General features: G+C 39.4%; 1 protein-coding gene across 2 annotated transcripts; it reads left to right on the plus strand.

Annotated features, from left to right (window-relative positions):
- The first annotated feature begins 4,448 nt into the window (after positions 1-4,448).
- On the plus strand, positions 4,449-40,884 carry spata18 (spermatogenesis associated 18). Of its 2 annotated transcripts, none has more exons than XM_039751189.1 (12): positions 4,449-4,677; positions 8,896-9,001; positions 17,594-17,709; positions 23,653-23,771; positions 26,566-26,661; positions 27,984-28,118; positions 29,720-29,960; positions 30,549-30,707; positions 32,628-32,803; positions 33,444-33,567; positions 38,948-39,028; positions 39,197-40,884. In XM_039751189.1, exons 1-12 carry the CDS (start codon positions 4,591-4,593, stop codon positions 39,248-39,250), a joined length of 1,494 nt encoding a protein of 497 aa, XP_039607123.1. In that variant the 5' UTR covers positions 4,449-4,590; the 3' UTR covers positions 39,251-40,884. The 2 variants fall into 2 exon arrangements, with proteins under 2 accessions (XP_039607123.1, XP_039607122.1); XM_039751188.1 differs by having other exon boundaries at positions 4,451-4,677; positions 38,945-39,028.
- Positions 40,885-72,089: the final 31,205 nt, after the last annotated feature.

Raw genomic sequence — 72,089 nt, forward strand, 5'->3', positions numbered from 1 at the left:
CACTATGCTGCCTTACCTCAGAAATAGAAACTCTTTCTTTAACTTCATAATTAACAAAACATTTTTCTTTGGGTAATTGTGACATTCTAAGCAAGCCTTTTATTTTGTATATTTGTCATGAAGTATCTGAGGCAAGGAAAGCATATTTTAAAATAGATTATATTGTGATAAAATGTGTAAACTGCATGTTGTTCAAAACTGTAAAATGTCTACCTTGTATATGTTCCTCAAAGTGCATACTACCCTGTTATACATCATTTTAAAGTTATACTTAAGGCAACAGGATTATACAGCGTTGTGTTTTGATATATTCCCATTATTTAATTTGCTATGCTGTTTATTCACTCTTATTTTTATTTGTTTCTAATTCTTTTCTTTTCTTGTAACTTTTTCCTTGACATCTTGTAAAACACTTTGAGCTACATCCTTTGAGTGAAAATGTGCATAGAAATAGATGTTGTTGTTGTAGCAGTTAGTATTGTTGCTTCACATTACCAGAGTCCTGGCTTTGAATACTGGACTCATCACTGTTTGTAGAGTTCAGATGCATCCAAGTACCAATTTAGTTTTCCTTCTGCATCCTAAAAAATGTGTTATGTTAAGTAGCAATTATAACAGGTGTTGATGTGAGTGGATTATTTTATGGGTATTTGTCCAAGACTGGCAAACTGTCATGGACTGGTTTCTGTGTTTAGCAAAATCTTTCTTTGATAAATTCCAGCTTTGAATGGATTGGGTTCCAAAAATGCTCTGATTTTTGTGAGGTTTGCTGTTTTCATTGAATATTTTAGATTCTCCTGCAAAAAGACAGCATTTTAACTAACGTTGTGGACACAGATAACTTATAAACTACTTCTCTTATTTCTGCACAAGATGCATATATACTCACCCTGTCAATAGTTTATTGTTAAAAACTGGTGAGTGTACATTATATAAAACCCCAAATCAGAAAAAGTTGGGACAGTGTGGAAAATGTGAATAAAAAAAGAAAAAAGCAAGTTATAAATTCTCCTCACATTTTATTTCATTGCAGACAGTATGAACACAAAATAATTCATGTTATTTTTTGTCAACATCATTTGCTTTGTAAATAAATATCCATTCTTGCCATTCAGGCTTGCAACACATTTCAAAAAAAGTTGGGACAGTACAGCATTTACCACTTTGTACAGTTCCCCTGTCTTTTAACAACACTTAAAAGACGTTTAGGCATTGAAGAAATCAAGTGACTAAGTGTTGCAGGTGTTAGTTTGTCCCATTTTTCCTGCAAACAACGTTTTAGGTGCGCAACAGTACGGGGTCTTAGTTGACGCATTTTTCGTTTCAAAATGCGCCAAACATTCTCTATAGGAGACAAATCAGGGCTGCAAGCAGGCCAGTCAAGCATCCACACCCTCTTCTTACGCAGCCATGTCTTTGTTATGCGCGCAGTATGTGGTTTGGCATTGTCTGGCTGAAATAAGCATGGGCGTCCCTGGAAAAGATGACGTCTTGAAGGCAGCATTTGTTCCTCCAAAACTGAGATATACTTCTTTGCATTGATGGTGCCATCGCAGAAATACAAGTTACCTTTGCCGAAGGCACTGACACAACCCCATACCATGACAGACCCTGGCTTTTGGACTTGTATCTGGCAACAGTCTAGATGGTCCTTTTCCTCTTTGGTCCGCAGCACACGGCGTCCATTTCTTCCAAAAAAGATGTGAAAAACCGATTCGTCTGACCACAATACACGTTTCCACTGCACAATGGACCATCCCAGATGCCTCTGAGCCCAGAGAAGTCGACTGCGCTTCTGGACACTATTTATGTAGGGCTTCCTTTTGGCACAGTACAGTTTTAGCTGGCATTTCCTAATGTAACTATGTACTGTAGTGCTTGAGAGTGACTTCCTGAAGTAGTCCTGAGCCCACGCAGTAATATCATTTATTGATGAATGACGGTTTTTAATGCAGTGCCGTCTGAGGGCTCGGAGATCACGGCCATTCAGTTTAGGCTTGCGCCCTTGGCCTTTGCGCACGGTAATGTCTCCAGATTCCATGATTCTTTTCACTATGTTATGCACTGTAGAGGGAGAAATGCCCAAATCTCTTCCTATCTGTCTTTGAGAAACGTTTTTCTTCATCATTTCAAAGATTTTTGCCTGCACTTGGTGGTAAACTGGCGATCCTCTGCCCATCTTTGCTCCTAAAGGAGTAGGCCTTTCCTCGATGCTGCTTTTGTACCGAATCATGATTGCAATCACCTGTTAACATCATCAGTTTCAAATCACATCATTATTTAGTTATTATACCTCATTACTACTCCTGAATTGCCCCCATCCCAACTTTTTTTGGAATGTGTTGCAAGCCCGAATGGCAAGAATGGATGTTTATTTACAAATCAAATGATGTTGACCAAAACTGCAGACATCTAGATGTTAACCTGTATTTTGGCATTCATGGTTAACACTACTTTGAGAAAAGACCCATTTAGGAGCACAGAGGACTCAAATCATACCTAAGAAAATAAGAACATGGATTCAGATTAGTGAGGGGTGGAGGATAAGGAGTGATAAGTTAAACTGATGAAATATTAGTAGCTCATCTGTAAGAATAAGGAGGCACAAGGAGCAGGTATGAGTGTAAACAGCAATATAGACAGCAATGGCAGACACCAGGAAATTTAAACACTGGCAAATTATTTTGGGAAAGAGTAGTCACTGATTGTAGCAAAGGTTAAAAAAAGGGGGCAAGGATCAGGGTTGTTGAGTCAGTACACAAAATCTTCAACTCCAACTTTGACTCCTCCATTTATGGTACCACCAACTCAGACTCTTCAAATTATTGTATCACCGACTCTAACTCGGACTCCAACTGTGATTCCTCTATTTGTAGTTAGACTAATATATTTATAATGTTGATTGGAATCACTCAAAATACAAGATGCAAGGCATTTCATCACTGCCATTGTGAATCATTGGCCTACTTTTTAGCATTCTAATCTGTTAAAGTTTGCGTTTAAAGCCCTCAGCAATGCCACTGTGGTTTAAGTATTTATTAAATAATACTTTATAAAATTAAAGCAGAGGTCATATTTATATCATAAGGGTTGAATAAAAATAGTTTAATTGAACTAGTATAAATTAAATTGGAAATTTTAACACATTATATTACAATTTACGTTTAGTTGGAGTTGGTACATTTTTACTGACTCTGACTCATATAACCCAATAATTGCTCCAAACTATGACCCCAACTCCACGGCCCTGGTAAGAATGCTAAGTAATGCCATTTGAGACACAGAGCTTGAGAGTCTTTGATAAGTAAGTACAGGTCTGGAACTTGTTTGAATATACATACGAGAAGATACATTATGTTGTGACTGCACCTTTTTTAACAACTTCGTAATTTATCTCTCGATCAATATATAATGTAGCCAAAAGTGTGACTCCTGTGTGGTGTTTACATATCCTGTTAGTCTGTGTTAGTTTCCCTGGGTAATGTAAATTTTTCCAACACAGTCCTAAGACATTCATATTAACTTTATTGGCATGGTAGAGTGAATGTGGCTTGGTCATGCATATTTTCACAATATCTTCATTGATTTTCACAAATACATGCATGACCATGTTAATTGGCGAGTCAAAGCTGGACCAATAGGAGTGAATGTCCCTACAATGGAGCTCTGTCTTGGGATGGATAGAAAATGGACGGATGAACACAGCTGCTTAATTAATTAACAGCGGGAATGTGCAGGAGTAGTAGTATTGTCAAGTATGCTTAAAAAGGTGTGCAATTACACCTGTGAGAGTAGAGCAGTGTGTATAAGTTAAACGTTACGATCGTCAAGCTAAAGCGCTCCATTTTTTTACCTGATTAACGATACTGAAAAGTACGGCTACCCGCGAAATACGTGCTGTAATACAGACAACTGAGCATGCGCTCTGGTTTTGGTAAACAGTCACTTGAAGCCCTGGGAGCCCACGAAGGACACACACCGGCCGTGCAGAACTAGGCTGGGTGTAATGGGTGAATTATAAAGATCACACAGACAAATTAATGGTAAATCTTGAAAAACTGGACCGGTCGCTAGTGCAACCTGCAGATGGAATATTGTATTTTAACACTTTCTTATAGCAATCCACGCAAAACGTATGCACGCCCACGGCATAATCCTGATACAAGCACAGTTTAAACGGGCCCGATGCACCGATTGAAAATATGAATGTAGGCGCAATTTGAGTTACGGTTAGATGCCACGGTTTCAGTTAGACTATCTGATAGACAGCACACGAGAGGGGTCAAGCAGATGCATGAAATCACAGCCCCCATCCCATCTCACCACTGACCCCCTCCACTGCAGAAGAGAAGCGTGCGGGGCGGCGGGAGTATTTCGTCACACCCGTAAATCAGTAGGGAATCCACTCGTTAGGAAAGCGTGTTGCTACAACTAAAACTGAGCTTGGCGTGCGTGGCATCGGAGTGCAACCCACGTCAGTGTATAAATAGGCAGGGCACCCAGCGGCACAGATATTCGCTCCTTCGCTTTCGCCGACGGCAGGACGCTATTATCTCTCTTGGTTGTCGCTTTCCGAGGGGGGAGGCGACAATGGCTGACTCGCTAAGGAGACTGGTGAACACCTCCACGTACAGCATCCTGCAGGATAAACTCGAGAGCTGGTACAAGGACTACCATGTGAGTAAAAGATTTCCCGTGTTCGCGCGACGCCCGCTTTGTCACAGCACTTTATGGGTCACTTTCCTTGTGCCTTGCATGAAAAATGAAAGGTAAAGCAGCAGCAAGAATTTCGAGTTTAGTGGAGGCAGATTGTTACAAGAAAAGAAAAGCACTCTTAAAAAAAAATCTTTATTGTATTTTTGGGGTTTATAAAATTAAATAGCGCCTCGTTTTTCTGACTTACCACCATGGGGGTGGTGGGTGGTTTTGTTTACAATTAATAGGGAAAAATAAACGTAAGGTACACAAATACAACGAAACTAGCTTCAAGTGCATTGATTCTCCGGAAAAGTTTGGTTACTACGGACGCTCGTTGTCATGGAGATTGATAAGCCTTTCTTTTTAAAACTGTCGAGCAGTGGCTGCAGCTCATAGCGACGCGTGATCGACAGGAGGAAGGGGCGGGACCACGCCGAACCGTGCAGCCTGACCTTCACTCGTGATTTTGACCTCGCTCGCTAACAATGATGCTATTGTAGGATATTAACCGAAGTCGCGCACCTTATTTACATTTATTGCAAAATGCTGTATTTTCTAAGCGACTTTGATTTAATTGTTTCATCTCTCATAACAATAGTAATGAAAAAAATATCGGCCACCTCGTTCGGAGTTGGTATCCTGTGCCCGTCACCATTCACATATACTGAGACGGTCAAGTATAGTACATGGATGCATTTAAAACATTTAAAAAGAACATCGTGATCAGTAAAGTACTTTTAAAGTATCGCAGCAAGAGGTTTAAACTTTCTAGTAAAGCTAAACCGCCTTGTCTCTGTGTAGTATGATTTAATATGCAAAGAATCCCATTTATGATATGAATAGCATCATAAAAACGAAACAGTAGTTTGTCTATATGTATTAACATTTTAAGCAAGCGTCACTGATCAGTGTAATGGTTGTCGCTACTGCTTCATAGGCTTAAATCACACTCGGGATTCTGTCCGTGTGCAGTTTGCATGTTCACTTCTGTGTCTAAAAAGGTTTTAATTTGCCTTTCTTTCCAAAGATGTGCAGTTTCAGTTGAATGACAAGTTTAAAATGGACTAGTGGGTGACTGTGGGTGTGCATCCAGTACATTGGTCCCTCTCCAGGGTTAATTTGTGCATAATGATGGCTGGATAGGCTTTATTAGCCCAAAACTAAATTGGATAATCTAGTATAGACAATGCATGGACAATCTTCATTTCATACAGAAACAGTGTCCCAAGGTGAGTAATGTCTACAGAGCAATGTCACCAGTATCTAAGCAACAACAAACTAAAAAAATTGTGAAACTAGGCATGTGTGTGCTTAGAACTTGATTTAACTCTACAAGGACACATAGTAGCAGCATGCTACTGTCCACTCTAGGGTGTAGATTGTGGTTTAGTCAGTATGTGAAGCTAGTTTGCACAATTTCTCGGTATCTAAAGTGAGATGTCTTTGGATATTTTGGTTTCCATTCATACCAAAAAGATATCCAGTTTAGCTTGATTGTCAACTACAGGAGTGTACCCTGGCATCTTATTCAAGGGAGGTCATTTGCATGTGCTTGAGAGGACTAGATGGCTGGATAGATGAGAATGTCTGTGACACAACACACTGGTGACCAGTGTAGGGTTGATTCTTACTGTGCACTCTGCGCTGTCAGGATTCTGTTTTGGAATAAACAGATAAGGAAAATTAGCCAACGCCTGAATAAAGAGTATTCATTTACTAGTGGAATTATTGCTTTTGTTTGTATTTATGTTTTAGGAAAAAAAAAAAATAAGAAAAGGTACATTCCTTGTTGAGAAAAATAGAAATGTTAACTTTTGACTGGAATTTGTTTTTCTTAGCATATTCCCACAACACAAATTAAAAAAGAAAAATCACTGAATTTTTCAATTTTACAAATGTATACTGATACATTTCTTCTTGTATCTCTAAAGTATACGTTGTATTTTTGTGCAATATTACATATAAAATGCCTAGAAAACACTGAGTTCCTTAACCAGGTGATTTTGTTTTCTTGCCAAAGAAGTTGTTGTCATAAAGCCATTTAAAAAGCAAAGATATCACTGAATTCTGTGAGAAAATGTTTAATTCATTGCAACTAGTGCAAACTGTTGTTTTTATAATTTGTTTGCATTTTCTACAATTTCTGCAGTGTGTCTGAGCCAATTACAATTGCAGTGTCTGGCAGGAAACTAGCAGACTCTCTGGGGATACACTCCAATGTGTATGCACACTCACTCACACTACTGTACATTCACCTCTGAAATGCAAAGGAAAAACCGCACTAGTTATGTAACACAGTTTTTATTTGGAATTTGTATTTTAGAGGACTAGTAAAAGCCAAAAGTTTTTTTTTTCTTTTAAATACACTTCTCTGAATCAGATGCTGCAAAAGAGATGACTTTACATTATTTTTCTGTTGCTTGTGACTTGATTTGTAGTTGACTGTGTGAAATAACATGCTTTAAAAGTTAATGTGTATATATCCCTTGTGAACAGCACTTGTAGGGTAGGCATCAGATCCATGAGGTCCTGAACTTGAAAGGCAAATTTTATATATATACTGTATATACATACATACTCGGTTGAGGGTATGACAGGAGTCAAGAAGAAATGTTGGGGTGCTAGCAGGACAACCCCATTTTCGTAAAAAGCAAAGAAACTGACAATAACAAGTGCTGTTGGCTGAGAATTTTCAGGCTCTTAAGAGTGGTGCAGTTTTAGGGTCAGAGCTCCATATCGATTGAGATGCCACCTTTCTGGTTTGTCTTGCTTTTATAGCTCCTAGATCGGAAGGGGTGTGGTCAGCTTCCTCTCTGTAGGCATCATCTCTGAGCTGTTGATGACAAGAGAGTCAGCGTTCACGCCCCCTGGTATTCCAGGGTGGTAGTGCTCAGACAAGCCTGGAAGGTGACCCTCTGACACTCGTGTAACAATATGTATGTGTTTTTGTGTATGGACATCTATGAAGTATAGTAAAAATTCAAACACATTTGTGCACTGCACAGCAAACATGGAACTAGTGAGAATACGAGTGACTGTGGAATATTGGCAGTAAAGTCTAAAATTTTTGACCAAATTTGACTTTACTAAGCCTGTCACAAATAATATTCAGAGCTTCATTTGGTAAAACATGTTCAGTGTGTGGTGTCTTGTTGCTGACAAGATGTATATTCAGCAACTGATGAAAGGAACATTTTGGTATTCAGTGGGGTTAGAAAAATTATATATTGTGAGCAGCAGATAAACATTAAGATTTTGTCAACCTCGGTAAAACCTTTAATCAGAATCAGAATCATCTTTATTGGCCAAGTATATGCAGACATACAAGGAATTGGACTCCGGTTTTACCTTGCTCTCTGCGCATGTGTATGTGTGTATACAACTGTCACAAAATAACATTTCTACATATACAAGAAATAATTAAGATATTCAGCCTGCTTCATGAGCCATTTGGTAAAATACAGAAAGTGTGTGTGTCACAAGCACTTTAAAAGACAGTTTAAAAGGCAGTTTTTCAAAAATGCTTCATTTTAAAGATTTTATGTCATATGTATACCTGTGACCATAAAATTCTTTTAATGCAGTATACCTCTTGAAACGTGGAAGGTTTTTGGTGAAGATTTTCTACAGAAACACTGTATTTAGCTGCAGCTCATAATTCTTAATGATCACTATGACTAAGAGTGTGCTTCTAATTGGTTACATGTAATGCATTCTATTTGTTAACTGCCAAAAGACCCTTACTGCCTTTATCTAAATCACAGAATGTGTTCTGCCTATAAGAGATACAAAATCTGGATTTTGATAAACAATTCTGTATGTCTGCTAACATCCATCACCTTCAACTATTCTCACCATCACAGATGTTGACTTTGCTGTGCAATATAAAAATTGGCTTGATTGTTAGTTACTTACTGTACATGTATATTGTATTTATGGAGTATAGTGGGCAGCACTGCTGTCTCGTGGATCCAGTGTCCAAGGTTTTAAACCTTCACCTACATGTTGTCATGGTGGAAGTTTTCATGTTCTCCTCACCTTTTTCCTCCCACATTCCCAAAGAAGTGTGGATTAACTTTATTGGCAATTCCAAATCCAAATCTGTGTGAGTGGGATCATTTGTTGAATTTGTAAATTCATACCACAGAAAAAAATGCTACTTGCATTGCACTGATGTATATGGTTATTTCTTTGCAGCTTGTTTCATGTGACCAGAACCTGAACCGGTGCTGTGAACTCTTGGAGCTGACATCCAAAGTTCAAGGGCAGCTTTTTACAATATTAAATTTAACTGCTAGAGAAGGTAAGGGTTTTTGTTATTTTAAACCATTGTTGTATTGGGGCATACCAAGTTTACAGGCTCTGATTTAACAGCTCAGTGCAGTAAGATGCAGTGCCCACTTCAGCAGAATGTGTATTGTTCAGCAGTTTAAGGTACATCACTCACTAGCACAAATGCCATTTTAAGTAAACCAGACTTTACTTGTCACCTTCATATCATGGTGGAAGTTATTAAAAAATCTGGAGACAGTGAACTATAAATATTGGGATTAATGTTCAGAAATATTGTATTTTTTTAGGAAAGTGCTATTAATTTTTTCCTTGAACCTTGAGAAATCAAATACATTACTTGCTTGTTTTTTAGTATTGACTCTAAACCGGCTTGGTATGAGTAAGTGTGCCTTGCCTTGCCTTGTGTATGATGCTTACATGAGAGAGCCTGGCTCCCTAAAACCTGGAATAAATATAAGCCAGCATGCAAAGTGGAAGGATCAATAAAATGGAGATTATTCAGTATGCATAAGAAACCAATTAATATCATGTCTGAGCAAATTTAGTGGCACAAACTACCAAATGGATGCTCTTGATTTGAATCTCTTCTGGAGCCAGGCCTGAGTATGGTTGTCTCCAGCACATGCCTCACACCCACTGTCCAATTTACAGTTGTGACTCAGTCCATATAAGCTTCTGGGTGCCACAATGTATGCACAACACTCACACAATAGAAAGTGGGGTCAGGTGTAATGGCGGTTGACTGAAAGGCTTAGGGGGAAACATCCTGAAGTACTAGGCCTTAGTAGTGGAAAATAATGAAAGAGGAGTCCATCCTCGCTAGAAACACCCTTGTGTGAACAGGAGAGAGACCAGAGCTCAATTTCCCAGCATACTCTGCATCAAATATCAGTTTATCTGTTACTGTCTGTAACATTATAACTTTATATAATAAGTGATATATAGACAATTATTTCTAAAATAACACGGAAGATACTGTTTTAATCCCTAATGTCTATAAAAAGAAAGGATTTCCATCTTTCCAGTAGTACATAATATGCCTTTATTTCTTTTTCAAATCACAATACAAACATATTATGAATTTCCAGATGAACTGTAAACAAGCATAACTATATTTATATATATGTATATATAATTTGTTGGTAATTTTTTCATTTGTTGCTATTTATTAATATAATGATAACTTGCATGCTCTGAATGGCACTCATAGGGGTCTTTAGGCAAATGAAGAATGAATCAGAAGTGACTGAGAGCATCAGCAGACAATAGGGTGGATGTATGACTGAAGAAAAGGTGATGTCCTGGACAGAAAAAATTCCACAGAATCACAGTTGCCATGTACAGTGAAATGGAAAAGAGAAAATTCAGAGAAGCTCCATGGTTAGAAAGTGCTATAAAGCACGAGTGCCAGTGCTAGATGCTGTGGCTGTGAGAGTTGGTCTTGCTTCGCCAGAAGCAAAAAGGCAGGGAGAAAGAAGTAGAGTTGTTAAGATGTTTCCTCAGATCCAAAACAAGGGGGACAGAATTTAAATTTACATGTGTGTTGTTTGCTCCCCTCTCTCCACCCGTCTTTGAAACTCTTTACAAAAACATTCACGACTGCAGACTTTAAATGGGGAACCTCAATAGTGAAGCCTCCAAAGCATAGTACCAGCAGTTATTTTCCTCCTCTTCAGGCACTAGAGAAAACAACTCCAAAAGTAAAAACATTCAGTTTATTACAAGCCTCCTAAATGTATAGCCTGTAAATGCCTTTGCTGTTTGTAATTAAACTTGATGTGTTAGAACTTTGTCTGCCTAAGGCTATGGAAAAAAAGTGTGCACAAACTTGAAGATACTGTTGAAATACATAAAAAGAAACACTTGAATAAATTACATAGATAAGTGAAAATCATAAACCTCTAATGATAGTAATACATGCTCAGATTTTACATTATTGTTACTGATTACTCATTTCAATTCAAAAGAATACACTTCTATGTAAAACTGTTTTGCAATGACCATCGACAAAAGCAGGAATGATTTACTCATTTACAATTGTATATAGCATGTTCATGAGTAAGCAGCTTCAGTGACCTAATAATATTATTACTTATTGTTTAACTGATGCATTTTTCCAAGGTGACTTACAGCATTTGCAAATATTGTGAAGTGGCAGCACTTAGGAGTAACAACAGCTCATCCATGAGTAGTAGCCCAAACAGAGTGGGGTCACCGAGTGCTAAAGCACATATTGAGTAAAAATCCCCTATACTCTTGTTGCATCACTCACAACAGAGTTGCAAAATATGTCTGGAAGTATCATCAGAACTGGGAGCTTCATGAAATGGGTTTCTATAGCTGAGCAGATGCACCCAAGCCTAAGACAACTATCTGAAATGCCAAGTACAGCTGGCAATGTGTAAAGTACGCCGTCATTGGACTGTTGAGCAGTGGAAACATGTGCCATGGAGTGAAGAATCTCACTTCACTATCTGATGGACGAATCTGGGTTTGGAGGATGCCAGAAGAATGCTACCTTCTGGACTGCACAGTACCTACTATAAAGTTTGGTGGAGTAGGGATAAAGGTCTGGGACTGTTTTTCAGGGTTTTGGCTAGGCTCCTTAGTTCCAATGATGGTTACTGTTGATGCTACAGCATACAATGTCATTTTAAACAATTGTGCACTTGTATCTTTGTGACAACAGATTAGGGAAGGCCCTTTTTCTTTCAGCATGAATGAGCCCCTTTGACCGAAGCCAGGTTAAAAAAAGACTTAGTTTTGACAAGTTTTTAAACACCTCTGAGATGTATTGGAATGCTGATTGTGAACCAGGACTTCTTGTCCAACACTTGTTCAGCGATATAGTATACTATGCTCAGTTGCTCAGCTGAATTTTGACTAGTCAGACTAGTTATGTAAGGTGTGCATATTTATAAGTTAAACCTGGATGCACAATTAAACTATTAATAACTCAAAATAAATAAAAAAAATTACCAATACTTTTGGCTGAAGCAAATAATGGAATAATTCATTATTATGAATAATAAAGGTTCACAGTTTTAGATAGACAGATAGAACTTTATTTGTCCATAGGGGAAATTTAGGTTTTTACAGAAGTACTTTAAATACATAAATACAGTGGGATGCAAAACTTTGGGCAACCTTGTTAATAGTCATTATTTTCCTGTATAAATCGTTGGTTGTTACGATAAAAAATGTCAGTTAAATATATCATATAGGAGACACACACAGTGATATTTGAGAAGTGAAATGAAGTTTATTGGATTTACAGAAAGTGTGCAATAATTGTTCAAACAAAATCAGGCAGGTGCATAAATTTGGGCACCACAAAAAAGAAATGAAATCAATATTTAGTAGATCCGCCTTTTGCAGAAATTACAGCCTCTAAACGCTTCCTGTAGGTTCCAATGAGAGTCTGGATTGTGGTTGAAGGTATTTTGGACCATTCCTCTTTACAAAACATCTCTAGTTCATTCAGGTTTGATGGCTTCCGAGCATGGACAGCTCTCTTTAACTCACACCACAGATTTTCAATTATATTCAGGTCTGGGGACTGAGATGGCCATTCAGAACGTTGTACTTGTTCCTCTGCATGAATGCCTTAGTGGATTTTGAGCAGTGTTTGGGTCGTTGTCTTGTTGAAAGATCCAGCCCCGGCACAGCTTCCGCTTTGTCACTGATTCCTGGACATTGGTCTCCAGAATCTGCTGATACTGAGTGGAATCCATGCGTCCCTCAACTTTGACAAGATTCCCAGTCCCTGCACTGGCCACACAGCCCCACAGCATGATGGAACCACCACCATATTTTACTGTAGGTAGCAGGTGTTTTTCTTGGAATGCTGTGTTCTTTTTCCTCCATGCATAACGCCCTTGTTATGCCCAAATAACTCAATTTTAGTTTCATCAGTCCACAGCACCTTATTCCAAAATGAAGCTGGCTTGTCCAAATGTGCTTGAGCATACCTCAAGCGGCTCTGTTTGTGCTGTGGGCAGAAAAGGCTTCCTCTGCATCACTCTCGCATACAGCATCTCCTTGTGTAAAGTGCGAATGGTTGAGCGATGCACAGTGACTCCATCTGCTGCAAGATGATGTTGTAGGTCTTTGGTGCTGGTCTGTGGGTTGACTCTGACTGTTCTCACCATTCGTCGCTTCTGTCTATCCGAAATCTTTCTTGGTCTGCCACTTGAGCCTTAACTTGAACTGAGCCTGTGGTCTTCCATTTCCTCAATATGTTCCTAACTGTGGAAACATACAGCTTAAATCTCTGGGACAGCTTTCTGTATCCTTCCCCTAAACCATGATGGTGAGCAATCTTTGTCTTCGGGTCATTTGAGAGTTGTTTTGTGACCCCCATGTTGCTACTCTTCAGAGAAAATTAAAGGAGGAGGAAAACTTACAATTGACCCCCTTAAATACTCTTTCTCTTTATAGGATTCACCTGTGTATGTAGGTCAGGGGTCACTGAGCTTACCAAGCCAATTTGAGTTCCAATAATTAGTTCTAAAAGTTTTGGAATCAATAAAATGACAACGGTGCCCAAATTTATGCACCTGCCTGATTTTGTTTGAACAATTATTGCACACTTTCTGTAAATCCAATAAACTTCATTTCACTTCTCAATTATCACTATGTGTGTCTCCTATATGATATATTTAACTGACATTTTTTATCGTAACAACCAACGATTTATACAGGAAAATAATGACTATTAACAAGGTTGCCCAAACTTTTGCATCCCACTGTAAGTTAGTAAGTAAATAAATAAATACACACACACACACTTTGGTCTGAGCACACAGTGGAATAAACATAAAGAAAGAAAATTTCTAACATGGCTTTTGCAGTCACATTGAGGCATTATGCAGGCGTATTGCTGTTTGTATAAAGGAGCCCCAGTAGTGTTTCTTGACACACTTCTGCTGAATAATTTGCTGGCTGCAAGTACTCAGTATTTGTGTGTCAGAGAGGGTATGTGCAACATTGTTTATAAAGGCACTCAGTTTTACTTTCATTCTATCCTTTGCTACTACCTCCAGGGAGTCTACAGTGTGTCCCATAACTTGGCCTGCCCTTTTAATTAGATTTTTGATTTGGTGGGTCTGTCTGGAAGTGACTTCCTGAAATTCATTTCTTTTGATTTTCAAGTTGATTTAGGACTAAATAAAAATACTTGCTCTGCCACCTGTCTAAGACGTGTTGAAATCTATGTAATCAATTTACACCTCAGAATTAACATTTGCAGTACACCACGCAATGCAGATGTCTCAGTTATATGCCATTTGCTATGGGATTTGCATGAATTATTTCTGATGTGCCATATATTGGAATGACCGATGCAATGTATTTTATTACTAAAAATGTTTGTGATGTGCCATCTTTTGGAATGACAGACATTGCAACTGGATGGACACACAAACAACACACAGACATGTACTGTTTTTTTTTTGTTTATGGGTAATGAATGTTTTTACAATATGATATTACCTGTTGTCACAGATGTTGATTTTATTTTTATACCAGCCATAGGATGCTCCATCCAGCCAGGATTAATGACTGAGCCCAATGCTGTCAGGAAAGTCTCTGGTCCAAACCTTCCTAGATTGAATTCAGCAATTTTAGAAATGGAAGGCTAGATTATTTACACATTTTTTGTTGAAATGAGCAATCAGATTTGTGCAGTTATAGTTTGGAGTAATACAATGTCTCCATGTAACTGAAAGACTTCTAGTTACCTGTGGGTGTGATGTTCCTGGTTCTACAACATTAGCAGGCCACAAAAACTTCAGGTAACTTGTAAATGCTGTCCTCATGTAAATGTATGTTACTTTACTTTTTCATACCGACAAAAAAAATATTTTTCTGCTTTAACAATTTTTCTGACACGTACTACATTGAACAGAGTATGCAATAAGACAACAAAAAAAAAAACACTTAATAATAGCAAAAAGTGCTGAGCAATGAATAACCATTGTATTTAAATTAGGCTGCAAGTTAAAGCTTAATCTAATTTGACACCAACTACAAATCAATAAAAGCAACATTATACACAGCAGCCCAAAACACTTCCAAAATTGCCAACTAGAAGAGGAAAACACTGTCCGAATATCCTGTCTAGGAACCCAAAAGACCAAGAAAAAGCTTGATAAAAATAAAAGGTTTATCTTATAAAAATGTTTGTGCAAGCACAAAGCTCCAAAGAGCACAAAGAATATGCCTGAAAAGGCAAGGTGATACACAGTAAACAAAGTCCCAATACAGAATTTCAAATCATGGTCAAAACAGAGCAGAGGTTCAAAAATATCAAATGACACAGTCCCAATACAAAATCTAAAAATCATAGTCAAGACAAATCAGAGGTTCAACAAATCAGAAAGCACACAATGAACAGGGATGAAAATCCGGAAAACGCATAGCAAAGGAATAGCACAGTAACATCACTAAAACCGTGAGGAATCATGGGGAAGCTCTCCCTTAAATAGGGAGGAGGGCCATTACTGGCAGTGATGGGCAGGTGGCCCCGCCTCTTGTGGGACACCCACAAAGCACAAGGGACATAACTAAGGCCATTCCCATTTTCTAACATAAACACTGAAAAATATACAGAATAAATACAATAAACATTAATACATTTAAGTGATACAAAATTTAACAAGAAAGACATGAAACCCAATTGTGAACAGTGCTGACTGAAACATGATATTAATTTTTAACTTATGTAATAAAAGTATAGTTTAAGCTACAAAAAATTGCTAATTCCAGGCATTTTGTTTTCTAAAATACTAAAGTACCACCAATGTACTGTGCACAGAATTTTTGTATTGTTAGACACATCATAGCAAATTATACTATTAATCAACTGCAATTTCATTTTCCTCTCAAAATAAGGAAAAGAAATTAATGTGAATTTAACAAAGTTGGGAGGTGAAATGTCACAAGTGGTATCTCTAAAAATTCTCATGTCACATGAGCACAACAATCAGACTCATTATCCTGTTGTTACTATTGGCGCATGTGAAGTGGAACTGAGAGCATGCACTGGTACAGTGCGTTGCCACACCCACTACACGGCGAAACAAGTCAGGATCCCGGTTGGCAACCCCCCAGGCAGACACGCGGTCCAGTCCCACCCTCCGGAATTTACCCTCTATCTGCTGCAGCCAGGTGTTACGTGGGCGACCCTTCGACCTGGTCCAGCCACTCGGGTCCCCAACAATGAGGATCTTACAAGCTGGATCACCCTCGGGTAAATGCGCCACATGGCCGTAGTGCCGTAACTGACGCTCCCTCACAATGGAGGTAATGTGCTTCATTCGGGACTCGATGAGGAACCACTCATTCGACACAAAGTCAAACCAATGGTACCCAAGGATTTTCCCAGAGAGACACAGTACCAAAGGAGTCCAGTTTTCGTTTCAGGTCACTAGGCCTGTAGTGACCTGTCAATAAATGTAACTAGTAAATCTTCAAATGGAGAAAACACACATAGACACTGCAGGAACCTTCAAACACCACACAAAGAATGATTGGGCTACACCCAAGACCCTGAAGCTATTAGGCAGGAATGCTAACCACAACATGTTGCCTAAGAGAAAATGGTTTATCTTATCGTCCTTCCAATTAAACAGCGATTAGTTCTTGTTTATGTAATGGCTAAAATGTGTATATGGCAATCCTTTTGAGTGGAGTGTTTTTAGGAAAATTGTAAATGTCAGACTGTATTTAGTATATTCAGGAAGATTTTTTTATTGTATGTATTTAAACCCAGACAATTTCAGTTTTTATGAGGAGCAGCAGATTTTTATAGTAAATTGTAACATTTTGGACCAATCCAATGTTTGCTGATAAATTCATTTGCTCAAATGAATAATAAATAGATTCTGCTTCAATTTAGTTTGTTTAAAAAAGAAACGTAGTTAAAGGGCGACAGGGTAGCCCAGTGGTTAGTAGTGCTACTTTGCAGATCAGAGTCCTGAGCTTGAAATCCTGGCCCAGATACTGCCTACTTATAGTTTGTGTGACTTTTTGTGCAGATAGTTCAATTTCCCTCCCACATACTGAGGAGTGAACAGGTGTGACTGTTGGCATGTGCATGACTATGCCCTATAGTGGACTGGCACCTTCTTCAGCCTTGTTTTCTGTCATGTGCATAATGCTATTAGGAGGGGTGTAGCACACTGATGCTGTGTACTGCTGCAGTAACTAGATTTGAAAATAAATTGATAGACAGACCCTTGAAGTCTCCTCACTGACCTTTTTTAGGGGCTTCTGCAAGGACACTAATATTAACTGAAGAACAGATGTGGAAAATGAGAGCAGTTTAGAAACAAAATTGGCAAGCTTAAACTGTTGAATCTGAGTTTAGGTGCTGGCTGTTTTTGCTCATTTTGACATTACCAGTTGCAGATCATTGTTTAAATATAAACATAACAATTCTGATTAGCTCATTTATTGCATAAAATAAAAAATAATGAAAATCTGGTTAAAGTTATTTAAAGATCAAGTAGATAATGATTAGGCTTCATTTTAGATGTTTACTGTAGCTGCCCTTTTTCTAGTTTTTATGTATAACCCAGAATTTTTTTTTTGTTTGCAGGGGGCCATTATGCTGGTGTAGATACCCTCAAATCGCGTTTCTTACCATGGCTGGGATCTTGCTTTTCCATTGCATCTTCAGGAGTGACAAGTGACACAAGTTTCAGTCTTATTCAGGTACTATAGCTCATGTTAATCTGTCCACCTCATTATTATTTGGTGCTTCTGATGGAGCTCACCATTCAAATCATATTTTATTGTTAAAAGAGCAAATTCCCATGAAAGTTGCATTTTTCTTTATTTATGTCACAAACAAGTTAAGTGAATTATTAAGGATTGCACGGTCCGCTGTGGAAGGATTTGTGGTCACTGTGCTTGGTTTCTTAGTTTGTTTTCTTCTCAAGTTAAAAGAAATGAGGTGGAATCCTTGTACATTCAGTACTGAAGGCATAACAAAGAAAAAAAATAAACTTAATAATCTTCAGTACTTCTTCAATAATTTTAAGCAGATATTTCTAGCAGTCAGCTAGTCAGTTTCAATAAATGTCTTATCTTCCAGAAATCCACTTGCAAGTGACAGTCACTTCTCATGTCTACTTATCAGGCAAAGAAAGAACATTAAATCAAGTAAATCAGATAGCATTCTTACAAAAAATTATAAGTAAACCGCTCAAACTAAAATAAAAGGAACACTTTGAAAACACATCAGATCTCAGTCAGAAAAAATCATGCTGGATATTTATACTGATGTGTGTTAGGAATGAAAGGATGTCACGTTGTTTGATGGAAATGAAAATTATCAACCTACAGAGGGCTGAATTCAAAGACACCGCAAAAATCAAAGTGATAAAATGATGCGTTAGGCTAGTCCATTTTGCCAAAATTTCATTGCAGCAACTCGAAATTGTACTCAGTAGTTTGTATGGCCCCCACGTAGCAGGGGCATGCTACTAATTAGACAACAGATGTAGTCCTGGGAGATCTCCTTCCAGATCTGGACCAGGGCATCACTGAGCTCCTGGACAGTATGAGGTGCAACCTGGCGGCGTCAGATGGTCCAAAACATAATGTCCCTATTGGATTTAGGTCAGGCAAGCATGGCAGCCAGTCAATAGTATCAATTCCTTCATTGTCCAGGATCTGCCTGCACACTCTCAGCACATGAGGCCGGGCATTGTCATGCACGGGGAGGAACCCAGGATCCACTGCACCAGCACAGGGTCTGACAATGGGTCCAAGGATTTTATCCCGAAACCTAATGGCAGTCAAGGTGCCATTGTCTAGCCTGTAGAGGTCTGTGCGTCCCTCCATGGATATGTCTCCCCAGACCATCACTGACCCACGCTGAATGATGTTACAGGCAGCATAACATTCTCCATGGCTTCTCCAGACCCTTTCACATCTGTCACATGTGCTCAGGGTGAACCTGCTCTCATCTGTGAAAAGCACAGGGCGCCAGTGGTGGACCTGCAAATTCTGGTATTCTATGGCAAATGCCAATTGAGCTGCACGGTGCCGAGCAGTGAGCACAGGGCCCACTAGAGGTCGTTGGGCCCTCAGGCCACCCTCATGAAGTCTGTTTCTGATTGTTTGGTCAGAGACATTCACACCAGTGGCCTACTGGAGGCCATTTTTGTAGGGCTCTGGCAGTGCTCATCCTGTTCCTCCTTGCCCAAAGGAGCAGATACTGGTCCTGCTGATGGGTTAAGGACCTTCTACTGCCCTGTCCAGCTCTCTTCGAGTAACCGCCTGTCAGCTGGAATCTCCTCCATGCTCTTGAGACTGTGCTGGGAGACACAGCATACCTTCTGGCAATGGCACGTATTTATGTGCCATGCTGGAGAAGTTGGACTAACTGTGCAACCTTTGTAGGGTCCAGGTATCGCCTTATACTACCAGTAGTGACACTGACCATAGCCAAATGCAAAACTAGTGAAAAAACAATATTAGTGGCCTTCACCTGTTTTGGGGGTCGTCTCATTGTTGCCCCTTTAATGCACCTGTTGTTAATTTCATTAACCCCAAAGCAGCTGAAACTGATTAACAATCCTCTCTGCTACTTACAGTGCATCCAGAAAGTATTCACAACGCATCACTTTTTCCACATTTTGTTATGTTACAGCCTTATTCCAAAATGGGTTAAATTCATTTTTTTCCTCAGAATTCTACACACAACACCTCATAATGACAACGTGAAAAAAGTTTACTTGAGGTTTTTGCAAATTTATTAAAAATAAAAAAATTGAGAAAGCACATGTACATAAGTATTCACAGCCTTTGCCATGAAGCTCAAAATTGAGCTCAAGTGCATCCTGTTTTCCCTGATCATCCTTGAGATGTTTCTGCAGCTTAATTGGAGTCCACCTGTGGTAAATTCAGTTGATTGGACATGATTTGGAAAGGCACACACCTGTCTATATAAGGTCCCACAGTTGACAGTTCATGTCAGAGCACAACCCAAGCATGAAGTCAAAGGAATTGTCTGTAGACCTCTGAGACAGGATTGTCTCGAGGCACAAATCTGGGGAAGGTTACAGAAAAATTTCTGCTGCTTTGAAGGTCCCAATGAGCACAGTGGCCTCCATCATCCGTAAGTGGAAGAAGTTCAAAACCACCAGGACTCTTCCTAGAGCTGGCCGGCCATCTAAACTGAGCAATCGGGGGAGAAGGGCCTTAGTCAGGGAGGTGACCAAGAACCCGATGGTGACTCTTTCAGAGCTCCAGACGTCCTCTGTGGTGAGAGGAGAACCTTCCTGAAGGACAACCATTTCTGCAGCAATCCACCAATCAGGCCTCTATGGTAGAGTGGCCAGACGGAAGCCACTCCTTAGTAAAAGGCACATGGCAGCCCGCCTGGAGTTTGCCAAAAGGCACCTGAAGGATTCTCAGACCATGAGAAACAAAATTCTCTGGTCTGATGAGACAAAGATTGAACTCTTTGGTGTGAATGCCAGGCGTGACGTTTGAAGGAAACCAGGCACCGATCATCACCAGGCCAATACCATCCCTACAGTAAAACATGGTGGTGGCAGCATCATGCTGTGGGAATGTTTTTCCGTGGCAGGAGCTGGGAGACTAGTCAGGATAAAGGTAAAGATGACTGCAGCAATGTACAGAGACATCCTGGATGAAAACCTGCTTCAGAGCGCTCTTGACCTCAGACTGGGGTGACGGTTCATCTTTCAGCAGGAGAACGGTCCTAAGCACACAGCCAAGATATCAAAGGAGTGGCTTCAGGACAACTCTGTGAAAGTCCTTGAGTGGCCCAGCCAGAGCCCAGACTTTATTCTGATTGAACATCTCTGGAGAGATCTTAAAATGGCTGTGCACTGATGCTTCCCATCCAACCTGATGGAGCTTTAGAGGTGCTGCAAAGAGGAATGGGTGAAACTGGTCAAGGATAGGTGTGCCAAGCTTGTGGCATCAAATTCAAAAAGACTTGAGGCTGTAATTGCTGCCAAAGGTGCATCGACAAAGTATTGAGCAAAGGCTGTGAATACTTATGTACATGTGATTTCTCAGTTTTTATTTTTAATAAATTTGCAAAACCTCAAGTAAACTTTTTCACGTTGTCATTATGGGGTGTGTGTAGAATTCTGAGGAAAAAATAATTTAATCCATTTTGGAATAAGGCTGTAACATAACAAAATGTGGAAAAAGTGATGCGCTGTGAATACTTTCTGGATGCACTGTAACTGACCGATCAATATCCCAGAAGTTTAATTGACTTAATGCTATACTCCGATTAAAAAGTGTTCCTTTAATTTTTTTGAGCAGTATATTTAAAGTAATCCAAAAAAAATAAATACTGTAATTTCTGACCGTATTGTCCTGTATACATTTTGGAATTTTTTTTAATTTACTTAAGTTTGTACTTCTTTGTGTATACTGTTGTAACCTTAGGGTTAGGGTTAATATGCACAATCGTTAACTGTAGGTAAGGAATAGTTTTATCTAGTAATGTGTAAAATTAATTGAAAACTAAATATATTAATTACCTTTTTATATGCGGGGCGGCACGGTGGTGCAGTGGTAGCGCTGCTGCCTCGCAGGTAGGAGACCTGGGTCCATGTTCTCCCCGTGTCTGCGTGGGTTTCCTCCGGGTGCTCCAGTTTCCTCCCACAGTCCAAAGACATGCCGGTTAGGTGGATTGGCGATTCTAAATTGGACCTAGTGTGTGCTTGGTGTGTGGGTGTGTGTGTCCTGCGGTGGGTTGGGCACCCTGCCCAGGATTGGTTCCTGCCTTGTGCCCTGTGTTGGCTGGGATTGGCTCCAGCAGACCCCCGTGACGATGTGTTTGGATTCAGCGGGTTGTAAAATGGATGGATGGATGGACCTTTAATATGCTTGCATATTTTACAGTGATTTATTTTGACTACCTTATTTTTTTGCAGATTGGAGTTGGGTGAATAACATAACTTTTGTTTTTGAATAGTATGTGTCTGCTTTATCCAAACTCCATGGTGTTGAAGGTCTTTCAACATCAGATCTATTCCTTAATTGACATTGGTCAAGTTCAGGTAGCACTGCCACCTGTTGACTTGCAGCAATTTAAGACCCTTTTTTGCTGACACTAGTTGGTTGTACAGGAGATGCCCAGGAGCCATTAAATCATGTAAAGACACTTACTTGGTCCTAATATATGGTCCTGTTTCCTGGCTGCCTCCATACAGGCCTCACAGGAAAACAGTTAGCTACAGTACATGCAGTTGCTTCTGCACCACTTCTGAAAGTGCTGTGATGTTTAGTCTGAAAGATTGATGCCAGGGTACTTGAACTGCATCTCTTAAGACAACTTTTACCTGCCAGGCTTTCATAGCTGGCAAGAGAAATGGTGATTTAATGGTGGGTTTCACTGTAGCTTGTTTCTGCTATGGATTTCAGCACTATTTACTGTATATAGTATGCTTCTCCATTTGGTAGATTTTGGCATTAGTTGATAGATACTTTATCAATCCCAAGGGGAAATTCACAGACTGTTGTTAAGACTGTTATACTAATAGGACTTGAGTTGGAGTGGTACAAAAAGTTAGACTTTGGTATCAGTACCAGCTTTTGGACCTCAGTACCAAAATTATTACAAAGGAAATAACAAATAACTCCATAACTCCCCAACTCCCCAATTGCACCACACAACATGCTCACCTCCTTCCACTGCTTCCCTTTTTAAAGCCTTGAAGTCCATATCACATATCACATCAAAGCAATGGGTTAGTGGGGGTGTGTGTCCTGATTGGATTGAGGTAACAAGCTGAAGTTTTGATTGCACACAAGTTTTTTGTTTCATGAAGTCTACTAAATGGACTGCAATAGTGAGTGTTGAGGGAAATGGCGGTTGGGGTATTGTGTTGAAAGCTGACATTTACTTTCTGTACTGAAAATCCTAAAATGCTGGTACTGTACCATTTTTTAAATTTGGTGTTTTTTTTTCCAGTAGTGATATACTGTGCATCCCTAAATAGGACTTTTTAAATAATTCTACAATTTGAGGTTCACTTTCTTTGTTAAATTATGGGTTTTGATCACTAAATCGGCATATCAGCTGTTATTGAATAAATCGGAAATATTCCTACCTTGCTAGAAACTTCCTCTATCCATTCATTGTCTAATTAATTTAAGCAATTCATGGTCAGAAGAACAGGTGCCTATCCTAAGCGCATTAGGTTCAACACATGATCTAACCCTGAAGCAGGTGCCAGTCAGCTACAGAGCATGAGATGCCACCTTTTCCTACTTCCTTCCTTCTTGAATGGATACTTCTGTATTTGTCCCTATATTCAGTAAAAATGGTTATAAAAACTGCAAGAGCACACTCTCACACAAACATACATTCTTTTATGCAAACCAAATTTAGAAAAGCTGTGTTGTCCCAGGTTGAAGCTTCTACTTAAGCACTGTCAGTGTGAAGTCTGCATGTTCTTCCCATGTTTTCATGGGCTTTTCTGCAGTCACTTCAGTTCCCTCAGCATTTCAAAGAGATGCATTTTAGCTTGTGTTGTCACCTCTAAACTGGCTGCGTATGAATGAGTCTAGTTGTGTGAGTCTGCCATGAGATGGATTTGAACCACCCAAAACTGGTTTGTCTCTTAGCTAACTCTCTGTTTTTTTTTTTGTTTGTAGGAGTCTAAAGAGAAGGATATGAAGATTAGAGAACTTTCTATTTCCCATGAGCATGAAATTAAAAAAATGGAGACCCAACTAAATTCAGCACAGATGCAATTGAATGCAGTTAAACAAGAGTAAGACTAAAAACTTTTTTTTTTCTTGAGATAAGTAAACCAAACAAGACCAATCAATCTGTCATTACTGCAAAACTATTTTATACTCATCTAGAAGAACATTTTGTCTTGTTTAGACTAAAGTTTTTATTTAGTCTGTTTTATTTTCAAATTCTTTCTGCATACTGTATGCTGAATGCTTTAGCACTTTCATTAATATTCTACAAAATACTTTTGCGTTTTATGTTTTAAAATTAGGATGGCACAGTTTATAGTGCTGCTGCCCCATATATCTAACGTCCTGAGTTCTGAATCCTGTGGTCAGTTACTACATCTGTCGAACTTGCATATTCTCCTGTTGTCTGTGTAGATTTTTATTTTTCATCTTCCTTTTAAATTCTAAATATACATTTTATATATATATATATATATATATATATATATATATATATATATATATATATATATATATATATATATATATTTATATATATATTTATCCAACACACGGTTTATTTACAGGATCAATTGCACATATCATCAGTACAACAACACAACAGTCCTTTCGTCTCCACTCCTCCTCAAGGTTTTGTCCTCTTCCTCTCGGTTCTGGCCGAAGAATAGTGGGGTCTGGCCCCTTTTTAGAGGGCACCCAGAAGGACTCTCAGGTGCCCAACGAGCTTCTTCTGGCCGCTCTTCAGGGTATGGCGGAAGTGTGGCCAAATAGGGCCCTATAAATGTCCATGTGCCCCCTAATGGTGGCCATGGTCCCAGCAGGGTTCCACTCCCATGCTCATGACCCATGGCCCCACTGGAAACCCAAGGGGCTGCCCTCAGTCGGCCAGGTTGTGGAACTGTCCTGAAAATACTCTCTCCTCCGGTCCTTCCACACTCAGGGTGCTGAGGGTTCCGGTTGCCCGTCACAATATATATATATATACATGTATTTGTGTATGTTTATATAAATTTTATATAATTTGATTATTTGGAAACTGTGAACTGGCTGGTTTTTAGTGAGTGTGGGAGGGTACCCTGTGTTGACTATTGTTCCTCTGTCCTGGTTGTTTCTACTTTGTCCCCAATGCTTCAGAGGTTAGACTCCATCCCCCATGATTCTGAACTAGACTGGGCAAACTGAATAAATGTTTAAAAAAATTTTGTACATGTCATGTCATTTTCTAACCCAGTTAATCCAGACCAGTGTTGTTTGCTTGTCTCCACAACCATAGGGTGCAAGGCGGGAACACACCCTGGACATGGCGCCAGTCCATCGCAGGGTGACACACACCCACACATCAAACACACAAATGCGCCAAATTTAGCATTGCCAGTTCACTTAACCTGCATGTCTTTGTACAGTTGGAAGAAATCCATGTAGACATGGGGAGAATATGCAAACTCCACACAGGAAGGACCCAAGACGCAAACCCTATCAATGCACCACCATGCTGCTCAGTTTCATTAATGCTTCAATATATTGTTTAAAAAGTTAATTAAATTTAAGTATCATAATAAGGTCATTATTTCTTTTCATGCTCTAAGGACTCCTGCCAGACTTATTCCCTTAAATCACCAACAATACTTGGCTAGCCTGGGTCATTTGTGGCGTCTATGTATTCTACTTATGGTTTTGTTGCCTTTTTTTAAATTTTATTTTCTGGGGCTTTTTCTTCCATATCACCAAGTTACAAAGTTAGGTTGTGACTCTAAATTGGTGAGATGCAAGTATCTACCGTTGTGAACCTGAATGAACCTTGGACTAGCATAAAATTGTGAGTTGGTTCCATTTTAGGTCTGTTGCTTCTGAAAGATCAAACTGTAGCCTTATCAGAAAGATATATACTCTGCAACAAGTAAAAAGTTTTTTGGAAAAATGTGACTATTGGTTTATTGTTGGCTTCAGCAGAAATGATATCATTTTCATGTTAGTTGTATTGTGTGTGTGCAGCTTTAGTCATAGAAGTGTCTCTTTTGGGAAGTACCTTGGGCTCTGTCGTATTCTCTTTATTTGTGATCTCCCACAAGGGTTACTGAACAGAAGCTTTTAGAATGTAGTCCTCCATTCAAGGCAGAATCAACATCCTAAATTGTCCTTTAAATGTCTACCCTACCTTCCACATGGCATTTCTGTTGTCCCTGTATACACCCATCGATCCATTTTCTAACCCGCTGAATCCGAATACAGGGTCACGGGGGTCTGCTGGAGCCAATCCCAGCCAACACAGGGCACAAGGCAGGAACCAATCCTGGGCAGGGTGCCAACCCACCACAGCCCTGTATACACACAAGAAATATATTACATGAATAGTTGGCCAATTTGTGGATTAATGTCTTGCATTTTTGGAGAGCATGCAATATGTATTTATCAGATTTATTACTGAAAAGGATTTTATATGGCCATTGCTACAGTCTAAAACTTGGTAGGGATACATTTCTTACATTAATTATTATGTTTTTTCTTTAATTTTCTTTGGATTTTCAGTCCTTTTAAAATGTCTAAGAACTGTCTTAACTATGCCATGCTGAACTGGTATTAAACACATACCTATAAAAATGTATTTAAATTTCATGTATGTGTTTATTTATTTCAACCAATTATTATTATGCAGTAATGCATGCACACCAAAATGACCATTTTGTTGTCAGTGCCTACAGTGATTTCCCATCATGCTTCCTTAAATGTAACATCCCTTGTTATCTGTTTGTTTGTTTAGTTATGTTCCATTAAGTTTAAAATGTGAATCCTTCCTGTTGGTAGGCTTTTTTTTTAAATAAACAGTATTTTTTATTGTCTAATTTCTGCTGTTAACTGCAGATTAGAAGATGCACAATTAGACCTTGATGAGACAAGAAACAAATCCGCAACAACTCTTCTTGCAACTGAAGATGAAATCATTCAGCTGAAGGCAGAGTATGTGAAAGTTCTGTGATACTTTGTGCTTTTTTAAAGAGGTTGTATTGTTATCTCCTGATTCAGGTGGTTATTTACATACCACTGTTGCTGATTTTACACTCAGACTTCTTTTCTTGTCAGACCTGGGTTATAATATAAACACTCCATGAATGAAAATTATTGAAGGACAGTTCATCTTATTATTGTACTAAGTAAGATATTTGGATAGATTTTAAAACCATACAATCAGATATAAATTAATCTTTTTAAAAAGAGAAAATGCATGAAAAATCTGTTAAATCCATAGTGTGAAAGCAGGATTGCTTAGTGTTAAGGTTGTACAGTTCATTTTTTTAATAAAGTTGTTTTGTTTTTTTTTCTTTAAATTTTGATTAAATACTTGACCAGTACTCATGTTTTAAAGTCTAACAAGCTACCAGTAAAGTTTAATCCTGTTAGTCTAATCTTTACACATGTTAAGTTTTTTTCAGGTTAAGTGCAATATCCAAAATGCTGCAATAAACAATATTGTTTAATGTATCACTTCAAATGAATATTATTAGATAGATAGATAGATAGATATAACTTTTATTTGTCTCCAGAGGGAAATTTGGCTTTTTACAGAAGTTCTTTAAATAAATAAATAAATACATACTGTAAATAGGTACATAAATAAGTTAATAAATAAATATGCACAAGCTTTGGTCTGAACACACACTAGAATGATTATAAAGCAAGAATTCTGACTTGGCTGTCCCAGTCCCAGTAAAGCATTAAGCAGGCATTTTGCTGTTGGGATAAAGGAGCCCAAGTAGCGTTTCTTGACACACTTCTGCTGAATAATTTGTTGGCTGAAAGTCCTCATTGTTAGTTTGTCAGAGAGACGATGTGTGGCATTGTTCATGGCACTCAGTTTTGCTTTACTTCTCTCTTTCACTACTCCCTCCACGGGGTCCAGAGTGCGTTCTTTAACTTAGCATGCTCTCTTAATTACCCTGTCGATTCAGTGGGCCTCTCTTGAAGTGATGTTACCAGCCTAGCACGCCACATATTTACTGCAAGAATGAAAATTATATTAATGTGAAGAATATATGTATTAACCAAAACCATTCAGAGATGCTAAGCATACTTTTTTCTGTTACATGTAAAACATTTTAAAATGTCATCTAATGTTGCCAACATAGGCTCCAGCTTCCTGACACCCTTCACTGAAATTAGCAGGTTAAAGCAAATTTGAAGAATGCAGTTGTGAAATATTTAGCGTAGCTGTTCATCAGTATGTTCATACACAGTAACTGCAGTAGTTTATCACCTCATCATCTCACTTTTGTGTTTGGCAGCTTGATGACAGCTCGAGATGAGGCTCAAATGTACAAAAGGAAATTAGATATTCTTGATGATTATGAAAGGCAAATGAGAATGCTTAAAGATGAAATATCCATTCTTACAACAGAAAAATCACTACTTCAGGACAGGTAAATTTTAAATTCTTCTTTTTTTATTATGAAAATCTTTTATTCTATGGTATACTTATTATCTGCAGTGTAGCAGAAGACCCGTTGCTATCTCCTTGGAAGAACAGTTTGCAAACTTCTGATAAATTCACAGCATTTGAAGAAACATATTTTTCTGTCAGGCATGCTCAAGTAATACTGACACTTGGGTGTAGATGCCTTGGGGGAACCAGGCACGCTTTTTAAGCTTGATCGATATTAGGTTCTACAGGCATCTGAACAGAGTACGGGTACGTAGGGTAAGCACTCATAATTTGAATGAAGCTAGTGAAATAAAGACTAAAGCATGGTACAGTGGCTAGTGCAGCTGCTTCACAGCCTGGGTTCCAGTTTGACACTTGCTATTATCCATGCAGTGTTTGCACACTCTCCACATATCTATGTAGGTTTTCTTCTCACAGCTCCAAAGACAAGCAAGTTAAGAAGTAGGAAACTGGTGACATTACGCTGATCTGTGAATATGTTTGTGTATATGAGTGGCTTGTCGTCCAGTTCAGGGTTGGTTTCTGCCCTATAATGGAATGCCTGGAATGCTTGATGTTACCAGGATTGCCTCTGCTCCACCCTGGCAATGAATTGGACCATGAACTAGATTAAGTTGTTTGAAGATGGATTGCTGAATGAAACAAAAGATAAAGCAAATTATCAATTTTAATCAGAGAAAAATGATCAGGAATGCAGAATGTATGAGAAAGGATGACATCTTAGAACCAAACTTTAATAGTATATCATGTCTTTAAATATTGCATATCAAGATTCTTTAGAAGAACTTTAGAAGTAGCCTTAGAGGAAGAGGTGCTGAATGAAAAACAGTCCACTTCCATTTTTTTGGTTTGGACTCGTTCCCTGGCCACTTTTTTTACTACCTGCATTATTATCACTCATTAATTTAATATTGTTTTTATCAGTATGCTGCTGCTGGAGTATGTGAATTTCCCCTTGGGATTAATAAAGTATCTATCTATCTATCTATCTATCTATCTATCTATCTATCTATCTATCTATCTATCTATCTATCTATCTATCTATCTATCTATCTATCTATCTATCTATCTATCTATGTGGATATTTACGTGACCCGTGGCATATTGACAATGTTATTAAAAGATGGCCATGTTCATTAAACTTTGGTTATCAATCCCTGTTCCTAGTATACCCACCATTGCTTTGCCTGATGATCCAACTGATATGATCTTACAAAAAGAAATAAGATCTTTGCTATGTTACTGCAATTTACCTAAGAAGTAATTTATGGAAAGTTCCCATCAATTTCAATACAGGGTAGTGCCAGGGCATAATGAAGGTTGACTTCCACAAAGATATTATTAAGAAACACCTAAGACAGCCATGAGAAATTGAAATGCCATGGATAAAGGCTAGCTGCATTTATTCTTAGCCATTTAAGTTTCAATAAAATTTCTTTTGAAGTTTACTTCAAAGCCTCGGATACCAACAGGTCTCAACTGGGTGTTCTAATTGCTTAAATGACAAAACAGCAGGGATTTTGACTATAGTATATATATTGAATGCTATACCACCTTTTTTTTGTTTTTGTTTTGCAGGCTAATTAGAAGCCGGTCATCTAGCCCCATCGGTCATCGAAGTCGTTCTCCTAGTCCTCTTCCATATCTCAGGAGTGAATCTCCATCTTGGACAAGGCTGTCTAACTCTACGCGCCAGTCCCGGATGATAAGTCGATTCAATGACATTTACTCTATTGAGCGTCTGGATGCCCAGAGCCTACTAAAACGCTATATTGATGATATAGAGATGGTGCAAAGGATCATTTTTATTGCTACAGTGGTGTGTATTTGTTATTATAATATAAAGCAGATGGCCATACATTTTGCTATTTTGTTTGTTTTGCCAGAAGAGATACAAATAAACCTTGATGTTTATGTAAAATATAAATCCCATTTTATGAATTATAAAATGCCATTTTTTTCCTTGAACCCACTTTATTGTTAGGGTAAACTAGGTAAAGTCTATGATATAAATAAAGTGATGAGGGAAACCTTTTTTCCAAGGCAGCATTTCTGAGAAAAATGCCTATGGTTGAAAAATCTAGGACAGGGAAGGTTGATTACCTTAAAATCTCATCCACTGAGTCTGATGCTGTATGATATACTTTGGGTGTTAGCATTTATAGCATCCCACCATAAAGTTCTTTTTTTTTTTTTTGGACAAAAAGAAATCCGAGTAAAGATGACAGTCAAGCACTATACTGACAGGACTAGTGAGTGGGTGTATCAGAAGTATAATGAAATGTTAATTAAATTACTGCTTTTTCTTAATATATCACGTACTGTTTTATTACATAATTCTTTGAAAATCTTTGATGCTATACAATCAGCCTGCTTTCAAGCAGTGACCTTTTTTATCTTGTTTTAGGAATCTTTCCATGCTGCTAAAATGGCCTTCAGGCAATTTAGGCTACGAGTAAGAAAGACGCTTTCTCCCACACATACTGGACCAGAGTCCCTGGATGACACTGTGATGGACTATATTATTCGCAACTTGGATTTATATGATGTCCAGTCAAGTGTTAATGTGAGTACTTATGTTATCAGTGAGGGCATAGCCATAGAAAAGAAAATGCTGTGTGTGTTATATTTGAGAAATGGAACAACTTTTAGCACACTGTATTACAAAAATGCCATTGCAAGCTTCTTGTTTGTTGAATGCAGAGACATAAGATACATTTTCCTTACATAGTTAATAGGATACTTTTAAATATTGGATTCTCCTACTAAAGAATAACGTAAAGCAAGAAACAGACACAGAAAAAGGTTGGGGCACACCTGTGACCCCGTATAATGAAAATAAATAGAAAATCATTTTACAAAGATAAATTAGATGCCTTTTCAGGTGGGAGTCTGATAGTGAACTGACTCAAATCACTGGTCAAATAGGAAGGGGTGGGTCCAGGAGGACAGACAATGGAAGTGATGTCAAAGGTGGAATGGCTGTCAATGTTCTGGTTCTGCAGAGGGAGGAAAAAAGAAGGCATTAGCACACAGCACCAACTCCTGGTTTGGTGGGTAACTACCATTACCACATGCACTTGGTAATATATGATGCTCAAAAGGAACAATCCTGTTCACAGTGTGAGAGTCCACATTTCAGATGTTAATGTGAAAAATGTGGCCAAGACTTGTTGAACTATACTTAGTTTCTGAAAAAAAAATTAAATTGGCAAAAAATGTCTATTCTTGGCAAATGGACATATAGATATCTCCTTGAAATACTGAATGTTCACTTAAGCACAGGTTTAACTAGTTAATTATTCCTTCAGCATTTTATTAAAATGCCATTGTACTCTGTGATACCAGAATAAAGACCACCACACCTCTACCTCTGAACAACCTGTAATAGTTGGTTTGGCTGAGAGGACACCACACAATTAAAGCAAAAGTAAAGTATGTACTGTGGAAGTACGGAACAAATAAATACCATAGTTTTAGAGACATTTGTGATTTTTGAAATACTATAGATGCTACATGTGCATCTATTGTCACTTGTAGAAATAATCACCAATATGCACTAATCTTATATTTAAACGTCTACGCATAGAAGTGTGTGTATCTGTCCGGCCTGGAAATGTAAGAGGTGGAGTCGTGGTAAGGTCTCCACCTCAGAGGAAACAGAAAACTCGCTTAGCCGCTAATAACACAAGTGAGGCCAGCACGTCAGCAAAACGAAACCTCTGAAGAAAGACAAAGTCGCTTAGCTGCTAACATCAGAAAAACAGTATCCCATTTTCTTTTCCTCCTGCCGGTAATATACAAGCAAGGTGAGCACGTCTGCAAAACAAAACCTCCGAAGAAAGACAAAGCTGCTTAGCTGCTAACATCTGCAAAACGGTATCCCTTTTACTTTTCCTCCCGCCACTAATGCACAAACGATGGAAGTACATTGGCAAAATGAATCCTCCTAGGAGAGCGATGCCCAGAGTAGTTCCTTTTAATGACCTAACATCTCTACATTTCAATTTTTTTTCTGATGATTTCAATAGTTTCTAGGACCCCGGGCTTTTTACAGTACGGACTTGCACAGCTAGTTGAAAATAATTCTAGATGTTCATTTTTCAGATGTATCTAAATGTTACATTTAAATTAGTACACACAGTTGTAGTTCTTAATTTGCAGCCTTCAAAAGTGTGTACTGTTTTTTTTTTAGAAGATACTGTATGTAATATCAGTGCTTACCTTTTAATGCTTTTTAGTATTGGAAAATGTGAATTTTACAATGAAATCTTTTGTAGAGTGTTTTTATGCACTATTCAAATGAGGGAAATAACATTTTAAAAAATAATCTGCTGCAGCAAAAAATATCCATTTTTAATATCGCAACTGAATGTGACAAGTCTAGGAAGTCATCATGAGTGAGTGTTAGTGTTTGCCTTGTCACTTTTCTTGATGGCTTATATTTATCATCTTGTTACTTTTTATTTTGAACAAATTTCTCTAGGATGTGATCCGTGCAATGAATGTGAATCCAAAGATCTCATTCCCACCAGAAGTCGACTTTATCCTCATCAGCAGTTTCATCCGGGAGGTTTGTCGTTTGGCCTTTTCAATGCAGACCCTGGAGCCTGCTTTGGACATTGCTTTTACAACTGATGGAGAGCTCTTCAGTGATAATAAGTAAGGGTGACAGCACACTAAGTACTCAAAGTGTTTGGATGGCTGTTTTGTCAACACTCAAAACATTCAATGGTTATGAGTAATGATTACATTTTACAATACCAATTAGTACAATGTGTAATACAGGAGTGAAGACTTGAAAAACATCTCCACTGCTGCATTACAGTACACAGTGAAATAATAAATTGGTTTCAAATAAAAGTTCATGTTTTTAGTTATAAATGACTTCTAAATCTGTGAAGGATTTTTGTCAAAATTGAGTTTATTGTCAAATTTCCACAATTAAAAATATGTATGGTGACCACTTTCCATGTATGGACAAAGTGACATAGTTAAATGGCTGCTTTCAAAATCACCAAATATAAACTATCAAGTGAAGGATGAAATAAGAAAATAGTATGAAGCTTAAAATGAATGATATATCTCTATCTTAATTTCAAATTTACAAAGCTCTGATGGTTTGATGGTGCTGTTTGGCAAGTAAACCATGTAGCTAGCTTTTGTATTTCTCAAAACGACACAGAAAGAATTTATGAAAGAAAAAAAACTGCGAAGTACAAACTCTTACTCTGCTTGCAGTATGAAAACACTGTGAACATTGAACTTTGAACTACAACTAAGTAACTCCTTTTTCTTCCAGATACCGACGCAGCTATGACTCCGAGTATACTGCTCCTCTGGTGGCGTACCATGTGTGGCCAGCACTTATGGAAGGAGATTCTGTCATTGTAAAGGGGGAGGCCGTCACAAAGAGGGGGGCTTTGGTAAGCCAATATATTTGTTTTGGGGCTACTGGTAGTCATCTTTGTATATCTTCATGATTTTTTAACATTAATACATATATACAGTATTATATACTGTATACATACTCATGTTACTTGGTCTGTAGTAACATGAAAAAGCCATAGAGGCAATGTTAACTTCCTCTCATCCATTTATTTCTTAACCCAATAATACACTTCAGGGTTCCATTGGGCTATTGCCTGTCCTAGGAGAACTAGGTGAAAGGCAGGACGTAACAAAAGACAAAGCACCATTCCATCTTGGGGCACACTAGCAACCATACAAAGACGCACATACCTCCATACAGATATGCAGATGTTGTACATGGAGAACGTACTGCATACAAGCAACACACAGGCTGAAATTCAAACCCAGGTCTCTGTGTCATTATAGCACTCCCAGTACTGTTTTAGAATCTGAATAGTATCAATAGTATTGTTTTAGGAGAAGCAGAACCTTTTTTTTCATTTTGAAGTATGACATGCAATTGTATTCTGTGGTTTGTATCTTAGTAAATGTTGCATTTATAAATTAGTTGTCCTTCAGGTCTATCAGAGGCATGATGTTGCAAGAAAAGCACTAAAGGTTGAAGGAAGGGAAGGTGATCTTTGGTCGCCAATCTTGTATTCCTCCCACTGAAGGAGGATGCATTCACTGGGTGTGCTAAGGGCTGCATCTTTCTCATAGCTTTGCCAAGATTCACTTTATACAAGATGGTATCAGCAAAGACATTAAGGGAGTACAGAGACTCTGCACAGTTTGGAAATGGGCAGGTAGAGAGCTCAGATGTCATTATGGGTGTTTGGGGTTGGGAATAGTGGCTTTTATTTTGAGGGGAAGACAAGTGAATGGTTAATGTTTAGGAAAAATGATGGAGCTGAGATTATCGTTGGAGATAAGAAGGGAAAGCAGGTTGACTGTTAAAGAATTTGACAATCAGTTAATACAAGTAGAATCCCATTGTAACAAAATTAACGGGACTATGAAAATATTTTGTTATAATGAATATGGGGAAAATACTATTGTGGCTACGGTCATCAGTGATTCACCATTTCTAATAGCAGTGGTGGCTCTGTAGGATCAGGCTTACCATGTAACATACTTGTCATGCAATGTTTAGAATATTTAACACCGGGCTTTGACCTGCTCTTTCTCGCACTCTCCTGGTCTGCCAGAGTGATGACTCTGAGCTGCTGATGTTCTTCTAATCTGAAGATGGGAGCTAAAGCAGGACTATTCCCTGTGTCACAGGTCCTATCTTGTGTGCCCCTATTTTGAAAGAAGTCTTGAGACTGTACCTGCCTCCTCTATACAGTAATAAAGTACCTATATTTTGCTTGGAAACATGGACACACCTCCCTGTCTTTGTTGCAACTCTGTGGTCCAAGCTTGATAATGCCTGTATAAAAAACAGTGCTTCTTAAACTTTAAAAAATATTTTATTTGAAAATGAGACGTTAGAATTAACTTTTTTATTTTATAGATATACAGGTATGAATACAGAACAGTACAGTATCCGCACACGACATAACTACCCACACAGATGGAGCACTCACTCAGAATTCGGCTGTTGGTATGATGTCACACCTATATTCTTGCTGAGACTGCCTGAAACTGGAAATTTTGCAAAAGAAAGAGATGGCCTTTTGCAGGGTTCCCAAGATTTGGCGAAAGTGTAGGTCAAGTCAGGTCAGGTTGGGTAGCATGCACTGGGTACAGTGCATTGCCACACCCATTACCCGATGAAACAGCTTGGTATCCTGGTTGGCAACCCTCCAGGAAGACCCATCCTTTGAAGGAAGACCTGGTCCAGTCCCACCTTCCAGAAATGACCATCTATCTGCAGCAGCGAGGTGTTCCTTAGGCATCCCCTTGGCCTGGTCCAGCCACTTGGGTCCTCAACAATGAGGATCCTGCAAGCTGGATCAAGAATCATGCCACATGGCCTTAGTGCAGTAACTGACGCTCCCTCACAATGCAGGTAATGTGTCTCATTTGGGACTCTGTGAGCAACCGCTCATTCTACACAAAGTCAAAGCAGCTGTACCCAAGGATTCTCAGAAGAGACACAGTACTGAAGGAGTCCAGTCAGTCTCGGGTCACTGGATAGCGTCCATGTCTCTCAACCATATAGCAAGACAGGAAGCACAGGACTCTATAAAGACATGGACCTTAGTCCTTTTGCATAGATATCGGGAGTGCCACACACCCCTTTCCAGTGACCTCATGACCCCCTGCTCTCCCAATCTGTTTACTGACTTTATAGGAAGAGTCATCAGAGACATGAATGTCACTGCTGAGGTAACAAGGGTGACACTCTCTCTACAGACATACACACTTCTGATGGCTGTGCCTAAGAGGCCATTAAAAGGCATGGATCTTGGTTTTTATCCAGGACACTTGCAAGCCCAGACACTCAGACTCTTCTCTCAGTCTCTCAAGCTCCCCGATCAGAGCCTCCATTGACTCCACAAAGATCACGGCATCATTGGCAAAGTCAAGATCACTGAATCTTTCTTCACCAACAAATGCCCCACAGTTGCTGGAACCCATGATCTTGCGCAACACCCAGTCCATGCAAGCATTGAACAGAGTAGGAGCAAGAATACACCCCTGATGAACCCCAGAATCAAATGGAAAAAACACAAAGGTTCTGCCTCTACTGTGCACAGCACTAACAGTACCAGTGTACAGGCTGGCTGTGATATCCAGAAACCTTGAGGGGATCCCATGAATTCTCAGGATGTCTCACAGGGCAGCTCAATCAACTGAGTCGAATACTGAAAATTAAATGAAAATCAACAAAGGCTGCAAAGAAACTCTGCCGATATTTGCATTTGCACTCCATGAGAACCCTCAGTGCCAGGATGTGGTCGATGGTAGACTTCTTAGGTGTAAAACCAGACTGTTCTGGTTGCTGGTAGGTGAGCAAGTGATCATGGATCCTATTGAGGATGACCCTAGCAAGGACCCCGGCACCGAGAGCAGTTGCCGCAATCCAGGCGATCATCCTTCCCTTTCTAGATAGGGATGACAAGTTCCATTTTCCAGTCGGTTCTTTTTGACATCCACTGCACACCCAACCTACCTGGAAATGGTCTCTTTTTGAACTGCCTTTCCCAAGGTTTCTTCCATTTTTTCCCTACAAGGGTTTTTTTGGGAGTTTTTCCTTGTCTTCTTAGAGAGTCAAGGCTGGGGGACTGTCAAGAGGCATTGTGTATTGCATTGCTTGCAATGCCAGGAGGACAGCCTTACCACCAGTCTGGAGAAGTTCACCCCGGATACCACAAGAAAGTGTAGGCATGGCATTAAGTATTTTTTACCTCGCATTATTGTCTTTGGTGGCTGTTTTGGTCGAATAAATGTTTGTTATACTGAAATGTACATTTTGTTAAAACGAAATCTGATAAACATGATGTTGTATAAACTTTTGTCCGGGCCAACAAGAAGTGTTTATTATTCTGAAAGTTTGGTTACTTCGGTATTCGCTATAACTGGATTTGACCTGTATTTAGTCCAGGAACGGACAAATAGGCAGTTTTTATTTATATTGTTGTGCTTCACATTTGTTTCCCTTTGCATGATTTTTTTTGCCTATATTACTTCACCTAGCATGTCTGTGTTCATTCTGGCATTCAATATTTATAGTTTAACAGTGCACATTTGCACAGTTATATTTACAATAGTATTTCTTTCCCTACTCTAAATTTTGAATTATTTGTGACACTTTCTGTACTGTGACAAATAAAAGTAATTCATCCATCCATTATCCAACCCGCTATATCCTAACTACAGGGTCACGGGGGGTCTGCTGGAGCCAATCCCAGCCAACACAGGGTGCAAGGCAGGAAACAAACCTCGGGCAGGGCACCAGCCCACCACAGGGCACACACACCAAGCACACACTAGGGACAATTTAGAAGCTCCAATGCACCTAACCTGCATGTCTTTGGACTGTGGGAGGAAACCGGAGCACCTGGAGGAAACTCACACAGACACGGGGAGAACACGCAAACTCCACACAGGGAGGACCCGGGAAGTGAACCCGGGTCTCCTAACTGCGAGGCAGCAGCGTTACCACTGCCCACCGTGCCGCCCCAAAGTAATTAATGGTAAATTAATATAAGCTATGTGCAAAAATGAAAAAGTTTGTAATTCATTTTGCATGAAAATGATCTCATTCTTTGTAATCAGTAATGATGAAAGCAGCCTTTCATACAGTTTCAGCATTGCTTGGTGATTTTGACCTTGATTTAGTTATGATATGCAGTCCTAAGCTCCTTCTCGAACACTCAGATCTGCTGATGAATAGTGTCTGGTGGTGCCACCTCTGTGTAGTATCAGCTCTTTATATGTGTGGCTCCTGGCTGGTGGAACCAGCTGCCCATCTCCTTTCGAATCTCTAACTCCCTCAATGTGTTCAAGAAGCGTTTGAAGACTCTCTTGTTTGGTGAATTCCAGTCTAAGCGATATTAGCTGTTAGGTTTTATAAATCTAGGAATTTTAATTAGCTTATAAATTGTTTTGAGTTCTGCTCTTGTGCAAATCAATTTTGTACTCTCGTCCTATAACATTTGTTCCCAAACATTTCCTGGACTGATGTCACTAGTTTATGTTGACCTCTTTTGTAAAACACTTTGGATTAAAATGAATAAGTGTAAACATAATGATATTGGATATTGACCATAGAGAGTAGGTCTTCTTTCCTGAACTGAATTTTGAATGTATTGTTAATTTCAAATTGCAACACTTACTTTCCTATATTAAATAGACTTATATAGACAGCAAACTGACTTGACCCGTAATGTATATGTTGCAGAAGTTTGCAAATCACATTGAAATTTCAAATAATTTTTCCAAAATCATCTTGGATAGATGAATCACATTACACAATGTAGTTAAAACAACTGAGCAGCAGTTAAATAAAATATTAATATGCAACACAAATGTCTATTGTCCTGTTTTATTCCATGCCTGTGGATTGGCTACTATGTAGAGTGTAAATGAGCTATTAGATTTACATTGTTCCCCTCCATAGTGCACAGACAATATGGGCTTTCCTAATAATGAGCTGAAGGTGAAAGAGTTAAGCATCCTTTCCATTCTTGCCCTTGCAGTGAAATATGTTTTGACAACTCTAAAACATTTAAAACAATTCTGTGGACACAAAGGTTTAATGATTAAATGGTAATGTAATGCAACATCAGTTTCATATTTAAAACTAGAGGGCAACTTGACTATATTTTACTTCTACTCCCACTGTATATTTGCTTGAACTAAATATTCTTTATTAATCCACTGAATGCTGCTTATAATGTTAACAAACACAAACTGCTGTTTCTCATGTTGTCTGTTTAGCAGTGGTCACCAAGAAGGAGCAGAAGCCGAAGCCGTAGTACCAGCCCGGTGCGATCACGGACCAGCAGCCCTTCTCGTGGACTGGTATGTTAGACCTATAGCAGAGATTGGCCTTTAGATTGTCTCATAATGAGACCTGTATAATTAAATAAGCTAAAAGACAAATATACAAATTTTAAGTAGTTAAAAAATATATGCAGCAGTCTGAAAGCAGGCTAACCCTTTACTTTGTCTTCTGTCGTTTTCACACAGAGCTCCTTGAACCGCAGTGCCTCTCCTGGAAGGCTGTCTCCCAGCCGGCTTTAATTCTGCTCCCCGGCGATGAACCATCAGATTAGGGAATCAGTTTTTCAAGTTTTTCATATTGTTCTGTTTTTGTTTTTGTTTTTTTTATATATAAAAGTACCTCATTGCAAAATGTGAACAAAATAGTTATTGCAATCTAAAAAGCAAACCTCCTTTTATGTGTGCATGTAACATTTTTTTTTATATGTGTGTTACAACTCCACACTGGCTGCTGATGCCGTGCAAATCCACTTCAGTATGGCACATCAATGAAAAAACGATGTATGCATTCATCCAAACTACTTTTGGTGCTAATGTTTTAAAGCAAATAGAACAAAATTCAAAGGGCTACAGACATTATTGGGTATTTTTACACTCAGACCTGAATAGGTAAAGGCAGCTGGTGCTCAATATTCTTCAGAAAACAGCAATTGTTTTTTGCAGTGTTATTTTGATAATGTGAGAAAAAACAGTCGTGTGGCAATGTGCAGTATATCTGCATTAATATTTTGAAGATTTGCTCAGTTATCGAACAGCAAAACGTTTCCTGCACATTAGCACTTTTAGCAGTGATTGACTCAGTTTGTTAACATAAATGACCTATAAAAATTAATTTGGTGTTTTCTTTCTTATACTAAGCTTCCTCTCCCTCCATGTTACAAATGAAATCTCTGAACGTCGCAAATCTGCATGTTAGCCTTGCACATGAATTGAAGCCATTCGTCTACTATGAGACACTTCCAGTTTTTAATCCTGATCTGTGAGTAAGATGAACTTCTGGGTAATACAGATTAATATGAGGAGTTTCATTGTTGGTAAATGATAACAGTACATGATAATATAAAAAGAAAACCTTGTGCAATAACATCACATCAAGATTCTCGGTTAGAGTTACTGAAAATCTCCTCCAATAATTTTTAAACCTGTTTAATCCAGAGTTACAGTTATGAGCTGCTTAAATAAATAACTTTCCAATTAAAAAATAATCTATTTTGATACTGTACAAGACACACAAATTACACGGAATCTTTGTAAGTGTTTCATATACTGTACAAAATGTTCAAATATCTGAGCCAGTGCAAAATACATGACACACAATTTAAGATTCGGTAAAAGTGCAGTTGCTTACTTTTATCAATGCACGCAAACATATTTTAATCACTTTTTAACAATATACGTTGTACAGTACATATTTTAACAACAAGAAAGACGCCTTTTTCATGGCTTGTTGGCATGGAGAGATATGTTGATTTAGGATAAAGTACCGAGTACAAATTAAAGTCTTTTCGAGAGAATGACGGTGTGTGGCAGCTGTTGGGATAGAGGGGCACAAATGTATAGTGTGGCTTTTCACTAACGTGTCGTGCTAAGAATGAAATGAATGAATTTTCTATGATCTGAAAATAATTTAGGCGCATGTACTTTTTGCCACACTATAGTTTTTTTCTTTAATAATGAGCAAGCATTACAATAATTTTTTTTTCGAACAATTGACATTATGCCAAAAAATTAGATGACAATGAAGGAATTTGATCACCTGTGTGAACTTTTATTTACTGTCTCACTTTTTACTGTATGGATTTTTTTTCAATATCTTAACAAGTGTTGTGTGCCTTTTATAATTAACATTTTCCAATAAATTTTTCTCAAAACAATTTGTTGTGCTTTTTACTACTTTTATTTAAACCAACAGCCCTTCACTGTGTGCATCTTTAGTAATCAATGTTGACAAATCAAACACTCATGCAGAACTCAAAAGAGTGTAGAACAAGAAAATACAATTCTATTCAATTGAATACAATGGTTTATTCTTATAAAGTACACTTCTATTTGTAAGCCTAGCATACAATACACTAAAACTCGGTCCTGTGGCCCCCCAACGGCAGCAGGTTTTTGTTCCAATCAGCATCTGCTTTTAATTGGACTCCTGGGCTAGTTAAGTGATGTGTTATTTCCTAGATTCTGTATTTTGGGAACAATATAGAAATTAGAAAACTAAGTTTGGTAAAAAAAAAAAATATATATTAAAATGTACCAAGCGGTTTTATGGGAATGATGTACTGTATATTTTTTTTCTTTTTAACAATATTTTCATCTTGATTTTCATTCTACTTTTCTAGGTGTTCTAATTGTTTAATGAATCCATTATTTACTAATTAGTGGGTCTGATGCAAAAGTAGTTGCAGCCTTTGATTATTCAGTGTTGATTGCCAGCATGTCTGCTCTGCTCATTTTTAATTGTCATTAATAAGATACAACGAAGGGGAAAAACTGCACTGAGAAAGGGCAAAATAGAAATCAATAGAAATCAACAAAAGAGAGTTAAGTATTTAAATCTATAGCAAAAGCAGAAATATTTCTAATTTTCTTAGAAATGTAAAATCATGCTGCTGTGCTTTTCTGAATGTAGAATAAAAGAAAAAAATCCCAGCTAATTAAATGAGATCAGTGATATCAGGTGTTGCCACTGATTAGGAATCTGCTTGAAACAAAAACCTGCAGCTACAGGGGATCCCCAGGACCAGGTTTAGGAACCCCTGCACTAAAACAATAAATCCCAAATTACCTTAAATATACCACAATGTGTTCAGCAGCGACCATGAGTCCAGTACCAATGCAGTCAAAATTTGAAGGGCAGAAGCTTCTATCAGTTGTTCCTTTATGGGCCTTGCTTATGTTTCCACTACCTTATAAAAATTGTGTATTGTCGTCAACTAAGTGGAATTCACAAGTCCAAATGAAATGTTGGGGTACCAACCAGGTCATCCTGTTTACTAAAGTAATAAATACAACCAAAATAACAGGCACCACGGTGGCAGACAATGGAAAAAACAAGCTTCTGCAGGCAAGTTGCTCTTATTCAAATGAGATGCCTCCTTCCAGAAACATCCTGCTCATGTAGTCCTCAGCCAGGGAGTGGCGGAGTCAGTTTCCCTCATTGAGTGTCTCCTCAGAGCTGTGGGTGGAAATCGGGATGAGACAGTTCAGCATCTGTGCCCCCTCACATCCCGGAGTGGTAGTGCTTACCTCTGACAAACCTGGAAGATGACCCCCGATGCACATGCGTGATGGTATCAGTTTAGTACATGGCGTACCTTTGGCATGGAGACCTTCAGCCTGGGAATGGAGGAGTCGGCTTCCCTCATTGAGTGTCTCCTCGGAGCTGTGGGTTGAAATCGAGATGAGACAGTTGTACCGCTCTCAGAACCGGCACGATTATAATACACGCTGCCCTATTTGAGAGGCAGCAAAAAGAAAAAGAAAACAAATAATCCGGGGCGCGAGTGACCAACACTACTTTCCTACTTCACCACTTCAATTATAGAGATACACCAGAGAAAGCAGGATCAAGCAAAAATGATTATTGGCAGACAATATATAGGATCACTGTAACAACAAAAAACCTTATATACATAATATCGCGCTGCAGCGCTTTCCTTCACCACACAAATCATAACCCAACACTTGAAAACATACGTTACTAATAAAGACTTGAACAAATGGAAACACAACAAAAAAACAATGGATTTATAGTCTTTTAAATCTTATCTGTACGGAGCGTTGAGCTCAGTCTGTAGTGGGGAATGAGAAGCCGACCATATCTCTTGTTCTGGGAAACGTTCCGATTAACAGTTCCTTGTGCTGGCCGTCAAGTCCTCTCCCGTCTTCCTGCCTCCGCAAAGAAAAAATAATTTGCTTGGAAATGAACCGGGTTCACCTGACGATATCCAAGAGGTGTTAATCCTTTCCCTCGTGCCTTTTTCTGTTATGGCCTCCTTCTCTCTCCTAGCTCCTTCTCTTCCCTTTTTTCCCGCCACCTATTTACATTCGGATAGCTCCTCCCCGTACAGTCTGTTGGCCCTCCAAGCCAGGTGCTCCCCTCCCTCTGTATAAAGGGCCGGCCCTAAACATAAAGGCATACCACAAAACCAGGTATGGGAAAAGGTACAAACTTACAGGTACATATCCATATTTCATTTGACCGTTACAGAGTTCAGCATCTGTGCCCCCTCATGTCCCGGAGTGGTAGTGCTTACCTCTGACAAACCTGGAAGAAGACCCCCTGATGAGCATGCGTGAAGGTATCAGTTTAGTACATGGCATACCTTTGGCATGGAGACCTTCACCCTGGGAATGGAGGAGTCAGCTTCTCTCATTGAGTGTCTCCTCAGAGCTGTGGGTGGAAATCGAGATGAGGCAGTTCAGCATCTGTGCCCCCTCATGTCCCGGAGTGGTAGTGCTTACCTCTGACAAACCTGGAAGAAGACCCCCTGATGAGCATGCGTGAAGGTATCAGTTTAGTACATGGCATACCTTTGGCATGGAGACCTTCACCCTGGGAATGGAGGAGTCAGCTTCCCTCATTGAGTGTCTCCTCGGAGCTGTGGGTGGAAATCGAGATGAGGCAGTTCAGCATCTGTGCCCCCTCATGTCCCGGAGTGGTAGTGCTTACCTCTGACAAACCTGGAAGATGACCCCCTGATGCACATGCGTGATGGTATCAGTTTAGTACATGGCGTACCTTTGGCATGGAGACCTTCAGCTTGGGAATGGAGGAGTCAGCTTCCCTCATTGAGTGTCTCCTCGGAGCTGTGGGTGGAAATAGAGATGAGACAGTTCAGCATCTGTGCCCCCTCATGTCCCAGAGTGGTAGTGCTGACCTCTGACAAACCTGGAAGATGACCCTCTGATGCACAAATGTGACAGTATCAGTTCGGTACATAGCATACCTTTGGCATGGAGACGTTCAGGTACATGTATCTCTCTCTAAGTTAAATTGTAATATGCTCTGTCTGTCTTTTGAGTTTTTGCACACTAAGGACCTCATTTCCAACCCTCCGATCACGTCTTGTGTTGTCTGTCTGTACTGTACGTAAAAACAGGTAAAGTTTTTTCTTCAGAAATTTTGCATGTAGATTGCTGTAGGCTATATGGCATTTTAAAAATGTCATCATGATGGGGGTTGTTATTGGGGGGCAACCTAAACCTGGAATTATTCCTTAAACTTACCCACTTTTGTTTAGAGATTTAACTGGAAAATACTACTAATGAAGAAACAAATTTAAAACCATACTAGTTCATTTAGAAAAATACATTCCTTTGTAATTTGAGGCTATACTGTGAATGTATATTTGCCTAAAAATTTTCTGGTAACAGTTGGGAATAAAACACAGAAGGAATTCTATTTCAGTTTGTGTGAGAACTTGGAATTGTGCACTGCATACATGTTTCCTGACATACTGCATACCATCCAAAATGTACCTAGAATTAGACACTATCTGTCAGACGAGCACCTCATTCTCTCAGCCACATGCCCTGGATATGCCCTTAGTGTAGGACTCAATATAAATCGCCATACTCAGTAACACGCTCTAAAACTGTGATAAACCTGAACCAACTGAACTGTCCTCACCATGGTAATAGTTCACTGCCTCATTCTGCTCAACTAAAGGAGTCCTGACCTCATTCAGTTCCACTTTATGAACCTGATATGTTGCATTGTTTAAAATTAATTACATTTATATTCATTCTATTTGGAGCAACTCAAAACTATTCCAATGTATGACTGTCCTTGATTAATACTGTCCTTAGAATGAAAATTGATGAAAGTAATTGATGGCCATCCTCAATGTCTTCAAAGACTCTTGAACTCTTTTGTTATATTTTATATTTCTAATTCCTTAGGTGTATACTTTTGTCAAAATGCCACTGACTTGTTTGTTGCTATGCACTCCAAATAGTGGGCTCAGGCTTTGCCCCTTCTTTCTGTGTCTGTTGCTATGCAACATCCATCACACCGCAATCACATGATGGGAGGAGAAACATAAATGAAACAGCAAACTTGGCAGGAGCTCTTTGTTCTTGCAGGTGCCAAGGCCTCTGCTTAAGCTCTTTTTGTGTATTTGGCAATTTTTGCAATTTCTATCTTTGGTGTGGTGTTTGGATTTGCTTTTCTATCTTACCTTTTGGTTAATATTTACTTTTCCTTTTTTGCCCACTTATTTATGACCACCTACCTGTTGCTTGGACTATGCCTAGGTTTTAGACTTGAAAAACAATCATTTTTGTATTATTTGTCATCCCTCTCTTTTTATTAGCTCATTCCAATCTCCATATCAACCAAGATTCGTGGTACCAGCTCTCCTTGACAAGTGACACACCATGCAGCATTTACCACGTTTCAGTTTTTCCTCTGTAAGAGCCTGAGTGGAGGGTCTTTACTGCCTCTCTGGGTACCATGGATTGGAATGCAGCTAGTAGGCATGTTCACATGTCACTACACAGAAGCACACATGTCCCACTGTGTGATATCACCAGTTCCATTGATGGATAAAAGGAGCCATCAGAAGACCTGTCAAACGTGGAAAGACTACAGCCTTGTGATTAAGGTTAAATCATTTTGCCTATGTTTAGGGACATATGAATTGGCTTCAGGAACATGTTAGAGAGTTCAAGGTGCTGATTTCCTAAATTCCCCAGATCTTAATCTGATCAAGCATCTGTGGGATGTGCTGGGTAAACAAATATGATCCCCATCTTGCAATTTACAGGACTAAAAGTACCTGCTGCTAACATGTTGGTGCCAAATACCACAGGATGCCTTCAGAGGTCTTGCAGAGTTCATGCCTGCCCAGGTCTCAGCTGATTTGGCAGTACAATGAGGGCCTACACAATATTAGGCAGGTGGTTTTAATGCTGCAGTTATATATATTGTCACACACGTGCACATAGGAGGCAGCTAAAGGGCTTGAATGAGAGTAATTCTGAACCAGACTGGGAGGCAGCCGAGTGCACTGACTCTTTTTCTTGCATTTCTGTAGACTGTTCATGGGAAATTCTGCCTGGCCCTGATGACATCAATTTTGGTTCTGACCCCTTTGACGTCACTTCTGGGTCCGAGCCTATGGATGAAGACCCTTCCAGCGCTGGGTCCTCTGATGTCACTTCCAGGCTGAGCCTATGGATGAAGACCCTTCCAGCTCTGGGTCCTCTGATGTCACTTCCAGGCTGAGCCTATGGATGAAGACCCTTCCAGTTCTGACCCCTTTTGAGGTCACTTCCTATACTGGCCCTTAAAAGCCGCTACCTTTCCTTTATCCCCTCAGTTCTGTTCGGGACACTGATCTGTACACTTCAGTACATCAATTTAATCAATTTTGCAGCCAGAAAACAATATACAGGTGGCTGCCCCAAACCTTGCTATGGCTCTTTGTCGAGTTTATGACAATATATATATATATATATATATATATATATATATATATATATATATATATATATATATATATATATATATATATGTATATATGTATATATATATATATATATATATATATATATATATATATATATATATATATATATGTATATATGTATATATATATATTTACATTTAGAGTGCATCCCGTACCCCAAAACCCTTACCCAAGTTACCACTAATGTGAATTTAGGTTCAAAATGCCCTTTTTGCTCTTCACAATTGCGCTTAACAGTCACTTTCTGTATAATTTCAGTAATATGGGGACTCCTCCCTTTATCTCCTCCACCAACACAGAAATTCCATCCATCCATTATCCATCCTGCTATACCCTAACTACAGGGTCACGGTGGTCTGCCGGAGCCAATCCCAGCCAACACAGGGTGCAAGGCAGGAAACAAACCCTGGGCAGGGTGCACTGCCACTGCAGCACACAGAAATTTTACTGTATAAATGGAGTTTGCACATTCTCCCCATGTTTCCCCCTGCCCCCCTAGATATCCCAAAGACATGCAGAACAGGTTGGGCTGGTTGTCGACTGTCAACTGGATGTGTGTGAATGTGCCCAATGATTGACTGGCATCCTATCCACAGTAATTCGTGCCTTGAACTCACTGCTGACGTCAATTGAATTTTGTGGGCTAGGATGCCATGTTATCATCTGTCAACATAACATAGTCAAACAGATCATATAATATGTCACTTTAAAAAAACAACTGGGTTACATTAACCGTGTATCCTGTAGCCCATCCCTGATGGTGTGGATGTGGACTTTGCATGTTTGTTTGTGCTTTCTTTTACATGTATTCCCAATATGGCTGTATGTGAGTAACCCCTGTGACAGACTGACACCCCCACCAGGGTTGTTTCCTGCCTTACACTCAGCATTGGTGAGATGGGCTTCAGCCATGAGAAACCTTGGATTGGACTAAACTGGTCTGAGAATGTTAAATTAATAACAACTTAATGTTATGATCAGATTAGAGAATGTTACGCTTGTCCAGCAGATGGCACTGTTGGTCCACAGATGTCTTGCATTTCTGGTTAGGGAGCGGCCACAGTCCGTCTCAGTGCACCAGTTAGCCAGTTCTTTTTCATTCTTTTTTTCTTTTGGATTAGTTCCAAAAATACTGCACATTTCTTACACCTTACAGGCTCTTTAATGTATTTCCATAATAAAGTAAAATAAAAATTGCTGCTATAATTATGGCTTTTTTGTGCTTATAATGTTTAACTTTTCTTAATGTAGCAAACAAACAGCTTATATCATGTCATGTTGGATATACTCCTGCTCATTTGATGATGTGCTGTCTTATTATAAAGACCAGAAGAAAGAAAAAATCAAAACCTTCCCTTAATTATATTAATATGCTCATCTAGTATAGTGGTGCATCTTTCCATCCATTCTTTTTGTGAATTGTTTATTACAGTTAAAGGGTGTGGAATGATGGCGTCTGTCTTGATGGTAATGGTAAGATTCAACTCTGGATGCTGCGCTGGTCCATCACAAGTCACAATTAGGCCTGTGTGAAATGGACAGTCAATCTTTCCTACATGCCTTTAAAATGAGGGAGAAAAAAAATCAGAAAACAGGAATAAAAACCATTGGACTGAGTACATTTCTGGGCTGGGAATTCAATCACAGGTCACAGATCTGTAGTGTGTATGGAAAATGCAGAGGTGAAACCAGTACACTTACAGGATGCATAGTAAGAAATGTAAGCTGAAGCAAATTTGAATAGATTTCCCCATTTGTCATTGCCTGCATGTTTTATTCATCTCACTGGACCCTTGGATCTGAAAACTGTATAGTTTGGATTGTTACCACGGAGAGAACAAGTCCCAGTTACATTTTTAGGAAAAGTAAACCAGTTGAAAGCCAAAGATTGCATAAAGCAGTCTACACCGCATGCCAAAAAGCACAGCAAACTGAAATCAACTGAGTTGAGCTGGAAGAAACTGTGAGAAATCCAAGTTCAGGAATAGCATAGGAGCAAAGTCATGTTTAGAGAAAACTTGGAAATACTATAAACTATGAGAGTGCGTGCAATAATGACTTGACAGCAACCAATAAGGAGCTTATATGAAGAACAGAGGTGGGTGTCTGCAGCTTAGAAGAACCTAAAAGAATGGCTGCTGACGAATATGGCCTCCCGTGTTAGCACGTCTAACAACAAACCCCTCAGCTTTCTGTTTTTCCCTCAAACTTTGTGCCTAGTGATTGGTTTGGCTCCATGTCATCATATACTGTAGGCAACAAGACTATTTCTGAAGAATGGATTCTCTGTTGCCTTTTTAAATCTCTGTCTCTCTCTTTAGTTGTGATGATTTTTATGATAAAACTAAATGTAGATAAGCAAACGAATAAAAATAATAAAATTAAAAATAGATGAGCCACTAATGTAAAGTGGCATTAACTACATGTAATGTTTAAGTTTACTAAATAAAATAGTAAACGTAAAATTTTGATGCTCTGGTTAGATGGCTAGAAAGAAGAGCAAAACAAAACCCATAGCCAGTGGGATACTGGAGAAAATAAAATTCTAGGGTTTCTGCGAAGAAAAATTACTTTTTCACATTGTAGCAAACGACAACAATAGTGCCAAGCATCATGGATAACGTCTTCCAGGGGGACTGGCTAGACATGGTGGTCGTGGTGATTCTTTTAAGGTGCTGGAGGAAGAGGTGTCACTACTCCTCACTTTCGGGTCCGAAGGCAAAAGGGCATATGAAAAAGTCTGGGAACCCGTCTCAGCCTGCATAATAATTTACTCTACTTTCAACAAAAAAGATAGCAGTGGTATGTCTTTCATTTCCTAGGAACATCTGAGTACTGGGGTGTTTTCCGAACAAAGATTTTTAGTGAAACAGTACTTAGTTGTATGAAATTAAATCAAATGTTAAAAACTGGCTGGGCAAAAATGTGGGTACCCTTGTAATTTTGCTGATTTGAATGCATGTAGCTGCTCAATACTGATTACTTGCAACACCAAATTGGTTGGATTAGCTTGTTAAGCCTTGAACTTCATAGACAGGTGTGTCCAATCATGAGAAAAGGTATTTAAGGTGGTCAATTGCAAGTTGTGCTTCCCTTTCACTCTCCTCTGAAGACTGACAGCATGGGATCCTTAAAGCAACTCTCAAAAGATCTGAAAACAAAGATTGTTCAGTAGCATGGTTCAGGGGAAGGCTACAAAAAGCTCTCTCACTGTCAGTTTCAACTGTAAGGAATGTAATCAGGAAATGGAAGGCCACAGGCACAGTTGCTGTTAAACCCAGGTCTGGCAGGCCAAGAAAAATACAATATAAATACAGCGGCATATGCGCAGGATTGTGAGAATGGTTACAGACAACCCACAGATCACCTCCAAAGACCTGCAAGAACATCTTGCTGTGATGGTGTATCTGCACATCATTCTACAATTCAGTGCAATTTGCACAAAGAACATCTGTATGGCAGGGTGATGAGAAAGAAACTCTTTCTGCACTCACGCCACTAACAGAGTCGCTTTTTATATGCAAATACTCATTTAGACAAGCCAGATTAATTTTGGAACAAAGTACTTTGGACAGATGAGAGAAAAATTGAGTTATTTGGCCATAACAAAAAGCGCTTTGCATGGCGGAAAAAGAACACCGCATTCCAAGAAAAACACCTGCTAGCTACTGTCAAATTGGTGGAGCTTCCATCATGCTGTGGGGCTGTGTGGCTAGTTCAGGGACTGGGGCCCTTGTTAAAGTCGAGGGCCAGATGAATTCAATCCAGTATCAACAAATTCCTCAGGATAATGTTCAAGCATCAGTCACAAAGTTGAAGTTACGCAGGGGTTGGATATTCCAACAAGACAATAACCCAAAACACAGTTCAAAATCTACAAAGGCATTCATGCAGAGGGAGAAGTACAATGTTCTGGAATGGCCATCACAGTCCCTTGACTTGAATATCATCGAAAATCTAAGGGATGGTTTGAAGCAGGCTGTCCATGCTCGGCGGCCATCAAATTTAACTGAACTGAAGAGATTTTGTATGGAAGAATGGTCAAAAATACCTCCATCCAGAATCCAGACACTCATCAAAGGCTATAGGAGGTGTCTAGAACAGGGGTGTTGAACGCTGGGCCTAGAGGGCCACAGTGGCTGCAGGTTTTCATTCTGACCCTTTTCCTAATCAATGACCAATTTTCACTGTTAATTAACGTCCTTTCCTTCATTTTAATAGCCCTGATTTTAAGGATTCAGTCCCCTGAATTTATTCCTTTCTTCATTAAATGGGAGCCGAAATGAAATGAAATGTGAAACGAGGTAACAGGTGACCAGCAAACCAATTTCACTCCAACCAATCTCTTAATGAGAAGCTGATTCTCGCTGATACTGGCTTGTTGCTGCTCTCTTTCTGCCACAGCAGACATTTCCAAAACTGTTGATTTTTTTGTTTTTTTCTAAGAACACTGTCAAAATGTTTTGTTGACCTGAGCAATCAACCTTACCAAGACCATGACCTTTCTTTATTTTAAGATAATTTGTGATGGGCACAGGTAAGATGGTCATGTGACAGCTTGTTTTGAGTCTCATTACTGTATGGCTGCTAATTAAGGAAAAAGAAACAACTAAGGATCCTGAGTCCAGTTAATTAGCAGCAAAAACTGGTCACTAATGAAGAAGATGGTTCTTGCAGCCACTGCAGGACTGGAGTTTGACACCCATGGTCTAGAGGCTGTTATATTTGCAAAAGGAGCTCAACTAAGTATTGATGTAATATCTCTGTTGGGGTGCCCACATTTATTCACCTGTCTAATTTTATTATAATGCATATTGCATATTTTCTGTCAATCTAATAAACTTAATGTCACTGCTGAAATACTACTGTTTCAATAAGGCATGTCATATATATATATCAGCCAATGATAAGCAAAAATCCAAAGAATTAAGAGGGGTCCCCAAACTTCTTCATATGACTGTAAATATATATATATATATATATACTGTATATATATTGTGATGGACGGCCTGCAGCTCAACCCGGCCAACACACCCAGGATGCTAGATAGTGATTTCCCTGCAGTCTAGTGGTGCCCCGGATTCCCACAGGGCACTATGGGGAGATGGACTTCGGCTTCACAGCCCGCTGCAGGGAGACACTGGGATTTTTATTTCCCATATAGCCTGGAAGTACACCCAAATCACGGGGACGGAAGGACAAAAGTAATTCTGGGCTGAAGAAAGTACAATTCTCCATCTGACCTGGAAGTGTTGGTTAATCACATGGATGGAAGGATGGATGCACTTCCGGGTCAAAGACAAGAGTTGGGAGGGAGTGTGATGGAGATGCTGGGAAGAGAGAAGGAGAGAATTGTTTTATTGATTTAGTATTGATTTATTGTGTATTTGGCAGATTTGGTGCTTTGGAGGCACTATTGATGAGAAAAGAATTAAAATTCTTCTTAGTGCTTTTAAACTTGTGTCCAGAGCATCTGTCTGTTTGGTTTCAAGGGGCAACAGCACCCTCTAACGTCCACAATGTATATATATGTAAAATAAATTAAAATTTATACATATATATTGTGGACTGGGACCCGGACAACATAGTTCCACCACACACTGTTTATTTACAATATATTTACAAATCTTTTGTGCACTAATACACCCCAGTGCCTCCAGCACCGATTCCCCCAATGTCCAGGCCACACAGTTTCTCTGCCTTTCTTTTGGCCGCCTCTCGTCCTCTCTCCAGCTCTGTTCTCTTCCCCCCGACATCCACTGCTGACTGGAGGGAGACGACCCCTTATATGGGAACCCGGATGGGCTCCAGCTGCTTCCCAGCAATCAGTCATGGCCACACCCCAGTGTGGCGGAAGTGCCGGCTGCGCACCCGGAAGCCTTCCGGGTGTCCCTTGTTCTCTTCCCCCCAGCACTTCCTGGTGTGGCAGAAGTGCTGGGCTCCAGGGTTCCTCAGGCACCTGGGCGCTGCCGCAATACAACTCTTGAGGTCTGGAGGAGGCACAAGCCCTCCTCTGGTCCTCCTGGGCATCCCACACGGGATACCAGGACGGACGCCTCCTCGCAGTCTGGAGGAGGCACAAGCTGGAGCTGGAGCCCGGCCGGGGACCACAATATATATATATATATATATATATATATATATATATAAAACCAGTTTTATGCATATATATACTCATATACAGTATATTGCTATTATTATACACCTAAAACATGGTATAGGTTTGGCATATGATAAGTTCACTTTAAGTTTCTAACTCTTTTAACAGTCCAAAGGACAACTGACTTCTTTCTATCTGTCAGTCCTTATCTGGTCTATAAAACCGTGGATCTGTTTGTGTTAGTCAGAGTAACTCAAGTGGAATGAAAATTAATTTGTTGCTCCGCATTAAATCTGCTGAATTAAAAAATTACATAAATACCAAACCCTTAGTAGAGTGATGGCAGAATGTTTACTTAAAGGTCTAAAGACTAACCTGAGGATTCTACAATACATACGTGTGATAACGTTATTTATTATTATCATGATGCACTATACCAGAAGGTTTAAAGCAACAGATCTCATCAATGGTTGGAGCATCCACCTATTTTCCAAAATCGAAGGATACTGTTACAGATTCAGGATGTCACCACACAAACTGGTAAAAGATGACAGACAAAAGCAGATGAGTGATGCATATTTTCAAAGTGTGGTATTTCAATAGATGTTATAATCTTTTACAAAAGGTACAAAAAAGGAATTATGAAAAGGCCAAGTTTAATAAATACAAAATTGGGAGTGGTCTCCCCTACACTAGATGGATATTTGAGGAGTAAACCACAAGGCAATGATTATATTTCTATATTAAGAAAATTAAAGACCCATCAACAACAAATCAAATCAAATTAATAATATATTGCACAATTATTATAAAAGTAAGTTGAATAAATCAGACTCTGCACATGCATGCCATGCCATGATAATTTTATTTTGGTGAACAATTCAGGTAAATTACGACTTTCAGTAAGTGGAATTGGGTCAAAAGTTGCAAGAGACTTTAGTGATGTGTGTAATTTAATACTTGTACACAAAATGTTGCTTATGTAAAGCAAAACCTTTCTCAAATATATATTGTGGTAGATAGGGGGCGCTCTCGCTCCCTTGAACCCCTGTCCACAACTCCAAACACCAGGTAATAGTCCTCAAATTGACTTTATTAAATCTCCACAGTGCACAAAACACCCTCTCCTCCACTATACTCATTAAATACAAACACTAATCACAATAAACAAATCCTCCACTCCCAGACGTGTTGCCACCCTTCCACCCAGCTCAGCTCGCCATCTGGGAGCTCCCACAGTCCTTTTATATCTCCTGACCCGGAAGTGTTCCTAATCCTGTTCTAATCCCCAGTCAATGTGACTCTCAATCACTTCCGGGTCAGGTACAAGTTCTTTTCTTCACCCCGGAAGCACGTCATTCCTCTTGTTATACACCTAAAATCTGGAATAGCCTGCCAATAGGAATTCGCCAGGCTAATACAGTAGAGCACTTTAAAACACTGCTGAAAACACATTACTTTAACATGGCCTTTTTATAACTTCACTTTAACTTAATACTGATACTCTGTATGTTCAATTCTTCATAATAACTATTCACAGTGGCTCCAAAATCCATACTGACCCCAACTCTCTCTTCTGTTTCTTTTTCCGGTTTCTTTGTGGTGGCGGCCTCGCCACCTCCACCTACTCAAAGCATCATGATGCACCAACATTGATGGACTGAAAGCCAGAAGTCTACGTGACCATCATCATCAGGTCCTTCCATGAAAACCCTAAATCCAAAGAGGACTGTTTCATTTATGTTAGATAGATTGCCCAGAGGGGACTGGGCGGTCTCTTGGTCTGGAACCCCTACAGATTTTATTTTTTTTTTTCTGTCCACCCTGGCCATCAGACCTTACTCTTATTCTATGTTAATTAATGTTGCCTTATTTTAATTTTTTATTGTGTCTTCTATTTTTATATTCTTAATTTTGTAAAGCACTTTGAGCTACATTTTTTTTTGTATGAAAATGTGCTAGATAAATAAATGTTGCTGTTGTTGTGGTCCACGTGTGCTTCCGGGGCGTAGGGATAATAGCCATTATTCCTCCCTGCAGCATCCCCTAGTGGCCTCCACGGCATCCAGCAGGGCTGTGTATAAAAACTACAATGTCCGTGATGCCCTGCTGGTCTTCTGGGGACCTCCATACTGCAAGGAGGGCTCCACCTGGCGGCTTCGGGGTATTAGCCAGGATAAAGGGCCGGCCATTCACCACAATATATATTACTATTTGAACATCAAGCGGAAAACTGGTCATTTTTTAAAAAAATGCAAAGAGACACAAAATGCATAGAATGCAGTGACTTACCATAATATGAATTAAAATCATCAAATTTTTAATATATTTTAGGAAATGTTTCAGATAAAATACGACTTGCGGTTAGCAGAAATAGCTGAAAAGTTGATAGAAATCTATATTTTGTATCTAATACTTGTATGCAAAACTTGGTTAACCTAAGTTATTCAAGTTATCATGTTTGGATACACACACACAGACAGACACATGGACATGGACTCAGGGAGGTCTAAAATGTCGAGAGTCATTAAAATCTCAAAATTGAATTTTTGGAAGATTCCAATACTTTCTCTATATGAGAAAGTAAAAAGCAGGTTTTAATTAGTTTTTTTAAACATTTCAGAATATGAGCCCAGGGTGTGACGATGTGGGTTCTGGCTCCACACTCCCATTGCTGTTGGAAGCACTTGAACCCCACACTGTTGATAATGTTACCGAGTGAGCTTGTCAATGGAGGCAATAATTGAGCATCTGAGCAAGGGGATGGTTAAAAGTGAAACAGTGCTTTTATTTAAAACAGTCAACAAAACAGATAAATAGTGCAGTTCATTCAAAAAGTTCTTCATTGAATAAATAAATAATCCATAAAAACAGAAGTGAAAGTGGAGGTTAAAACCAATAGAAAAAACAATCCTTTAAAACCAGAGGTTAAAATCTTCTTTAGGAAGCAGTCTTTAAAACAACAAACAAGCTCGGTGCTTCTTTTCTGTTAGCGTCTCACCTGCTTATCCCGTTTGGGCTTAGCAGCAGGCAAGACGCTCTCTGCAGCTGCCCTCCTCTACACACTCGAGACTGGAGACCTCCCGATCCCTGGCTTTGGTTTGGCTCTCATCCCAGTCCCCGAGACTTGATTACCCCAATGGCCAGGACGCACACATTGGGGACTCCACCACCAAGCCTCCTGACTACCGCTGCCTTTCCACGGCCTTCTGCGGCTCGTCGCTTTCTTCTGGGCACTCCCGCTACCTGGTCACTCAGCGGGAGCAACCTCAACTCAATCACCTGGGTGTCGGCCTAACACCCAGCTTCCTTACAGCTGCCCTAGAGCGCTCGATCGCGCGCTCAACACACGCACGCACCGCCTGCTTCCTCGCTCCCTGTAACCTCCGTCCTCTTTTCCTCATCTCTTTTCTCCTCTCTCCATTTTTTTTCCCTCACAACCGACTCGTGCTTCTTTTTAAATGAAGAGGGCCACAGCAGCTGCAGCATTAGCCATGGGACAATCACGAATGTGGGCAGTTCTTCACCTGTGCACTTGGTGAGAAACGCCCACACCCTACGGATCGCCCCATGGCTCGCTATGGCCCAACGTCCCCTCGCTAAGCCGCGATCATTTATTTAAAACGAATGGCTTTTGCACAATGAGCTGTGGACCTATAACACCACACAGGGTATCTCTGTTGGTAAAACATTGCAGATTTTTGGGCAATAGAGCAAAATGGTGTCTCCATAGTTCCTTTAAGTTTGGCTATTAGAATTTTAAACAAACTAGTGTTTGAGGATCTAAGATTATGAACGGGAATACAAGGGAGCAGACAACACTACTAAGACCAGAGAGATCTGCTCTGATATTTTTAACTGGGTAAGATTTGTGCTGCTGCATTCAGAACTGTAGCTGAGTGGTGTCCTTCTTCTGTAGCCCCTTTAGGAGTGAATTACTGTGTAGTCTGCTAAAAACAAAATTGTGTATTCACTACTAATCATTTTGAGATTGTTTTTTTCCTGAAATTGTCACTTGATTAATCACATGGTTAATGAAGGCTGTCCAGCAATGTCCAGTGTTTCCCTGTGAATGTGACTGCAGTACAACTTTTTAGCTCCTCAAACTGCAATGGCTCGTGTCTTTCATGTAAATCCCTGATATGTGATATGATGGGATGTGAGATTAAGTAAACCCACATCGAGCGTCTCAGAAGGACATGGAGGCATTGAACTTAACTTGAGATACAAGTTAAATTGTGTTTGAACCAATTTGTCTGTACCTTTAACAATTTTATAATTTGTTATTACAATGCAACTTAATGCACCTTTTTAGATAAACCTACTGTAAATTTCTCAAATTTTATTATTGTACATAAAGATAGGTAGATAAGAATGCTGCATTAACTTTGAAATATTTTCAGAAAGGAGTTCTGTAAAAGATCCACTAGAGTGTAGTCCATGCCTTCACAGAAGAGGTTCCAGTTGTCCATGTAGGTTTTGTCCTACCTCTTGCAAAATGCTCTCATCCAGATGTTGAGGAAAAGGAGTCAGCTGTCAACTTCATCTGATCTTCTCAACATCAGCAAGGGTTCAGAAATAACAGTCCTTGTAGCAGGGGTCCACTTCTTGAAGGTCGTCTGCAATACCTTCCGATTAGCTACTGCAATTTATCATACAAATATTCATTGCTTACATTTGATGTACTGTAACACCAGCACCACCAGACCCTGGTCTAGATTTAGCAGATTAGAGAATGGCATGATATTTGATGTCATTAATTTACTAATAGCACCATTTTTACTACACTTGCCTGTAATGGAAAATTATTGAAAGCAGGCAGTCACCTTCGGGTTTGTTTCCTGGCGTTTCCTGTTATGAGTAGCAAAGGATGGCAATAGTTTGTTTTGTAGTAAGAATACTGTATAATAGAGATTTTGATCGTCACAAACATCAAAGCACTTGAGAACGAGACACTATGTTAAATTTTAACAAAATATAATTATTGTAATGTGTTGTGGGTATATATATATATTTTTTTTTATTGGTTGCTCTTGTGCCCAGTATAGTGGGAACATTGTTTACTAGATACACAGTGGTGGGTTTCAGTTTACATTAATAGACAGAATCTTTCATAGTGAGCACTGAAACACAACACTCTAAAATAATCATATTTTAAAATAGCATTTTTTTCAGCAGAAATTTTTATTTGGGGAGTGTCTGTTGCATGTTCTGTCTGTACTTTATAATTAATCTGTATTTAAAGTATATTTATGCCTCAAAAGGTGGTCAAGGATAAAGCACTTTGCCCAGTTATTATACAGGATATTTAGAACTAAGGCTAACCGAGGGGAAAAGCTAAGGAAGAAGAGGACGAAGAAGTGAGGCTCACTTGGCTAGTTGTGGATCAGCAGCTCTCATTATGTCAATATCTGGAAACGATTATAGCTATCCTCCTAGGAAAAGTTAATTTGGGACTTCATCCCTCAAACCATGCCACTTCTTCCTCCAACGTTATGCACTGTTGTTTCTCATGCATGCTTCATTTCAAAATGTGTTGATTTTTTTGGCTCAAGCAGAAGTCAGTTACTATGTGGCTGTAGAGAAAATCAGAAGATTTTTCCATTTTACTAAAATTAATTAGGAATGAAATAAATGAAAAATAATAGCAATGCTTATCTGTTAGAACTATGAGGGACGTTCAAAATGTTTGTGCACTTTTTTTAACACTGTTTATTAAGAATTTCCAAAAATTCTGTAACTTTTCTACATATGGTAGTCACCTTCATTTTGATGCAATTTTCCCAGCATCGTACCAAGTTTTTAATGCCCAATTACTACTCCTCCCATCTTCACAACAAAAATATTAAAGTGTGGAAACTTTTTGAACATCCCTTGTATATTTCATTTAGAACCCTTTTGTACAATATTAATTACTATTTTTATGGGTGACTCTTTGCAACATAATTTTGTTAACATCAAAATGTTATCATGTTGTGCTTTGGTCTTTGCAGCTGGCGCTCTTTTTAGCGTTTTTCATCCCTGTCATACAGCATATTTGCCACGTGACCTGGGATATCACGTTGGCTGGATATAAATAATGACAGCATCCAAACTTTAAAAGGAAGACCTCAAATGAGAGCAAATGTTTTGTTAGGAAAAACGTATGAGAGAGATTTTAAATGAATGTCATAAATATCTAACTTGGCTTTTGGGTATCATTTTGATTTTGGCTCAGTATTTCTCTGCTTACCAATCCTTGCAATGACTAACACTTTGTAGGAAGCATAAACTGATCCCAATCTCAGCAATGCCCATAGTCTATGTATGACACCCTGAAAAGAGAAAAAAGACTGTGGACTGTTTTGTTTTGGTAAGGTGTGAGGTACCCTTTCTCCTAAAATACAGTGCATTCGGAAAGTATTCACAGCGCATCAATTTTTCCACATTTTGTTATGTTACAGCCTTATTCCAAAATGGATTAAATTCATTTTTTTCCTCGGAATTCTACACACAACACCCCATAATGACGTGAAAAAGTTTACTTGAGGTTTTTGCAAATTTATTAAAAATAAAAAAACTGAGAAATCACATGTACATAAGTATTCACAGCCTTTGCTCAATACTTTGTCGATGCACCTTTGGCAGCAATTACAGCCTCAAGTCTTTTTGAATATGATGCCACAAGCTTGGCACACCTCTCCTTGGCCAGTTTCGCCCATTCCTCTTTGCAGCACCTCTCAAGCTCCATCAGGTTTGGGAAGCGTCAGTGCACAGCCATTTTAAGATCTCTCCAGAGATGTTCAATCGGATTCAAGTCTGGCCCCTGGCTGGGCCACTCAAGGACATTCACAGAGTTGTCCTGGAGCCACTCCTTTGATATCTTGGCTGTGTGCTTAGGGTCGTTGTCCTGCTCAAAGATGATCTGTCACCCCAGTCTGAGGTCAAGAGCGCTCTGGGGCAGGTTTTCATCCAGGATGTCTCTGTACATTGCTGCAGTCATCTTTCCCTTTTGTCCTGACTAGTCTCCCAGTTCCCACCGCTGAAAAACATCCCCACAGCATGATGCTGCCACCACCATGCTTCACTGTAGGGATGGTATTGGCCTGGTGATAAGCGGTGCCTGGTTTCCTCCAAACGTGACGCCTGGCATTCACACCAAAGAGTTCAATCTTTGTCTCATCAGACCAGAGAATTTTGTTTCTCATGGTCTGAGAGTCCTTCAGGTGCCTTTTGGAAAACTCCAGGTGGGCTGCCATGTCCATTTTACTAAGGAGTGGCTTCCGTCTGGCCACTCTACCATACGGGCCTGATTGGTGGATTGCTGCAGAGATGGTTGTCCTTCTGGAAGGTTCTCCTCTCTCTACAGAGGACCTCTGGAGCTCTGACAGAGTGACCATCGGGTTCTTGGTCACCTCCCTGACTAAGGCCCTTCTCCCCCGATCGCTCAGTTTAGATGGCCAGCCAGCTCTAGGAAGAGTCCTGGTGGTTTCGAACTTCTTCCACTTATGGATGATGGAGGCCACTGTGCTCATTGGGACCTTCAAAGCAGCAGAAATTTTTCTGTAACCTTCCCCAGATTTGTACCTCATGACAACCCTGTCTTGGAGGTATACAGACAATTCCTTTCACTTCATGCTTGGTTTGTGTTCTGACATGAACTGTCAACTGTGGGACCTTATATAGACAGGTGTGTGCCTTTCCAAATCATGTCCAATCAACTGAATTTACCACAGGTGGACTCCAATTAAGCTGCAGAAACATCTCAAGGATGATCAGGGAAAACAGGATGCACCTGAGCTCAATTTTGAGCTTCATGGCAAAGGCTGTAAATACTTATGTACATGTGCTTTCTCAATTTTTTTTATTTTTAATAAATTTGCAAAAATCTCAAGTAAACTTTTTTCAAATTGTCATTATGGGTTGTTGTGTGCAGAATTCTGAGGAAAAAAATGAATTTAATCCATTTTGGAATAAGGCTGTAACATAACAAAATGTGGAAAAAGTGATGCGCTGTGAATACTTTACGGGTGCACTGTATGATCCCCTTTCTGATCCACCAGCTTCTTTTCATTGGTGCCTCAGCCTATGACTCTCACCAGCTCCTGTACCCAACTGCTGCTCTGCCCCGTTCCCCTGGAATACTGTACAGCCCACGGTGTCACAGCCTGCAACTCGCACCTGTTAGGGTGTCTCCTGGGTCTGACGGCTCAACAAGACTCCTTCCTAAGGTTGTTGCTGTGATCACTTCTTCCTGCCACTGGATTCCTTCTCTGTAGCAGGTTATCACTTGACCCCACTGCACTAATACACATTACTTCTGGGACTGTGAGAATAATTGTGATCAAATGGCCCTACACCTGCTAGCGGACGTCTCTTCAACCTCTTACTTACCTGATGGCTAGAGCACTTTGCATGACAGCATAGCAGGTGTTCTAAGTTTATTTCTTTTATCAAGCCAAAGCAGAAGTGAAAAGGCATAACAAATGTTTTGATACAATTGAGTTCTAGCAGCACTTAAATGGTAGCAGCATCAATCTATCAAAATAGCTGGTTTCAGTCTATCTTGTCTCTCTCAGGTGGTCAGCCCTTGCATTAAAAGCAGATACGTCTCTCTCACAGCTGTCTGCTCCTCCCACTCTCAGGGGGTCTGTGTCACACCCACTTACTGACCATGTGTAGCTCTCTCTCATTTGTCTTCACTTCGTGTCTGTATCAGTTGCCTGACAGGTTCAATTTACTTGTGGTTTTTGTACAATGGCTCCTTCAACAGCGGTTCAACTGTAGCCAGCAGCTCTTTGACTTCTGTGCAGTGCGAGACCCCCCAGCTTATGACCTTTTGGAGACGAGCTGTAGTTGAGAGTTCAGACAACTGCCCCTGAGTCCAGCGTGTCGCCCATGTGTACCCTTTGTTTAACTTTCTCTAAAGATGTCTTCACTTTTAACACCTGTTTGATATAATTAAGCATGAAACAATAATTAATAATTTCAAGAGAATGCATCACTAGTCTAATAGAAAAATATAATCATGGCCGGGTAACAAAGATGAACATAATTACTTAAAACAGAACCTTTGCATAATGAAAGCAGTATGTTAAATATAATATCTATTGACGACACACAGGCGTGGATAGTGATTCTTAATATAGCACTTTAATAACTGTAAAAATTGTGTCAGTTTCTCATTAGGTTCTCTTGGTACCACGAAAAAGACCAGAATGCCTTTTTTAAGAACTTCCTTTTTCCTTCAAAAATCCCACCCACTAACATTCTACAGGAAGTTACCAACAACAGGAATATCAATCAACATCCATATAAATTGAACTTGTTACCGAACATACAATACACAACATTAAATATGAACAAAGTTCACGAGGCTAACCAAATTTTCATGGCTGTGTAGTTGACTATCATAATCAGTAATGCTAACAGATAATTTTAACTGTAAAAGCATAATAATCAGAGCATTTGGTGCATGAGATGTTCTTAGATAATTTACAAAATAATTAAAGCTGATCCTGTACTTTGACACAGTGACAAGATTGATATTTTTTCACAGGTGTTTTTTAAAGTATGAAATGCAGTGACATACTGTATTTGGCTGATGCCATTATTCAAGGCAACTTTCAACATTTATGATACATTTGGTTACATTTCTTTTGGCTTACCAATTGGAGCACAGGCAGGTCAAGTGACTTGCTCATGGTTTCGTAGTGGAATATGAACCCCCTACCTCAGTCCAATGCCTTAACCACTACATCACTGGAGTACACATGCTACTATGGGGATAGCAGACAAGACCCTACTTTAGGATAAGCTAGACCTTATAGGTTGAATATCACTGAGACATTTTATAGTTATTACAGTTAACCAGTAAAAATCACTATAAGTCTATGTTTTCATGTGGAGGTATTATTTTTTTATCTATTGCTTTAATATAGATTAAATTGTTTCAAGAGACACCCCTAAGGAAGTTAATGGTGCTTTTCCTTATTCTAGAAGTGTGTACCTAGTTTTGAATCAGTAACAAAAAATAAAGTTTTCAGATATGGATATAGCGGGTTGGATAATGGATTTATTTATGTATCTAATATTTTCACAGTTGGAGTATAGAAAACCTGTTTACGACCTTCTAAATATGTTTTTAACATTATTAGAGCCCTCTAGACATGAAATAACACCCTTTAATCAAAAGTTTAAACTGTGCTCCATGACAAGACAGAGATGACAGTTCATTCTCACAATTAAAAGAATGCAAACATATCTTCCTCTTCAAGGTGCGCGTCAGGAGCGGAGAATGTCAGAGAGAGAGAGAAAAGTAAACAATCAAAAATCAATACGTGCTGTTGGGCTTTTAAGTATGCGAAGCACAGCGATAAAGCGGCCGCAAGGAAGGGAGCAATGTGAAGGTAATCTTTCAGCATTTTTTAGAGGAGCGTCTGTATCTTCTAGGCAAACAGCTTCTGTGCAAACAGCCCCTCTGCTCACACCCCCTCTGTCAGGAGCAGAGAATGTCAGAGAGAGTGAGAGAGGCAGAGAAAAGGAAACAATCAAGCACCACGCGGGAAGCATATCGTATATCATTGAGGAGTTTTATTTAATACATAATATGTGCTCTGATTGGGTAGCTTCTCAGCCATCTGCCAATAGCGTCCCTTGTATGAAATCAACTGGGCAAACCAACTGAGGAAGCATGTACCATAAATTAAAAGACCCATTGTCCACAGAAATCCTCGAACCAGCGAAAAATCTGTGATATATATTTAAATATGCTTACATTTAAAATCCACAATGGAGTGAAGCTGTGAAATTCGAAGTGCGATACAGCGAGGGATCACAGTAATAAAATTCTGGATCATACAGCTAGTGTCTGGATGATGCTTTAAACAGTCAACTAAGAAGTACTATTGCCATATTTTGGGCTAATAATAAATCTACTCTCTATATATTAAATCCTAAGCCTAAAAGTGCAACAATTTTGTGCAACGATTTTATGTCACATTTTTTGTCACGCTTTAAATCTGGCTTATTTTAAAAACTGAATGTTTGGTATCATTCTTTTCAGAATTTATCGAACTTCAATGTGATGTTGTTAGCTTTTCAGATTCCTATTCCATTTTTAAATTATAAACTAAAAAAATCAAGAACTCACGTCCCACAAGACAAGACTTTGTACCAAGAGATTTAACCACACCCGGGGCCGAAAATAAAAGACAAAAAGTAGGAGGGCTGTTGTACAGGCTTTTAAATGTTCGAAGCTCTGCACGGCAGCAGCAGCAAGCCAGCAGTTGATCGAGCAAAGAGAAGGTAAAAAAAAAAACCTGTATTTGTTTCCCATTGTGTCACCGTTTAAGAGGGGGTTTCGGAGGATACAAAATACTTTATGAAAAAAGTTCAAACCATTCCTAAAAATTGTTCCAGTTGTCCATACAGGCTTTGCACCTCAGGTTGCTACCCAGCAGATTAAGGATTGTCGCCTTCAGTAATTTATATTTCAGTATTGTCAGCCACATGCTGGACAGATATCTTAAGAACAACACAAGCCCACAATGCCAGCTTTGCAGCTAGCAAAGCACATCATGGTGGGCCTACAATGAAACAGGCCAACGGTGAGTCACATTTTCTGATATTGAGAAGTTCTGAAGTTGATCTCAGTCTGGTAAGTTTTGTAGCTTCTGAGATGTTAGTTCATTTCCTTAGCTGGGCTGAAGTAAGCATCTTACTTCTAAGCACAGCAGATGCTATGCTGTGTAACAGGATTCTTTGGGCAAAGTAGACTAGATAAACCAGTGGAAAGAAAAAAATCAATGAAGCCAATGAAAAAAAACGATGAATTAACACATCTTGATATATTCATAAGAAATAATTTATAATATGCATTATTGCGATGTGCTTTACCAAATAATCAAGTTTACAATACACATAAATTGAAGAGTAAGCTGCACTTAAGCTGACACTAGTGCCTTTAGACATATTTATTAGGCTAGTTTATTGGTGTTTTGTTATATGTTTGGAGGATTAAATGCTAACTTTGTTCAAACATAATGCTGTCATTTTCATTTTTACGTGCTAGATAGACATAAAAATGCCCAAAAACAAAGTAGAAGTCTGCTTGTTAGGAGACTGTGGCTGAAATCCATGTTTCCTTAAGAAGAAATATATTAAGTAATAAAGAAAACACAAAACCGATGTTCATTCTGGCTTTGTGAACTTGATGATGTACAACTTGATAAGAATCTCAGAAAAGTTCTCTAGACTTGAAGACATCTGGCAGGAATACTTTAATGAGATACAAAACATGATTTAAAATCGTGTATCAGCATACTTTATGACTTAATGCATAGAGGTCCTGCATATAAAATGGTTTAGTTCCATAATAATTTCCAGTTACCACTTAAAATAACTCTAAATAGAATAAATGCTAAATTCTGCTTTTGCCTTGCCAATATGTCATAGTGTACAGCTTGTGTATTTCTGGATTTCATTGTTAACACTACAACATAAGACATGTGGTCATAATAGCTCTGGAAATTGTGCTAAAGGGCTCTCTTTATGGTGTAATGGTTCCAAAAGAAGACCACCCTCTCCACTTGATGCATATTCAATAAACTTTTTTTTGTATATTAGATAGATATGTAAAACTGCATCTATTTTGTTGATAAACTGCTGGGAGAGGATCGCCAGCCACCATTTACAGCAGTTGGTGGGTACCCCTATGTGTGTATCACATAGGATTTCCAAACTCAATCTTCAATTAGTTTTAAACCTCAGCCATCCTTGATCTCTTCTATTAGGCAGCAAATAATTTACGCAATCGTTTAGGTAACTTGAACATGGACAAAGACAATGTGATAAGACAGAACAGATGTTATAGACTATTAAAAACTCCTCTATTCAGCAAATGCAGATAGCTGATATTATATGCAGGCTTTATTCAGCAGTGAACCCTTTGAACAAATGAACAGTAATCTAGTGTGTTTTGCATCGGATGATGATTTGAACGGCAGTTCCTTAATAGCCACTAAATTTGTGGACAATCTATTATGGGAGTGGAATGAAGGAGACCAAAGAAAGAGGCTAGTGTTGCTTGCAGATAAATTCTAACCAGATGTAGTCAGTGAGGAAAAGCAGGTGCAGGCACGTCATATGAGGCTGTCAGATCCACAACCCAAAGGTTTATCTCTTTAGGGCTCTGGTTACACTGTGGTGTATAAGGGCATCTCCTAGCTGAGCTCTAGGCAAAGGTGAATCTTGTGAAGTAATTTAAAGACATAGTAACAAAGCAAAGCGATTTTTCCTTATTTCACTAAACACCAATTTCTTGTGCTGGTTACTCTATTCCAGGGCAATAAGCCATTTGGCCAAAGAACCAAAAAAACAAACATAGACAAGATGACACACTTTAACACACACATCTTTATGATGTAGAAGAAAAAAACTCAGTGTCCAAAGCACCCACATAGACACGAGTAATAAACCTTGTAATGAGAAAACACAGAGCCAGAAAAAGGTTTGGGGATCCACCCCATATACTTGAACCTTATTGAGCAAGTTGCTAATAAATTTGAACCAAAGCAGAGTAATCTCTCTAGACTGAGTCCAATACGAGATTGACAAGGTATAGGTAAATGACGGCTTTATAGGGGTTGGGCAGGAAGGGTATGGTGGTGAGGAGGTGCTTGGAAGTTAGGTTAGAGATGGAGCTGGAGGTGAGGTCAGGTGGATTTTCCTTCTGAGGAACTGTAGGAGAAGGAGAAAAGGCAATATAATTCACTACCAACCCTCAGTCCAGCATTCCAACACATTCAGTGAAGCCCTTCGAATGCTTCCCATGCGTATGTGGGTAAAAGCCCTCACAAAGACATACTGTATCCATGCATAGCGACTGCTCCACACAGACATCAGCTCGGCCAGGTTTGAAAGCAGGGCAACACTAACACCTCTGAGCCATCTGTCACTTTATTATTAAGATTTAAATAATCTATGACCATTTTTTTCAAAAAACATTTACATCTGTTGGGGATTGACATAGGTAAGAACAGTTGAAAAATAAAATTTTTAAATTTATATTATGATATTTAAAAGTTTTCAATATTTACTAAGAGCAGCAAATTAAGATTACATTTCTGAACTGCCTGAAATGAAAAAAAAAACTCAAAAGGAAAGCTGTTAATTTTTATTCTAATGGAGACAAAGTTCTAATGAAATGATACAATGTTAATTACAAGATGTGCTAGTGGATAAAATGGCTGCTGAGTGTCCAAAAGAAACAAACAACATCGATGAAGTGGGATGGAGTACACATGTGGAAAACCGTGTTTAATTTGCTATTGATTTTTACAAGGCAAAAGTAAATAAATACACACTCTTGTGTCAGGTTCAGAGGTTGGTCACCGAGGTTTGTGATGAAGCTCTTATTCAGGCAGCCCACTCAGTAATGTCTGACCTCCTCATCCATTCAATGCCAATACACTTACAATTTAATATAAATGCAATATAACAAATCATTTATCAACATAAAGTGGTGTTCTTGTGTATTGGATTCAATCATAGGTTGCCTGTGCAATGAAAATATGGCAATCCTGATATGCTTCAGTGAATCATTATTCCACTTTTCTCTTACCAAAAAGAGTAGGCAGCTTTTAATATTCTCTCAAAGGGTCTTTCACATATGTCTGCTCAGGGAGTTTTTGACTACCTGTCAGACTCCAACATAGTGCACAGTGAAGCCTTTGGAATGGGCTTTGTCTCCAAACATTCCTGACATGGAAGTCTCTTCAACCTGTCATACTACAGAAGTGCTGGCGAACCAATAATGGTGCAGGAGTGGGCAGTCAGTGTAGAATGTTCACCTCCCTTTGATTTCAGTCCAGTCTCATCCTATTATCGCATGATATGTAAGATTACAGAAGGTTACCCTGATCATGCTCTGGATGATGTCCCAAAATGTTAGGCCCACCTCTGTGAATGGGTAGTGTGAAATAACCAGCCTCAACACAGGAAAAAGGTTTGGGGCAGCCACTCGTATATTGTCCCTGGCTACAAAAAGGGTTTGAAAATTGGCACTAATGTGCATAAGTTTGGAGTTCCAGACTGAACTGATTTAATGTTTAAAACATGGCAGCTTTAAAGGCCATGACCAGAAGTGACATGGCGGAACCAGAAATGACGTGTTTCTGAGTGCAGGAGCCGGAAGTGATGTCTTTATGGTTCAGTCAGGCAGGTTTTCCCATGTTTGGTCTGTAGAGACAACAGAAGAGGGTTTAGTGCACCCCACCACCCCCTAGCCTGCCGTGAAATTACCTTCACTTGGTCCATACAGCTTCATGCAACTTGCACATGTGTGACAGTAGGAGTGATTCTACTCTCATACAGGTAAGAAATGCTTTTTGTGTACTGTTGTGGAATACCAAAATAAGATAACATAACATAACTAGACATTAAGCCCGTTAGGTAGAACAGTAGTGCATAAACATTAGTAGGAACAGTCTATATTAAATTGCAAGGGGCCTTGTATGTGACTGTAATATGCGTCACTATATTGTGTGCCTTTAATTTTGTCTTGCAGTAATACTGGCTTGTATTTCCGTAAAATACCTGTAATTTTCTCCCTTAAATTTTCTCTCGCAGTAATACTGGTTTGTATTTCCGTAAAATACCTGTAATTTTGTCTGACAGTAATACAGTGGAACCTCGACTCACAACCATAATTTGTTCCAAAACTCTGGTCGAAACCCGATTTGGTCGTGAACCGAAGTAATTTCCTCCATAGGATTGTATGTAAATACAATTAATCTGTTCCAGACCATACGAATTGTATGTAAATATATATTTTTTTTAAGTTTTTAAGCACCAATATAGTTAATTATACTGTACCATAGAATGCACAGCGTAATAGTAAACTAAATGTAAAAACATTGAATTACACTGAGAAAACCTTGAGCAACAGAGAAAACTAACACTGCAAGAGTTCGTGCTATAGCGCTACGAACCGCTTGCTAAAAACACTTTTTTTAATGAGTTTTAAGCACAGGGGAAAAAATGAATATTTGAAAAATCCGTAATTTAATAAACAACCAAGAAAAGAAACATTGCAACAATGCACGCGTGCGCCTGTGTAGGTGTGTGTATGTCTCTCGCGCGCCTGTGTGTGTGTGTGTCTCTCGCGCGCCTGTGTAGGTGTGTGTGTGTCTTTCTCTCTAACGCGCCTGTGTGTGTCTCTGTCTCTCTCTCTCTCTCTTGCTCTCTCTGCACAGGGAATGCACAGGGAGAGACTGAACACGTGCGGCCCCGTGCATGCGCACTTCACCAGAAGACACACACATGGACACCTGGATGCACACAGGGGTTTTATTAAAGAGGATAAAATTACAGTGGTGTTACTCTTTGAATCCACCACAACCTTTCCACAGTGCACATGTGGGTGTAGGTGACTCTGAGGCTAAAAATACATGCTGTTATCTTCAAGGTTGTCGATTCAGGTCCCGTTTCTGCCAGAAGGGACCCTATTCCATTGGGCCCTTGAACTGGGTCCTTAACCTGAAAAGTGCTTCAAGGGTGCTGTACAATGCTTGACCCTGTGCTCCTACCTCAAAGGACATGCAAAAAGATAATTTCCCATCTGGGATTAATATAGTATATCAAAATAAAAAACATTAAAAAAAATCACAGTAACCATCAGCAACATCAGGGCCCAACAAGCATGCTAGACACAACCAAAACCTCTACTATTTTCTATGTGCCCAGGCACTCTTTGTCAAATTCTTTAGTTTTGAGCATTTAGGCATTTTGTATCTGGGCTCTTTGCATTTAAAAGAGCAGACACAGGGTAGTGAAGACTCTTTGTTTTGAGGATAATTTTGGCTCCTTCCACTGAGTTCATGGACAACGCTATTTCTTCTGATCTGATCTCACTTGCCAGGATCCAGCATATCCCAATGACTGTCGATTAACTGAATTAAGTCTTTTACAGTGTTTTAAGAATGTTGATGGAATGACCTGACAAGAGGAACAGTGAAACATGCAACAGTACAGTGCAGCCAACTGAGCTTTTATTGGCTTACAGAACTGGAAAAGTGCAAAATTCATCGACATCCTTGTAGTACTAAAGGTTGGGCTCCCATCTCCTCTAAAGTCGGAAACTGTCTGGTAGCACATTTGTTTAGGTATTGCAAAAAAGGATCTTCTACTCATATACACTCATATAACAGGACCTTAATAAAGTTTTGTTTTGGTGCTAACAACACTTAATCAGTGAAGTGGGTAGTAATCCTGCAAAGTGGCCAACTAAAATTATTACACTTTGGAATGGTCAGAGGAGGCTTAGTCTCACAAGGCCAGACATGATTCTCAAATGATAATACATGTTTGGGGACAACCTCTTAAAAGTCTGTAGTGAATCTGGTGCTGCAAAGGCTACGTCCACAGGGCTTCTTACTAAAATACATGCCTACAGTCCATGAAGTTTAAACATTCAAGGGTTCAGGAAGAGGGCTAAATAAACCAAACAAAATACTTGATGCTGAGAAAAAAATGAAAGTTAAAATTGCTGTTATCCAATCAGGAGCTCAGTAGCACAAGGTAACTGAAGCTTAATAACGAATTTACACCTTATAACGAGCACCGCGACAATGGAGACAGACACACAGACCACCACAGCTCCTGGGCTCCACACATCTAAGAAGTGCCTATGTCTGCTATGATATCTTTCTGTCATTTTGGTTATTGCACCATCATATGACATAACAGCAAAAAGAGTTTAGATAAGCATTGTGATCTATAGATATGCAATGTGCTCAGATACTGCATCTATATTCTGTCAGAGCAGGTTCACATTTTCAATTAGTTGTAATGTTAACTTACCTAATGTATCTGTCACAGTCTAGACATACAGTCAGAAGATGGGTGCTAAGCAGTGTTGTAAGTACTTTACTGGTGTTGTTAGGCAGATTTGTCAATTTGGATGTCTTGAGTACTGAAATCTGTATTTCCTGTGGCTCTTTGTTATCAGCTCTCTCAATGGCAGTCAATTTTGATTGGGCGTGATGCACCATTTACCTCAAACACATATTTTGCCATTCCTATTTTCATGAATGTGGCTGCCAATTTTTTCAACCATAGATTGACTCTTTCTCAATTGTTGTAACTAAACAACCGAGAGCACACACAGCACATGCAAGAGCATATCATTCACATTTACCACTCATCCATTGATGTCTTCGAATGTACAGTATAATGTGTTGCTACAGATTGGTTATTCCCTTGAATCAAGTTATGTTTATTGCCCTCTACACACATGACAGCGATTTAAGTCTAACAGGGTTTTTTGTTGGTGCTTCCTGTCTTGCTGTATGGTTGTATCAGTGACCTGAGATGAAGACTGGACTTCTTCAGTACTGTGTCTCTTCTGAGAATACTTTGGTACCATTGGTTTGACTTTGTGTCGAATGTGCGGTTGCTCACGGAGTCCCCAATGAGGCATATTACCTGCATTTTGAGGCACCGTCAGTTACAGCACTGTATATAGTACTAGCTGTGTAAGCCCATGCTGTAAAAAGCCCGGACTCCTAGAAACCATGGATTCTGGCACTTCAATCAATCGCATCAGTTGTGCATTAGTGGCTAAGCGAGATTCTCTTTCCTCTGTGGTTTTGTTTTGTCGATGTGCTCGCCTCGTTTGTGTATTAATGGCTAAGTGAATTACTCTTTTGTCTCTGGTTTCACTTTGGCGACAGAGTCGATTTCTTTGAGTTTCATGCTGTAGCCTCGCACTTCCAGGCTGGACAGACAGACACACACACACACACTTCCACGCGTAGACATTTATATATATGATACTGTGGTAGATAGGAGGCGCTCTTGCTCCCTTGAACCCCTGTCCACGACTCCAGACACCAGGTAAAAGTCCAATTGATGACTTTATTTTGTTGCCACAGTGTGCAAAGCACACTCTCCACCACAATACTCATATAATAACAAATACTACAATAATAAACACAATAAACCAATCCTCCAGCTCCCAGACGCGTTGCCACCCTTCCACCCAGCTCAGCTCTCCGTCTGGGAGCTCCCACAGTCCTTTTATACTCCCTGACCTGGAAGTGTTCCTAGCCAGCAGTCTATAAGTCCTTATTCCTTCCGGGTCAGGGTAAATAGTACTTTTTTTCAACCCGGAAGCCCGTCGCTCTTCCTATGACAAACTTCCGGGTCATAGGGCACGAAGAATTCTTCAGTCCTCTCTGCAGCTTCCTCTCGTGGCACCCATGGCATCCAGCAGGGCGGTGCATAAAAACTCCATTGTCCATGATGCCCTGCTGGTCTTCTGGGGACCTCCATGCTGCAAGAAGGGCTCCACCTGGCGGCTTGGGGGTATTGGCTGGGATAAACGACCGGCCATCCTCCACAGATATATATCTATATACATATTTATATATACTGTGATAAAGGCGCTATATAGCGCCCGGCCCGGCACAGAATACGCAGAGGCATGTGTTCACACTCACAGGCCCCTTCGGGTAGTCTGGAG

Source organism: Polypterus senegalus, chromosome 4 (assembly GCF_016835505.1).
Source record: "Polypterus senegalus isolate Bchr_013 chromosome 4, ASM1683550v1, whole genome shotgun sequence".
NCBI lineage: Eukaryota > Metazoa > Chordata > Cladistia > Polypteriformes > Polypteridae > Polypterus > Polypterus senegalus.

Coding starts and splice junctions, on each gene's coding strand:
- spata18 (XM_039751188.1), top strand. CDS start 4,591: ATGGCTGACTCGCTAAGGAGACTGGTGAACACCTCCACGTACAGCATC. Junction 9,002..17,593: donor AAATTTAACTGCTAGAGAAG/GTAAGGGTTTTT, acceptor TTTTGTTTGCAG/GGGGCCATTATGCTGGTGTA. Junction 32,804..33,443: donor GAGCTCTTCAGTGATAATAA/GTAAGGGTGACA, acceptor TTTTTCTTCCAG/ATACCGACGCAGCTATGACT.